This window comes from Daktulosphaira vitifoliae, unplaced genomic scaffold, assembly GCF_025091365.1.
Source record: "Daktulosphaira vitifoliae isolate Bord-2020 unplaced genomic scaffold, ASM2509136v1 Scaffold_3, whole genome shotgun sequence".
Classification (NCBI taxonomy): domain Eukaryota; kingdom Metazoa; phylum Arthropoda; class Insecta; order Hemiptera; family Phylloxeridae; genus Daktulosphaira; species Daktulosphaira vitifoliae.
The window spans coordinates 9,190,347-9,257,611 of NW_026099574.1; the positions used below are offsets into that span (position 1 = coordinate 9,190,347).

At 24.3% G+C, this 67,265-nt stretch overlaps 6 protein-coding genes and 1 long non-coding RNA gene across 16 annotated transcripts in view; 2 read left to right on the forward strand and 5 right to left on the reverse strand.

Moving 5' to 3' along the window:
• Nucleotides 1-2,273, forward strand: part of LOC126900309 (neutral ceramidase-like) — an 8,029-nt gene extending 5,756 nt beyond the window's left edge. Inside the window, exons 11-12 of one of the 2 annotated variants that reach the window (XM_050675932.1) lie at nucleotides 1,652-1,767; nucleotides 1,913-2,273. In XM_050675932.1, the coding sequence (XP_050531889.1) occupies nucleotides 1,652-1,767; nucleotides 1,913-2,099 (303 nt within the window). In that variant the 3' untranslated portion in view covers nucleotides 2,100-2,273. The remainder of the gene's footprint in view (nucleotides 1-1,651; nucleotides 1,768-1,912) is intronic. The other variant, XM_050675933.1, reaches the window with a different exon arrangement.
• Nucleotides 2,262-6,937, reverse strand: LOC126900311 (transmembrane protein 135-like). Of its 2 annotated transcripts, none has more exons than XM_050675939.1 (9): nucleotides 6,681-6,937; nucleotides 6,282-6,418; nucleotides 4,561-4,684; nucleotides 4,364-4,503; nucleotides 4,127-4,211; nucleotides 3,643-3,801; nucleotides 3,426-3,566; nucleotides 2,768-2,931; nucleotides 2,262-2,283 (listed from the first exon to the last, which is right to left on the reverse strand). In XM_050675939.1, exons 1-9 carry the CDS (start codon nucleotides 6,819-6,821, stop codon nucleotides 2,277-2,279), a joined length of 1,098 nt encoding a protein of 365 aa, XP_050531896.1. In that variant the 5' UTR covers nucleotides 6,822-6,937; the 3' UTR covers nucleotides 2,262-2,276. The 2 variants fall into 2 exon arrangements, with proteins under 2 accessions (XP_050531896.1, XP_050531895.1); XM_050675938.1 differs by lacking the exon at nucleotides 2,262-2,283 and adding an exon at nucleotides 2,392-2,699.
• Nucleotides 6,938-7,924: 987 nt separating this feature from the next.
• LOC126900218 (heat shock protein 70 B2-like) lies at nucleotides 7,925-13,663 on the reverse strand. Its single transcript, XM_050675748.1, has 6 exons — nucleotides 13,371-13,663; nucleotides 9,791-10,030; nucleotides 9,085-9,726; nucleotides 8,750-9,019; nucleotides 8,287-8,675; nucleotides 7,925-8,227 (listed from the first exon to the last, which is right to left on the reverse strand). Exons 1-6 carry the CDS (start codon nucleotides 13,542-13,544, stop codon nucleotides 8,071-8,073), a joined length of 1,872 nt encoding a protein of 623 aa, XP_050531705.1. The 5' UTR covers nucleotides 13,545-13,663; the 3' UTR covers nucleotides 7,925-8,070.
• A 2,561-nt stretch (nucleotides 13,664-16,224) lies between these two features.
• On the reverse strand, nucleotides 16,225-43,974 carry LOC126900558 (pancreatic triacylglycerol lipase-like). 4 transcript variants are annotated; one of them, XM_050676374.1, is made up of 14 exons: nucleotides 43,378-43,967; nucleotides 39,684-39,829; nucleotides 32,987-33,061; nucleotides 28,800-28,847; nucleotides 24,475-24,603; nucleotides 22,916-23,070; nucleotides 21,049-21,168; nucleotides 20,426-20,572; nucleotides 19,655-19,880; nucleotides 18,790-19,034; nucleotides 18,179-18,305; nucleotides 17,534-17,660; nucleotides 17,263-17,469; nucleotides 16,225-16,688 (listed from the first exon to the last, which is right to left on the reverse strand). In XM_050676374.1, the coding sequence occupies exons 5-14, from the start codon at nucleotides 24,596-24,598 to the stop codon at nucleotides 16,568-16,570; spliced, it is 1,599 nt and encodes a 532-aa protein (XP_050532331.1). In that variant the 5' UTR covers nucleotides 24,599-24,603; nucleotides 28,800-28,847; nucleotides 32,987-33,061; nucleotides 39,684-39,829; nucleotides 43,378-43,967; the 3' UTR covers nucleotides 16,225-16,567. The 4 variants fall into 4 exon arrangements, with proteins under 4 accessions (XP_050532331.1, XP_050532330.1, XP_050532332.1 ...); XM_050676373.1 differs by lacking the exon at nucleotides 39,684-39,829 and having other exon boundaries at nucleotides 43,378-43,974; XM_050676375.1 differs by lacking the exons at nucleotides 32,987-33,061; nucleotides 39,684-39,829.
• Nucleotides 43,975-46,654: 2,680 nt separating this feature from the next.
• On the reverse strand, nucleotides 46,655-50,568 carry LOC126900560 (uncharacterized). Its single transcript, XR_007702874.1, has 3 exons — nucleotides 50,229-50,568; nucleotides 47,367-47,581; nucleotides 46,655-47,102 (listed from the first exon to the last, which is right to left on the reverse strand). It is a non-coding gene; the product is annotated as an uncharacterized LOC126900560 (long non-coding RNA).
• Nucleotides 50,569-53,391: 2,823 nt separating this feature from the next.
• LOC126900536 (uncharacterized protein MAL13P1.304-like) lies at nucleotides 53,392-60,097 on the forward strand. Of its 5 annotated transcripts, none has more exons than XM_050676329.1 (5): nucleotides 53,392-54,843; nucleotides 56,220-56,609; nucleotides 56,718-56,972; nucleotides 58,217-59,626; nucleotides 59,937-60,097. In XM_050676329.1, the coding sequence occupies exons 1-5, from the start codon at nucleotides 53,394-53,396 to the stop codon at nucleotides 59,939-59,941; spliced, it is 3,510 nt and encodes a 1,169-aa protein (XP_050532286.1). In that variant the 5' UTR covers nucleotides 53,392-53,393; the 3' UTR covers nucleotides 59,942-60,097. The 5 variants fall into 5 exon arrangements, with proteins under 5 accessions (XP_050532286.1, XP_050532283.1, XP_050532282.1 ...); XM_050676326.1 differs by having other exon boundaries at nucleotides 56,220-56,585; nucleotides 56,634-56,972; XM_050676325.1 differs by having other exon boundaries at nucleotides 56,220-56,573; nucleotides 56,610-56,972.
• Nucleotides 60,098-63,771: 3,674 nt separating this feature from the next.
• LOC126900707 (protein PF3D7_1417600-like) overlaps nucleotides 63,772-67,265 on the reverse strand; it is a 12,264-nt gene continuing 8,770 nt past the window's right edge. Inside the window, exon 3 of the mRNA XM_050676618.1 lies at nucleotides 63,772-65,413. Within this exon, the coding sequence (XP_050532575.1) occupies nucleotides 64,035-65,413 (1,379 nt within the window). The 3' untranslated portion in view covers nucleotides 63,772-64,034. The remainder of the gene's footprint in view (nucleotides 65,414-67,265) is intronic.

Genomic DNA, 67,265 nt, shown 5'->3' on the forward strand with positions numbered 1-67,265 from the left:
TTTGCTTCCAATAGATTAAGTGAAATTTATACTATATTTATTTATTAATTCTTTGAGTTTGTCTCAAATTTATTGTTCAAAAATCTTTAGTGTTGTATGAAATGTTATAGAAATTATATATGAAAAATATTGAGGAATATATGGAAGAATCGGAAGCTGTAAGTACAGTCATAGAAATGAATGTTGAAGAAAGAAAAGGTAAAAAAATAAATGGAGAGATGTTACTGAACGAGATATGAGCGACAGTTAAATATTTTACAGGTTTATCAACTAAATTTTGTGAACAAATATCAAGTGTTTTTTAACATTACTAATGAAAGTTATACTAGAGCTATAGATTACGGTTAAAATTATAATAGAAACTTAACTGCTTCAATCTAGTTTATTTAATTTCTTTGTCGCCGAATTTAAAAGGAACATATATACAATTTGAAAAAATTACCCTATTTTTTGATAAATATTTTCATTGGGATAGAGTTTATCAACAATTCATTTTTCGATACAACAAACTTAACAAAAACCTAGAATATCAACAGACTTCTCTGAATTTTTTTCAAACTTCATAAGAAGGTAGGTTTTTGGTTGTAAGAAATATTTCGTTGTTTTTTGTTTTGATTTTGATAAAGTGAATGGCTGTATATATACATATTCAACTTTCAGTGCGGTTTTATCTATGTAATCTACTTCCTCATTATTTGGGATAATTTATACGATTTCCCAAAAAAACTTGTTACAATCAAAATAGCTTCTAATAATTAAATTCTTAGAATGCTATTTTGTAAATACAACTAGATGTACGTACTTTGTAAGTACCCTTGAATAAAGGAATTTCTTATGGTAAAATAGTTTTCATTGATTTAACGTCATCTTCTTGAATTAAAATTATTTCTACTCTCCTGATGTTCTCTTTTTAGAACTATTCAAAGTTTAACTATCTGTCTTTAATTTGACCAACAATTCGATCAGCTGTCTCCTTGGGCAATCTTCTACACCAATCAAATAACTATTTCTATGACCAACTTCTATATAATTCCAGATGCTAACCAAAACTTTAATTTAATACTGAAGAGTATTTACAATTAGATAAAATATTGTTTCGTACATATGACATTGCTAAAAGTAGTGTTAACACATCACACACAATTTTCTTTACTCTAACAGTTGGTGGAAATAAAAAAAAAGTATAGGTGATGAAAAAAAAGTATGTGACAAATATAAACACACAAAACACTTATAGGATGGTCATTTTACTTATTTAACAAGACGAATCATAAGTTATTAATATTCTAGTCATAATAATTGATTTATAACTCATAAAATATTATATGATATCAAATATATTTTAAAAAAATGTTTAAAACTTATCAAATGTGATAAGATTGGGAAGAGAGATTTAAAGTATTTTTCATACATAACTTATAAACAATTGAAACTCGAAATATTAATCCTTTGAAAAAATCATACTATTTTAACCAACATATTTGATAGAACTTCATTAGAACAGTATTATAAACATAATATCTACGTTACACAGAATAACCTACTTAAAAACTATAATTTGTTACTTTAAACAATTATAGATGTTTTTAAATTATTTGTTTGATTAGATTTATGTAATCGAACAGTATAATTTTTTATGTATTAATTTCAGGTTGCCGGTAATCCAAGAAACAACCCAATGTTGGAAATGACATTTTTGACGATTGAGTGTTTAGAGTCAGATTTGAAGTGGAAAATAGTTGCTACAGATGCTAATTGGGAAACCGAGTGAGTTTTTAAGAATTTGTTTATTTTGATTGTACATTTTTCATTAATTATATCCACTTTACATTATTAAATATAAAAATATATAATAATACTATTAATATAAAAGCAATAAAAGTATAGGTTGAATTTAAAATTTTATTACTAGGTTTACTTGGGAAACAAAATCTTGGTTTTGGGCAACAAGTGTAGCCGAAATTAAATGGATTATACCAATCAGTACAAAACCAGGTACTTACAGGATACGACATTTTGGATATTTTAAGTATTTTGGTGGTAATAGATTAGGAAGATATTATGGAACTTCAGAAGCATTTACTGTCACAACAAAATAAAGCAATATTATAAATATATATACTAAATAAGATTTTTATATTGAATAAAATAACAATTTTTGTTCCTGAATTACATAACTGGGTACTTAAAAACATCAATATTTCATTGTTTTTAAATTAGTGTTTCTTAAATATTAAATATTCGTTAAGCCAAATTAACTTAGATTATTAATAAATTTATCTCCTAAAATACAATCCATATATTATATATATTTACCTACAATATTGTAATTAAAAATATATAATAAGTTATATGAAAAACGTGATAAATTTTATAACTGCAGTATGTAAAAAAAAAGTAGGCTGTAATTTGTCGACGTATAAAAAAGTTTCAATTAATTAAGACGTAATATCTAGAATAAAATTTTTAATAAAAAATAATTAATTAATTAATATTCCGTTAAAATATATGCCACGGTAACGAAAATTTTTGTTATTAGGTTATGTACAATACAATAACTGTCTTTTGTATATAAAATAATATTACAAAAATTTTACCTTGAATACCTATGAATATTAATTTAATTTTAATAAAAAAAATTTTTTAGAACTTTTCACATTAAGTTAAATTTATAAAATGAATCCAAAATAACTTCAGATCTAAAAATTATCGATTTTCAAATTAAACATGGTAATGGATAATAGAACTGAAAGTAATGATTACTTACAATCCGTTTGTTGCAGTTTTTATGACTTTTTTCCCTATTTTCGAAAATTGTTTGTCCAAAACAAACCGGAAATGACATAATACACCCAAAGATAGGCAGAATATAATAACTCTTATTGGTTTTTTTTTTTTTAATACATCAATGTGAATCATGTTGTATAAAATCTAAAAAATTTATTTTCAAATAAATACTTCATACGTGAAACAGACGCATGCAAATAATAGTATATATTAAAGAAAACATTTCAAAGGTCTTAAAATTTTATTAACATTCAAAAGGTCTGTAAAGTAAAGTTAATAAAAATCATAAAAATGACATTTTTTTTAATAAAAAATATATTAACAAAAATATTCCTTATAATACCTAGTTTCTTATTATTAGTTCGGATATTTAATTAGTAGGTTAGTAGAGATTAAGTAAGTCTAACGACAGATTGTGACCAAGTTTGTGAATAATTTATATACATTTTTTATTTTATTAATAATTGGGACATAAATGTAACCATTTTTTTTACTCATAATTATACCAAAAAAATATACTTAAAAATTTATTTATAAGTCAGTCCAATGGAGACAATAAAAGAATTGGGTATAATTTCATCTTTATTTATTGTAGTAAAAACAAAAATCATCCCATTGATTTCTTGCTCAGTAATTACCTGTATAAGATTGATAAAAGCAGATACATTTATTTGCAAAATTGGATCAATGGCATAAGGTATTCCTGCTAAAAATCCGGCTAATAATGCAAAATTTGTTGAAGTATTTCGATATTTTTGACAAAGGAAGTTAAATACTAACTGTAAACGTGTTATTAATATTAATTTATATGAGTAATTAGAGTTATGCTAATAACATGTAAAGTTTAGAAGTAACCTCATATATAGCCACGTACGATGCTGTAAAAACTCCAGATTTTAGTATTCTCATTTTAAAAAGCCTATGAATACGTTTATGTGATAAAATAGTTATGTCTCCAACTATAGTACGCAAAATACCCATTGCAAATCCAAAAATGAAATATTGTTTCACTTTCTGAAAAATATATAAAAACATTAAATTTAATTAATTAATATTTTTCTTTATAAAAATTGATAAGATTTATTGTTTATTTGGACATGGGAATAAAATATATAAACATGTAATTAATCATTAAAATAAAAATAATTAATTAAAATTAAAATTAAAAATATTTTAAATAATTTACTTTTTTTTTGCTATGCATCAAAACATAAATAATAATAATTTTTTTTTGAGAGAGAAAAAGAGAAATATTTTAGGTAATAGGAACTAAGAAAATTGTTGCTTATAAATTTGTTTACTACTTCTTCCAAAGTTACAATAAAGTCAACTTAATTACATTGTTTAATTCATTGGAAAATAATTTTTTTCTGATATCATGTTCACTGTTCTTTTTATTAGCATTATTTTTTGGTCGATAAAACCTGCAAAAATAATAATGTAATATAATTATATAATAAAAATTGATCACTTGTGGCTAGTTAATTTTACTTAATATAATTAATTCAAAATATTTGAATTGCAACGTTAAAAATTAGTTCTAAAACTTTTAAAGAAAAAAAACTATATTTCTTACCAACTGAAATTCTCAATTTTTGATTTTTGAGAGAAATACATTAAAAATGCATTTGTTATCATAAAAAATATGGTTTCCGATTTCAAATTCTTGAAGAATATTCCTGAATCTCGAATTTTTAAAATACACGACTCTAAGCTCTATTAATATTATTTTACATACAATTATTTACAAATATTATACATTGTAATACTAACCGCGTTACAGAATATAATTGTTACACTGTTTTGATATTCGTTTGTAAGTACTAGAGAAGAAAGGCCAGCTAAAAATCCTGGAATGAAACATACCGTAAAAAGCGTAAATTTTCCAACTAGATTTCTAGAATGAGAAAAATTTAACTTTTTATATATTAATATAATATATAAATTTATAAAATTGTTACACAATAATAAAAAAATGTAATAATGAAATATTTTCGTTTTGATGTAAAACGACAGTTTCTAAACTGTTTTTTTAAACTAACAGAAATAATTCGCGCTGAATTTTTCATATTAATTTAAATGTTAAGGATATCATTATTACTAAGTTGTGACACAGTTGAATTTTTTTATTATTCTGTCATATCTCAAAATGATTGAGTTGTATGTTGCTAGTTATAAACAGGTCAGAGAGTCTATCTTGCAAGTATATTAAAGGAGTTCCTGGTTTCAAATGCATCTAAAATGTGAACATTTTAATAAATCATTAAATATGAAAATTCATAAATAAAAAAAAAAATGGCCAAAATTCTATCTATGGTATTTTTATTTTTTAGTTATTCATTCAATACTTGAATAGTTATTATTGAGGTGGACATAATGCCCATGCACTCAGACCTGTTGGTCCATTGTGCGCACAATACTTGAATAACTAAAATTATAATATACACAACACGACGTCTATTTATTCTAATAATTATTAAATTTTACGTTATAGTTTATTTATCATAAAAGAGCGTCTACAAATTCAATATTATTTTGTACATAGCTCCAGGCTAATTCAATATAAGAACTGTATTATTTTTTAAAGATAAAATATAACTACATGTATTTATAATAAATTTTGGCGTAATTATATTAATGAAAATTAATTTTCTCTCAAGTCTTTATATTTATTATAATTACTTTAATTTTTAATTATATTAAAAATATAGCACACAAAAAAAAAATAAAATAAAAATACAATAAAAATATTCTAAATTTTCAATCATTTTCATAAATTTTCATAATTAATATACATTTTTTTTATCGTCGTTTTAAAACATAACTAAGCAATTTTGTAATGAATATTTTTAAATATTGTTCATTTAAGATAGTAATTTATTTATTATTTATCTAGTTTTCATCAAATTCTTTATCTTAGATCAAAATTCTAAATTAAAATTCTAATTAAAATATTAATATAAACTAAATAAATATTTAAATAAAAAAAATTAACGAAATATACAAAAAAAAACACTTATACTTTTTAGGAAAAATGTTACCATCATCAGCGATAAACATATTATGACACCTTGACTGAAATTTACTTCTTTATATATTTACTTAGCGACGTCATCACCGAGTCATTTTTGACGTCACTTATTATCAGTTTACTCGAGTTTTAATAATAAACTTAAATGATTAAGATTATATATAAGATTAAATTATTTTTATTTTTAAACATTTCTATTGCCTACCTTATATTAAGTCCTTTGTAATTATAAATTTTTTTTAATTATAAATATCTAATGTTTCTTAAATATTCCTTAGAATTAACTCCTATGTTTTTTTTTGTTTAGCCTACGTAATATTTACCATTATTTTTGCATTGAATTTTGTTAATTCCTGATTTTCTCCCTTTTTCTACTTTTATTTTTTCATTATAAAAAATTTTTAAAGTTATTTGATAAATTAAATATTAATTTATAAAAATTAATTTTGAGACATCAAGTTACCTGATTAAACAGTTAAATGCTACAAATAAAACACAAGCCGATACTCCAAATGTTATCATTTTTAATAAGTCAATAATAAAATTCTTGATATGTTTTTTTTCAAATCTTGATTTTTTAATTTTTACAATGTAATGTCCCTAAAAAATATAATAATACTAAAAATACATCACCTAACAAATACATTATTTTTAAATTATTCCTTTTTTAATTTTACTCCCAATCTGATTAAATAAAATAGAATCATAATATTTATTTGTTCATTGTAATTTTAAAATAGATGATCAACCATTATATCTATTTTAATAACAATATTCTTTTGATAAAGTATTTATTTATACATAAAAATTTATTATTTTCAACAGTTTCCTATATTTTCTATGTAAATTCACTCTAATTTACCAGCATAATAGGAAAGATTAGTTTACTACAACCAACCGTCGCCGACCGTATCATCATCATGTAAGCTTGAAAACAGTTTTGATTCCACGGGTGTATAATTTCTCCACAAGTTCTATGTACAAAATTTTTACTGAAAATCATTTTTAAAACCAAGTTAAAAATTAAATTTTAAACTGCTTATTAAATACGATAAAATTGAAGTCCTTTAAATAATGCACAACTTCTAATGTTCACTTTTAGTGTAACATTGCACTAGAATAAACAGGCCCTACAGGTCAATCATTGACATAAATTAATTGTTGTATATTGTGTTAAGTAGTGAATTAATTAAATCACCATGTTATTTATTTTAACCATAATTTAGTTGGTTAGACATTATTGTAACGTAAATAATCGAAATATATAATAACATTTTATACAATTCATAATTAATTTCACATGAAAAAATTATTTATTTATTGTTTCATCTTTTTTCCTTCAGTCAAGTACAAGTAAAACAATTAATTTTAAAATTTCTATTTATCTATTATTATTATTATCATTATTTATTTATTTAATATTTCTATTACATATTATTCTTAAATTATTAGCTATGTAATACTTTTTAAGTCCATACCTTATGCCTTGTAAGGGTTTTAACTTTATCTTTATAAATGGGAACACATATTTTGTGTTTAATAAAAATGTTGAGTTTTTAATTTAATAGTTAATGGTATTCAAATTTTTAATATAACATTATTTGTTTATTAGATATAAAATTTTAAAGTTTCAAATTTTTGAGTTAATATACACGTATAATACACGACGAATTACAAATACAGGAAGCTAATTGATACGCGGAATTTATTATTAGTGGGAGATTGTAGTGAGTTTATAATTAAATTATTTTTATTCTATAAGTAATTGAGTGGGTTACGATAAAAAAAATCACACTGTTTAATAACTTAAAAATATTTCATTGAAATCATGAACAATTTATTTTACAATTACTTTTTACGTTTTAAAATATAACATTTCATTAATTAAGAAAGAATGATCTACAGTTATTACTATTGTTGATTTCGACCTACGTACTTTAAATCATAATAAACTGCATTTCATTATTTTAGCATCTTTTTAGAATTTTTAGTAGTAACTAGTATTTATTATAATAGTCCAGCATGTTTATATTAAAATATTTTAGTTTTTTAATTTATTTCATAGTTTAGAATCGAAATATTTATAAATATTACAACACACATTAATTAACAAAAAACACATTATTTTATTTAGTGCTCTGAATTTAAATCAATTACAATAGTTAACTGTCATGGTTTTTGGTAATATTTTGATTGATTTAAGTTTTAATCTCAATATAATTCTTTGTAAAAAAAAAAAAAAAATGTTTTCATTAATCTACTTCTTCAACGTTTGGTCCTTTAGCGCCAGCTTGATGAAGTTTAGTCATTATTGGCGAACATTCTTTTTGTAAGTCTTTCAGTTTATCTTCAAATTCTTCTTTGTCTGCTAAAGTGTTAGTCTCCAGCCAAGTGACAACAGCTTTACATCTGTAAATGAGGTGTAATGTTTAACTCGCATAACATTTTTTTATCTTTTGTTAACCTACCTGTCTAATACACTTTTCTTGTCTGTTTCGGACAACTTAGAACCAGCTTCCTCAACCGCCTGTTTTACACTAAATGCATAACTTTCTAGTTGATTTCTAGCTGTTATACGTTCTTTTTGTTTTTCGTCTTCTTGTCTATACATTTCTGCTTCTTTTAACATTTTATCAATGTCCTCTTTGGATAGTCGACCTTTATCATTTTTAATCGTTATCCGCTCGGATTTACCAGTACTGTTTTCTTTTGCCGACACGTTAAGTATACCATTAGCATCAAGATCGAAAGTAACTTCTACTTTCGGTACTCCACGTGGAGCTGGTGGGATTCCAGTTAAATTGAATGTTCCAAGAAGATTATTATCTTTGGTCATTGCACGTTCACCTTCAAACACCTATATATGCCGACACATGTATTAAACAAATTACAAAAAATCATTAGACAATATCTCTATGGAAAAACTATTACTTGAATTGTTACGGCTGATTGGTTATCTGAATATGTCGTGAACGTTTGCTGTTGTTTACACGGAATGCGAGAATTGCGTTCGACTAATTTAGTCATAACACCTCCGGCTGTTTCTATACCCAAAGAAAGAGGTGTTACGTCGACTAGAAGTACATCTTGTATTGCAGAGCTAGTGTCTCCACTTAATATAGCTGCTTGAACGGCCGCACCATAAGCAACAGCTTCGTCGGGGTTAATAGACAAGTTCAATGATTTACCACAGAAAAAATCCTAGAAATTAAATGCTAGAGTTATATTATTTTTAAACATAGCATAAATAAATATAGAATAATTACTTGTAACATTTTTTGAATCTTAGGAATTCTAGTAGATCCGCCGACTAACACAACATCATGAATGCTACTTTTGTCCATTTTAGCGTCAGCCAAAGCTTTTTCAACAGGTGACAAAGTTGATCTGAACAGGTCCATACACATCTCTTCAAATCTAGCACGAGTAATTTTTGAATAAAAATCAACACCATCGTGAAGAGCATCAATTTCAAGTGAAGCTTCCGTACTGGATGACAACGTCCGCTTTGCTCTTTCACAAGCTGTTCGAAGTCTTCGCAGTGCTCTGGTGTTTCCACTTATGTCTTTTTTACACTTTCGTTTAAATTCTTCAACGAAGTGAGTTACTAAACGATTGTCAAAATCTTCTCCTCCCAAATGGGTGTCACCAGCTGTAGATTTTACTTCGAATAGAGAGCCCTCATCAATAGCCAAAATTGAGACATCAAAAGTACCACCACCTAAATCGAATATCAACACGTTCTTTTCGCCCTTTAAGTTTTTGTCTAAGCCGTAAGCCAATGCGGCAGCTGTAGGTTCATTGATAATACGCAATACATTTAGCCCAGCAATAGCTCCAGCGTCTTTAGTTGCCTGTCTTTGAGAGTCATTGAAGTAGGCTGGTACGGTAACCACTGCATCGGTTACCTATCAAATAACAAAGATATTATTTGCAAATAACTGTATTAAAAAAAAAGGTATGAAAACATACTTTTCCACCTAAGTATACTTCAGCAATTTCTCTCATTTTGGTCAACACCATGGAGCTGATTTCTTCTGGTGCAAATATTTTTCTTTCGCCTTTGTATTCAACTGCAATTTTCGGAAGACTATTTTCATTTACTACTTGAAAAGACCAATGTTTCATATCAGCTTGAATTTTTGGATCATCAAATTTACGTCCAATTAAACGTTTAGCGTCAAAAACTGTGTTTTTCGGATTCATAGCGACCTAGTATTAAAATATAATATATTTTAATTTAAAATATATGTATATATATATATATATATTATTTTTAAATTAAACATTTTTTTTTGTATTTGTCATAAGTATGTTATTGCATAATTATTTCAAAATATTATAGCGATTTCTATAAAATATGACATTTGTATAATCTTTAAATTTAATATGAGATTACTTTTTTTTTTTTATTAATTTAAAATTTTCCTGACACCAGTTAAAAAAAGTCACGATGATAAATTTTTTTTTTAAAAGACATAGAAACAAGTTATTTTAAAACATATAATACAATATATATTAGCTAAAAGTTATATTATAATAAATATTTAATTATAATACTTATTTCATAAATTCTTAATTTGTTTATTTTTTCATATAAAGTTATGTGATCTTCCTCTTTTTAGACAACGGTTTTTTAGATTTTTTACTAAAAAATGAAAGTAGGAGATAGTATTGTATTTCGGTGCTTTTATTTACTCTAGTGAGACAAATGATGTATTTAACTTCAAAGGTTTCCCATCTATATTTCTATCAATTATTAAGAAAACATCAAGGGTTATGAAGTGAAAGATACAACAGACACCCTTACTTCCATACAACAGAAGTACATAAGAGCATACTTGTTATTTATCGGTAACAAATTGTTATAATAAAATATAAATAAATGAAAAATACATTTTACTGAATTAAATTACTCTTATCTAATTATAATCTGTAAAATTTTTAATTTAAAAATATTTAATGTTTTTTATTATAAATATAACTCTCAATAAATAGTATTATTATAGCTAAACAATTATCTTTAATATACTATTATTGTTTTTAAAAAGCAAATTATTTTGAGAATATAAGAGAATCGATCCTATGACAGTGTGATACCATCATTAAAATGACTTTAAATATAATAATATTAATTATTCAAATATATTAATAAATTTTTTGATGAATGTAAATTTACTCGTTCAATAAATTTTCGGACTTAATGTTTTACACTCATTTTTATCTCGGTATAATTGTTTTATAATTTTACATTAATTTACATATTATAACAAAGTAATCTTATCTAAGAATTACGGTCGTATATTTCAATATATAAAAAAATACTTTATAAAAGAAAAAATCTGCTACATGTATTTTAATTGTGTAATTTAGACGACCTTTAACACTCAACTTTCGAGTTGGCATAGAAAATATTAAATTATGTTAAGTGTTTTGAATAAGAACTTGTTTAGCCTGTAGTCAACATAGTTTTATAATTCTACCTACAAATTAAAAAAAAAATGAATTCCTTTAGTTTATCGTATGGTTAAGTATTATATTGTATTTATTTTAATATCAGACATTGTATTAGGCCTCTAAATAAATAGAAAACTAAGAACCGTGTGCATTTTCGGTGAATGTCAGTGATTCATCGATTGAGGGCCGACTTCCATACATGGACACCATCTTGTCTTACACTCACGCATGTAGAATCCCAATTTGGATATTGTAGTGGACAACAATATTAAATTATAATTATAACAGTGCGAGGTTATTATTTTAATAGTTAGAAAACTTTTATTTTAGCCTAGTGCTCTTAACTCATTTTATAAAAGATTAATAACCTACTCCAGAAATAGATTCCGCACAAAACGTTTTAGTTCATAAGTCAAAAATAATATCAAAAATAAATAAATTCAGAATTTTATGTAACATTACACATCCGCGAATGTGTCATCGTTATATTTTGGGTATTCTAGCAGGCGTCAGCGCGTAGGTGGGGATAAGCACGTCTTATGATATTTTTTTTAGACCCGAGTCTACTATAATAATATCGGCATCTTTAGTGGGCGAAAACCGTTTTCGGTTGCCAAATATACAAACATACATGCCGTTTACTGTTAATTTAACAATATAATAAGAAAGAAACGTTTTGATTAAAACTTGTATGTTCTTTGCACAATTGAAAAATACAGATCATATATGAATCATCATTTATTAATGATTTTTAGACAGTTTGATTATAGTTTTAATTAAATAATATATATAGTTTTAACTTCCTTTTTAACCATTCAAGTAAGATACGTTTATTTTTTTAGTGGTTATTTTGGTGGGAATTTATTTTTTAGTATTAGAATTAAAAAAATAAACTGAAAAAATATTTGAAAACGAGCTCTATTTGAGATCTATAAGATAAAATTAGAACTAATTAGAAACACATCCTTTTAACAGTCATTTGAAATTTGTCAGGAGATAAGTAAAATATTTTCAAATTATTTTATAGAATTTTTATGTATTTAAAAATTTCACTAAGTTATTCCTACACATCTTCAGTCAATACATGTTTGTATTAAATATTTGAAAATTTAGTTATATGTTGTTACCGTCGTTATAGTTTTAGGGTAATATTGGGGTTTAATTCCCCCCAATACATAAAATATTTCTAGGCTACTATATAATCCTACGACACTGTTGCACAGAATTGGGATCCTTCAAAGTGACACTAACAATATTTGTAAATGCATATAACGACATGCCCTATGCATTATAGTCGTCAATTTTAAAATATTTTGGTGTTAAGCAATATGATAGTTAAAGACTGATAATATTTACAATTACAGTAATTTAGATTTTCATTTTTCTATAACTTAAATTATGTATGCTACTATAAAAATTATATCCAACATAACAGTTTTACTAGTTTCTTTTTAGGTTATTCACTTTTTTAAATTTAAAATTTATTTTTTATTAAATTTTGTCAATGTTTCAATCACTGATATTTGTTGTCAATTGTAAATAAAACAAAGAGATATAAATATAAAATTTTATGTTGAAATTAATGAAAATATTTTTTTATAATCGCAAATTGATTAAAGATAATGCATTTTTTAAAACCAATGAGGCAATATGACTAGCATTTTAAGAATTTTTTTAAGAAGACTTGACTTTTTTTTAAATTATTTTTTTGTATATACATCAACAAAGAAAAATTATCTCAATAAATAACAATAGTATTATTACACGCTGCAATGTAAACCACACTTCTTTTAAATATTATTTTCTTAGATATAGATGCCAGTTTAATTATAAAAATAATTTATACGAAATACGACAACATCGATTTGGAATTTATAACCTCTGGACAGCTGCTTTAATTCTTTGGTAATTAACTTACTCTTTTAAATAATGATAAAATTTATTAGACTATTTGAATTATTAAGTTGTAAAATCCAATTATATGGTTTGATATTGATAAAGAAGAGAATATTATCCATCATATTAATTTGTTAATACTCTATTACTACATTTAAATTAGTCCGATTTCATCGTGTGTAATGAATCCTCTGCATACCTGACTTTTAGCTGCATCTCCAATCAGTCTTTCTGAGTCAGTGAATGCAACGTAGCTTGGCGTTGTTCGATTTCCCTGATCATTGGCAATAATTTCCACTTTGCCATGCTGCCAAACACCCACACACGAATATGTAGTGCCTAAATCAATGCCCACAGCTGGAACTTTGCTCATTTTACTTTTTTAATTATTATGATAATTAATTTAATAATTAATTAATTCCAAATGAATCGTTTGTAACACAAACGAAGCTGTAAATTGACTGCGCGATGGAATGGAAGGAAAGATGAACCGCTAGAATTTTCATGTTATTTATACTTTTTCGGCGTGTCCCTCCATCGACCATTTGAGACCTATCCAATTGTGGATCACTGGAACCACGCCTAAGGTCATAGCAACCACATTAGTGTTCGTTCATATTGTAAACGCGGATTTACACATTAAGAGTTTGCAACGATTTATTTCTTTAGATTTATATCTATAATGTAATATCATCATTTTTATGATATTAAGTATGAAATATAAATTACAAAATGTTCAATAAAATAGAAATGTTAAAAATAAATACGCAAATAAGATACATGACATTTCATAAAAATACGAAACGTTATTATAAAAAGCTCAATTATATTAATAAGTATTTTGCCTTGAGTTATTAAAATATTTTTAATTACATGTAAAAATTATTCAGTTGTCATCCCAATAAGTTATTATTTGGCAACAAAAAGTTAAAACTTAAATATCTTTAAAAGTACCATTGCGTGTATTTGTGTTCTAATTTTGACTCTATAAAAACAAATAAATACACATATATATTTTAAAATAATTTAAAAATTGTTAGTCTGATACTGATACATAAATGTTGCTTTCATAATTTATTTATACTTTTTGTTTTTATAATCTAGCAAAATAAATTTTTATAATTTTAACACCATTTTGTTACGCCATTTTGGAATTGCATAATTTCGATCGATACAATAAATTATTTTTTTTAGTTTTATATATTTTTCAATTATCAATTATTAATTACTTTTTAGCATCGTCTCCTAAAACTTGTAGATCTGTAAACTTCATTTATTTTAATGAAAATATATATATTTACTAACTTACAAATAAGAAAATGACAGTTCGATGACTTTTTAACCCGTACTTTAGATGTTTTGACGATTTTAAAATATATACACGGATAAAGACGAGGCCATGACTAATTATATCACTAGACATTTCTCGGTCACCCTCTTCCATAAAATCTAACAATGTGTAAAGTATCATAGAGGAGAAGGTTAAAATTTAAAGAGAGTGATTGGTCAATAATAACATTTGGACTAACATTTCATGATTAATTAATTTTTCTATTCCTAGTAGGATGTAGGAGTGAAGCGGAGAAATATCTAGTGATAAAAATAGTAACATCCGCGTCTCATCTCCTGTCATTACTTTACATTTTTAATAACTTTTGAAATTAGTTTAAAAGTTGTATCATTCAGTCATTTTCTTAATAAGTTCATTATAAGAGTTTTTCAGTAAGTAAGCAAATATGTCAATTGATACAAACAATGAGAACAACAGAAACCAGTTTACTTATTTAATGAACACCTTATATAGTAAATAAACTAATTAATTATGTATGTATATTTGCATTATTGAAATAATTTGTAAATATTTACTGCATTATGTAATATGTTCAAATTTGTAAATTGGGCTTGTCCCGTTAAACTATATAATAATAATATAATATTATAGAGAGCATCAGATGTTCAACCAGCGAAGAAGAAGGCAATGATAGTCATATAAAAAAGATCTCTTTGATGTACAATTATGTTGAGTTTTTTGTACAAAGATTTTCCACTTGAATTCATTAGAAATTCATCGCATAAAATGCTTGATTGTTTTGAGATCTCAACAAACTTTTTGGAAACATATCCAAGTACATCAGAATAAAATTTAGATTTTAAAAATTAACTCTCTTTGAAGATAAAAAATTATACTGCCGAAGATGAAGTTAAATTGATAGTTATTTTTTTTTTACAATTATGTTCAAAAGTTTAAGAACAAAACACAATACACTTCGTAAGTAAAAAAATACGGTTGAATATAAATACATTGAGTTTTTAGGTCCTAAACGAATACTGGCAAATTTATTTAGCCATGACATTTCGAATAAACCATTTATTAACCATTTATAATTAATCTATAATTATTACTTCGTAATTTATATCGAATTCTTGAAAAGATTGCGTCTATAACTATAAAACCGTCAGCCGAAACATTATTTTCAATTTCTAATCGTGTAATATGAACAAAAATGTATCAGCAAAAAAGTCAGTTCCATCAAATAAATTAAAAATTGTTTATTTTAATCTTTTTTCCAAAAAATAAACGATTTATGAAAAATTTATTAGATACACTTTTTATATGAAATGTGTAGGTATTTTATATTTTATGTTGTACATGGTTTCACCGTAAAATACTTTATAATAAAAAGTACGTCAAATAAAAGAAGTATATATAATGTACTTAGAAAAAAAATTTGTGTTGAAACATACATATTTCGAAAAGTTAAAGCAGTAATTTAAAGTTGAAAATTTAAAATCGAAATTCGAAAATTTTAACACAAAAATAGCATTTTTTTAACTACGGCAGTAGTTTGCACGTAGAAGATAAGGTATCGGGACAATTTTTTTTATTTCGTTTTATTGTTTATGACATAAGTTTTAATTTTATATATGTTTAAAGTACGCGACAGCAATAATTTAATGTTTTTTAGTTATATTTTCACATATAAATGTTTCCAACTATTTAACTGTATACGTAAATAAAGTAGCTCAACAAAGTAGACAAATTCAACATAGAAAAAAGGTTAAAGAACATTTTTATTATTATAACGTAATTATTTTCATGAACACATTTATTGATTATTTTTTATTAAATTCATTATACGTGTGACGGTAAACACGTTTATAAATAAAAAACAACTAAAAAATATAATATCAATTTAACATTCAATAGTAATAATACATATTTTACCAATTAAAATAAATGCATTTTGATATACAACTTAACATTGCAATGCCAAGTATTTTTCTTATCACATACATGTCATTTTTATTGTACAATGTATATGTATGATTTTTAAAGCGAATATCCCTTAAATATTTATACATATACAAATTGCCTAAAAATGAATTATTTATATATTAGGTTAGGATGCCGTCATCACATTCATCTATGAATACAGCTGACGTTCTAGAAGCAATATCTGCGTATTCTCTTGGTCCCAAACTACAAAGTTTATTGTCTTCTTCGATGCCTCTTTTACTGTAATAAATAACAGCTTTATTACAATCAAAACTAATTTATAATAAGTGATTAATTATTTCTATGTATAATATCAAGAATTAAGTAGAATAAAATACCACTTTAACGGTTGATCAATATTTCAAATTTTGCAATAAATAATATAAATTTTGAGATACGTTAAAGCTTTCATGAAGTTAAATTAATGCAACTACAAGATTTTAAATTATGGATAGATGGCGTGACATTTGTATATTATACTTGGAATTTTCTAACTTAGATGGCGTTAACGTACAAGTTAAAAATATTCTATTCGATATTCAATGATGGATTATACTTGAGACCCAAAGAAAATTATGCTTGTAAAAAAATAATTAAAATTATTTTTTAACATTATTTAATATTGTCAATTTATATAACATCAGTTTCAGATAAAATGATCAAATAGAATATAATTTAAAGAGCCTATAAAAATACAAGAATAATTAAATAGTATTCAATTATTCTTGCATCGTACCTCTTGTATTTTACGCATAACTTTTGAGTTATAAAAAAATATTATTATTATAGTAATTAATTATAGATCTATAATTACCCCCTATTAATTTCATCTACTGCTTCTGTTACTCCAATACTTGACACATAAAGATGATCATTACACCAGAAAAAACATATAGATCTGGGCTGTAACACGTCCATATCATATTCCCAGTAAAATTCTACTCTTTTTACTTTACCAATATCGTCTGGATGAGTGACAACAAAACTTCGGGTGGTTCCATGCTCCATTTTTTCGTAACCACTGATAATATATAAGTTTTAAAATTAAAATTTAAAAAAATGTTTGATTTGATATTTTATTTTACTTTGGTGTTAGGTCTAGGTTTCTAATGACACCATTGTCACTATGCAATGACACCTTCATAAATCCTTGTACCCAAGATTCAGCTCTTGGAGGTTTCGCCAAATTTAATGTAACTTTGTATTGACGTCCTGTATAAATATATATTTATTTTTATAACGCGTAGAACGAAATAAAAATATATGAAAATTATTAGGGCATATGATAATATTTACAAATATTTCATTATTTAATTTTACTTAAAATATAAAGTTACACACTGGTATATTTACAGTATTTTTACCAACTAATAAGTCTTAAAACGTATTTAAAAAAGTGGATACTTGATAACTAGAATATTAAATATAGGGCCATAATTTGTATAAGCCATAATATAGATTTTTAGAATGTGTATGCAATAGTATGAGGAAGAGTTTAGGATAAAACCGAATAATATAAACACATAGGCCAGTCATAACTGTAATGTCTACTAGAGATAACAAATAAAATGAATTAAATTCTTCATTGAAGAAAACTTGATTATAAGAATATATAAGATAAATAATGGGCATTTGTGTTTTTCCTAGAAAATCATTACACATTAACGCTAAATTCATTATCTCATAAATAAAATTTTCTTACTTCATATTGTAATATTTGTATGACTTACTACAATAAGGAGTATCTTTTCCAGTAGATATGAAGTATTTTGAACCTGGAGCTAAATTAGGTCTTACAGTATTTAAGCCCATTATGGCACATCCTGTCTCATTGTCTTTACATGAAAAACATTTTCCCTGTACAGAATAATGAAATATTATTAAAATTGCCTAGCATTTATATTTGATAGTAAATAAAATGATTATAGAGATTAAAGGTGTAAAAATTATTTTTCCAGGAATAAAAGTATTTAAAAATAATTAATTTGTCTTTTATCTATACTGACAAGTTTGATAAATTTTCTAAGGTTATATATACATTTTTACGCTTAATACTTTCTCTTTAATTTTAAAACTCGATTCGGTAGTTACATTTAGCCTTATGTTTGGTCTTTTCTTATGTTTCATATTTAAAAATGTAGTAGTCATTAAAAATAATTTATTCTGTTATCATGTATTTTTATAAATTAAATTTGTATAGAGATAATAAATTAGATATTTTTTTCTAAATTATAATAAAAATTAAGATTATTGTTAGTTATTTTATTGGGTTTTAATAATTTTAAAAAAATGTTATATATTTTATCTTGATATTGTAAACTTAATATTATTTTTTATTTACTTGTAAAAAGTTTTGGTACGAGTTGCACCTATGGGCAACGTACGGACATTTTGAGTTTATAGACTCGGTAAAGAGCTTTATTGCCCTCACGTGATTACATGCTACCAAAACTCGACTAGCTTCTTCGATTCCTTCTTTGATAAGTGTAAGTGGTAATGGAGTTTCAGTCAAGTCACAACCTGGTTGTTCTTTACCATTATTTGGATAAAAGTCGATGTGACCACATGGTTCGCTCATACCATATCCTATAAATAAAACTAGATTTACTAATAGAAAACTATAATTTTTAGGCTTTCAATATCTATGTTATTATTTTAACACATTTACTAATCCATTTAATTACATAGGGGTTATTTCTAATTATGGCTCAATCGATAAAAAAGATAATGGTAGTAGTAATTAATACGACTCAAATTTGTAGTATGCAATATATAAGTTTATTTATTAATCCCTTTTGTTTATTGCGTATATTATAATATGAAGTTTATCGTGTTAAAAAAATTTAATTTGGAAAAAAATTTAAATCTTAGTCAAATTCTTAAATTAAAAATACGAATATGTTCAACTTAAAAAAAAAATTATGAACCTAAAACTAAATATAATAATAGATTTCACAGTTGATTATATTAAAAGAATAGTGTGATTAATATTGAATCAATCACATAATATAATAAAAACATACTTAATAAATAATGATAAATCGTGTTATGCCAATTCTAATATACATAAAAATTATAAACAAATTATTTTAGATACTTAGTAACCAATATAATATAGTAATAATAATATTATATATTACATGTATAATATTAAATATGGCAACAATAATAGTAATAATATAAATAAATATTGTATAAAATCTCACCCAAAAGAAATATTGATGACCCATCTGTATGTATGACGTCCACCAACTGTGCATCTGTTGGATCTAGTCTAGCATGAGGGGGCATTCCTTGGAAATAGGGCTCAGCCGGATCGAGCCCAGTTATCCGACCAAGACCCTCTACCCGCTCTCCAGCAAAACCAGCTGTATGAGCTCCAAGACTATGTCCTATCAGATGAACATGTTTCGGATTAAGACCCATATTGTCCTGGCATGAAGTGAATAAAAGATTAAAATTATAAAAGTATTATTTAAGCATATTAATATACTCAAAGGACAATTTATCAGAAATCGATGCATCGAGTGATATAAAAATATGGTATTTTACGCATTATACAATAGTACTTTAGATAAAACGTTCAATAAAATATGTATTTTATTTTGATAAATACAGAATATTATTGTATATTTAAAAAGATATCATTATTTATATTTTTATTAGCTACACTGTAAACTCACATTATTTTAAATAAAGATCTCATTAAGAGTAAAATTAATACTGAAAATATTATTTGTCGATCTTTTTTATTAAATCAAAACATCCGACTAAATTACTAATACACGTCTGATTAATTATTATACAACGTATATAAGTAACTCCAATATAGCCCAACTTTTTAAAGTCCAATAAAAAAAATAAATCATCAGATTTATATTAAACTATTTTTTTGACGAGTATTTTTAAATTATATTGCTTTTTTAATAATTATCATCGTGTAAAAATAACTTTTCAGTTAAAAATAGATTTATTACTTTTAAGTAGTTTATAAAATATGCGATTTCTAGTCCCACTAGTCTTGTATTAGCTGTTGCTTGAGTGTATAGTGGCAATGATCCACCGGCCCAATCTACCACAATTACGTTCCAATCAGAATGTTTAAGCAATTCCCTTCTCATTTCCTACAATAATGTACATAATATATTTTAATTCATAGTTATATAGATTAAAAATAATTTACTATAAAAAAAATATAATTATAATTATTAAAGAAATTATGTGGTAATGTTTTGACACGGTTAATTTTATTTTTAAAGTAGTAGTTATCTTGATTCTTTAATTCAAGGACAAAAACTGTTGTCTACATTGGGTCGTTGGCCGAAGGTTTACTTCAGATACCCTTTCTTATTCAAAAAGTTTACACATGCGGCAATGTTTTTTGTTTTAAATATACGAGTATAAATAACTTCAATTATATGTTTTAAACGAAATAAAATGATCAGTATTATACTTTTGAATATTTATTATAAAAAAGATGACTATGAAAAATTTAATAATAACCTTGACCCTATACAGGGAATCTTAACAATTAAAATTAAATTCATGTAAAAATCGGGTCCTTATTAGATTTTTTTTATTTATAAATAGTCTTAATTACCTTGACCCAATTGCTTAGTGGAGTATCAATAAATCCATGTATGATGAATTTTGTGGGCTTTTTAGGATCCAAATTTGACTTTTGTATTGTTTTTTCTGATTGGACTTTTAACATTTGACCCTGTAAAGATTTAAAGATAAGTGTTTATTATACAATTTTATTTAGAATTTAGTTTAATTGTGATTATTTTGATTTACAATCAGGAACCCTGAAATGGAGAGGAAATAAATGAGTTTTTTTCTCTAAATATTAAGTATACTTCTATTTGACTTTTTCAGAAATATTTTTAATATCAAATGACCTCATTGTTCTATCTATTTAATTTTATTACTGTGTTATTAATTTAATATTTAAAACTACATATAATTTTGTCAGTGAAATAATTTACAAAATTATATAAATTTATACATTTTGTTAGGTTCATCAATGATACTAGAGTAATTTCATTAATGAATGTAATGTAATGTAATGTAATGTAATAATACTATATCGGTTATACTGAGATATTTAAACGGATATAGTAGTTATACGGCGTACCCTGCAGCTAGCTTAATAATTTAGCGTTTTATTTAGAGGTGGATCAAAAACAATTGATCAAAAAAACACTACTCAGCCCAAAAGAATCGAACTTGGTGCCCAAAAATTTTAAATACAAACATTTTGCATTGTAATATGATTTTGTTTTTTTTTTTTTAATATATCTCAAAATGATATAAACTACAAAAACACTGAAAAATTAATTCTTACATTAAAATTTTGGTATTTAGAATAAATAAATACTCAAGAGGACCATATATATTGCATGATTTAGATTTATTAGTAATTTTTTTAAGTTATTTTAAGGATTTGAAAAAGTATTCTCGGAGTATTTAGGAAATCATTATGTTCAAGTATACTCAAAATTATTCTAATAAGTAAAATAGTGATATGAACAAATTTAAATAATTTTAAAATCTATAGAAGAATGTTTGATTGTTATCTGTTTTTGACATTGAAGTTTTTGTCCTTGATAAACAAAACTATTTTTCAAATTACTTTAGAATTAAAATGTTTTTTTTTTTTTTTTTAATTAGAATACACAAAAACATTATTATCAGTGACTGACCTTTGATTACATAAATTTATATTTTTTTAGTAGTCTTTGATATCTATAAACCTGAACTCTGATTTTTTACCTTTAAAATACAAAAATATGTAACATCAAAAAAACATTTATTATAATGAAAAGTATTTATTTAGCACAAAAAACTTGTATATAATTATTAAACATTGCACTAAGTTAAATTTTTTAGTAAAAACAATGTTTTTTTATTTGATATTTAGATTGAAGTTACTCACTCTGGTTCTTCATCGAATAATTATCCAAAATTGGCTGTCGACCAGTAAAATGTTTCCATTAAAAAATAATCTAAAACTTTGTTTTTAATCAAGTTTTGATTAAAAAATATAAAAATTATACTTCTATAATTTTTAATTCAAGGTCGTATTGCAACCTATGTGTAACAAAGTATTTGTCTAAAACCCAACATTTTTTTGGAAAGTTTTGAAGTATTAGCCAGTAATCTAATTTTAGTTTCATATTTGATATAAAATCAAATAAACCCAGAGACTCCAAGTCTAACCATACTTATAATTGTATTTTAAACATTTTTGATATTATAATGTCTAACAAACCAAATAAAAAAAATGTTCAAACAATTATTAAAAACTTTAATGGAATACAATGACATATTTTTACAATACTAATTTTAAAAAAGGGATATTATAAATTGATAAACTTAAGTTGGTAAATCAAATTAAAATAGTCAAAAATTCTGTATGTATGAATAAATTGATTGTTATCAACTTATATAATCAATAATAGTACCTGAATTGGGTTCTTCCTGGTGTATAGGATAAATCGAGTGTCGATAACTTGTCTAGCCAATGGAAAAACATTGAATGGTCGATAAATTAAATGGTACCATTCTCGAGTTATGTTCAAACATCCTAATTCATCATAGCACCTCGTTTCATTTTCAACTAAATAAAATATTTTGAAAAATCAAAACATCGTTTTAAATTCATTAACACCTTTTTCTTAATGACATTTTATTAAGTACTATAATTAGCAAGATAACTTTGTAAATTTTATGAACAAAAAAAAAATTTAATTTCAACAAAATTCAAGTATTTTATAGTTATTTTCAATTAAATTTATTAAATATAAATGCTAAGGGAAAATAAATGTAGTGTTGTAATTAATAAAATTCTCAAAAAAAAAAAAAATAAACGCATTACATAATGGATATTAATCAATTATTAAGAATTAATTCCTAAAAAAAACCTGTCATATTATTAATGTCTCAAAAAAGTTCTTATTTCGTTGGTTATTCTTTACTTTATTAAGTATGAAATATTTGCGTAATTTTTATTTTAAAAGCTTACATTTTTATAATTGCATACAATTTTTATCTTATATTTTAATTCAAATAATAATTGCTACACAACACTTTCTCTTAATTTGTTTGCTCTCCTTTATCTTACATATATTTATGATCGATCACAATCAAACCATAATTATCTGTTAATTGCCATTATTGAACTTCCGATTTATCGTGATTGCGTAACCTTTTTTTTTTTTTGTATTTTAAATAGTCATACAAATTTATAAAATACATTATAGATAACTCAGTACTAAGAATTCATTTAATAAAACAAAAAAAACTGTTAAGATAATAATTAAATCAAATGTTTACAAGCTATTTTAGGTTGTTAATTTTATTGAATAATATCAATCTATTGATGGCTTATTTAATAGGTAGAATAGAATAAGTTATCATGATAAATCAAACATTAATCATCGATTATACGCCATTGTTGTAGTTATTCACTATTGTACGAATTCTTCTTTTTATCGCTTATATATTTGAAATTTCTCTTAAGCTTTGTATTGTTCTCGGCTTTACAAATTACCATTATTTAACATCATCGTCACTTAAAATTTATTGACGGTTTTTTTTAAGCAAATGACCGAATCAGACGAAAGGCATTCTACATAGCTCGACCAGGAACGCATTGTTTCGATGTATACGTATCGAGGTTCCTTTCCAAACCGCCGAGCTCTGTAGGATTTTCCGTCCTACCGAACATAAATGTTTAGTTACAAAATTTAGTGGAATAAAGACAAGATTATTTATAACCGTTTATACAACTGAAAACGGCACATGTATTTATCTTCCAAGCGATTAAGTTGAACTAACTTTCAAAATATAGGCGAATAATCTAATTGACTACTCAAAGAGGTGATTTTAGAGGAAACGCATCTGTTTTGTTTATACAAGCAATATTGACACTTTGTGATGGTTATAAGAGATACAAAAGGATTATCGCTAATGAATATCCATTTTTATTTGGTTAAATGCGTTATATTAAAATTTTACTCACATGGTAACCAAGGTATATTGACTTCTATGTGATTGGATCGTCCCCATTCGATAATACCCGCAGCGCTGGGTCGCGCTAACGTCACCAGCATCGTTACGCACAAAGCCACATATTCTGCGACCATACCTCCTGCAGATACACCAAATGAAAACATGAAAAACACTTATTATGTATGTTATGTGGCCAAGCACTCTAATTCTTATTTTACAAGTAAAATGCATTAGGCACCCTACTGCAAATACCAATAAAGTCTGCTAAATCTTTAAGGCTACTTAATTCATTGTCGACCTACTGTTGGATTATTAAAACAAAAAATTCCCTAATAATTATTTTTTACAATTATTTTTAAAATATTTACAGAAAATATAATTTTACACATTTTTTTTTTCAATTATTGAATTTTTTAATGTAAATTTCCAAGGTTAAATCATCATAAATTTATTTTATTTATTTTGATGTCAATTCATCAATAATTATTGACCAAAGATAAAACTTTAAAAAGACAATACAAAAAAGTCATCAAAAAGAATTTGTAAAAAAATAAGAATTAATTATTAATGAAAATAACTCAACTTTGCGCTCAACCAAAGTTTTTATTACATATTATTGTACGATTACAATAAAACATATGCTTATTTTCATTTTTACTGTTGACTTTTAAATTCTTAACAGCTATTTAGAAAAAAAATCAACCAACTATTTACAAATTTAACTTTTCTTCGAATAAATAAAAACTGCGAAAAGTGTCAAATCAATATTTAATTTCTTAAATCACAGGATGATTTATTAAGCATACTACTCTTCATTTTTCGTTAAATAATATTTTAGCATCGATGCAGAGCTGAGAAGGTGTTAATTTTACTATGATGTGTTTTTTTTTATATATATATTTGTCGCCACTTTTTCTCAGCACTCACCGGACTGATTTCTCGGTATTTCCAGAGAAATCGGTATAAAAAATTAATATAAAATGACAGGGAAATGTATTACCCTTTCATTTTATGCAGATTTTTTTAAAACCTATACTAACAGTTATATAATAGAGCATTCAGATAAAACTCAGAAGAGAGCTCATTGTTACACTTAAAAAGCTATATATTAAATAAACTTATGACTAAAAATGTATTCTATCATTTTAATGAACCACTAAAAAAAAACAATATATATAAAACTGAGTTTCTAATTGATAAAAATAATTTTAGAATATAAGAAGAAAATTTGAAGAATCAAATTCCGCATCAATAGAAAACTTTACAATACTTTTTTATTGGTAAATTATTAAATAAAAAATAATAATAAATAAGGTATTCAAAAAAATAATAATTTAATTTGATTTTGAAAGACTCAGTTTAGGAAAAAAAACAATTTTTAAATCGACGAGTTTAGTGTAAGTAAAATAAACTATACATTATCTTCTTAATTTTAACACAATATTATTAAAAATTTAAAAGTACTAGAGAAACATAAATTACATAATGCCTTTTAAAATTGATTAACTCAAGTTCAATTATCTTTTGTATGTGACATCTTACTCTATTTTACTTAAGTTTTATTGGATGTTTAGAAACAATATTTAGAAAAAAATTAAATAAAAACAAAATCAATATCTAATTATAAGCCAAATAAGAGTTATTTACAAAAAAAAAATTTCTTTTTTTAAATAAATCTCAATGAGAAACATATTTTTCTTAAATATAATTATGATATTATGTATAGTAATTATATATAACGAGAAAAACTTTCTTTCTATTATTCCTACAATTAATTAATTAATTCTATTTAACACTTAATAATTAATATATTTCACAGTAGATTTATTATGTGATTGTTAGGAATTAAAAAAATATATTTCAATACGGTTGGACACCTGATCATGTCAAAAATATTCTGAACACAATATCTAAAATCTAAAAATTATCAACTGTTTTTAACAGAAAATATAAGATGTTTTCGCGAGTGCAATTTAAATGTATTATTTTATAAAATCTTTCGTAAAAGCAATTTAAAATTCAAACAATATCTTTTGGTAGAAATAATTTTTATAGATAGCTAAATATTACGCCAGTAATAGAATTATGAAAAACATTAATTAATTAAATAAAACATTGAATATTACATTATACCATTATTTTGTAATTTTAAAAACTGACAGTAAAATTATTGATATTCATATTAAACATAAGTTATCATAAAATTAAATTTTTTATTTAATCATGATAAGTACATAAAACCTGTGAAGTATATTATTTTTTTAAATAAAATTATAATGGAAATATTTTTGCTTCGATGCAAAGCTGAGAAAGTATTAATTTTACTATGATGTGTTTTTTTTTTGTGTCTGTCACCACTTTTTCTCACCTCTCACCGAACCAATTTCTTTCAACGATACGTCAAAATATCACAAATCGTATCTAGTCGAAGACATAACCTTTAAAAATTGAAAACATTTCCCTTGTTTCCCGTAAATGGGGGGAATCTCCAAAAAATTACAAATTTAAAAATCGCTAATTTTTTTACTTAAAACTGTTATAACATTCTCAAAAATGATAAAATCAATATTATTATTTTTTTTTAATAGATACGTGAGGTACTTGCTTATCATTTTGTATATTTTTTTTATAAATCTGACCCTTTACCTGCCCACATGGGAGATTCAAAATGACAACTTTTTCAGAAAAAATTAACTTTTAAAAGTGTTCTGAAAATACTAACACTTCTATATATATATTAAATTAAAGCTAATGTAATATAATTAATTATGAAAAAAAAAATCGGACTTTATTTTGTCTTCACGGTGAAATCAAAATTAATAAAAAAAAATAAGATTTTTGTAAAAAAATTCTTTTTTATATTTTTAATTTTATAATGCTATAACTTCTTGAAAAATGTATGGATCAATACAATTTTTTTATGATATTATTTGTATACCTCTTTCATTCAACATACTATTTTTTTAAATAAAATGTTTAAATATTTATTAATATTATTACACTTATAAATCATAAAACTTGAAATCAGGATATAAATAAGAAAAAGGAGATCGTATAGCTTTTGGAATAATCCATCAATTTTTTAAAATTAAACACTATCTACAAATTTGCATCGAAGCGTTTTTTATGATTGTGATTTTAATCACTGTCAGATATCATTATACTTGACCCAACTATGCCATGTCCTCACTGTGCCGCGACCACAACTTGCTGGGGTTTTATTTTTTAACACAGACACAATTAATTTTCCTAATTTTCAAACAATATATACAAAGAATATATTATTATATTATAATATTATCTATAATTATATATTATATTATAATATATAATGTATACAGTAAGATAACGACGAAGAAAATTCGTTGGTTTTAAAAAGTTAGTATTAATTTAATTTTTTTTTAAAGGTTCAATTTAACACTCATGTGTCCTTTTCTAACCGAACACCACATAATAAATCTACGTATTTTTATTTTTTTTATTATACAATGTTATTATACTTAATAGTTTTAATTTATATTTAACTTTTAATGGTATTTTTAAATATACAGTTTACCTGATTATGAGGTATATTATTCTGTCTAAGTAATAGTACTGACTAACTGAAATATGTTGTTAGAATCATTCTCAGTGAAGTATTTTACACTAACTAAATAATGATTTTTTCAACTATCATTGAATAACTAGCAATATTAATTTTAATATCACAGAACTAATATTGAAATTTTAGAATCTTACTAATAATAAAAAACATTAATTTGAGAAAAATCGTGACGAATATTTTAACTCATAAACATAAGGTAGTATCAATTAAAAATGATTAATTAGACTTTCATACATAAGTTTTATTGTAAGTAAATAATGGGTAACAGACAGTGTATCAGTAAAATAAATTTATCTTAAAAATATACATAAATAGTTCAAATCTTTAATGAAAACGACATTTCATAAATGATTTATTGTTTTTTAGATATCAAAAAGCGTGTAATCATTTATTTGACGTTTGACGGCTAATTCAGTATGCAAAAACAATACACGAACGCGTGTATAATTCGACCTAGAGAAAGGGTATACCAAGTTATTGGTGTATCGAATTAGGTTTTCTTTGGTTATTAAATACCGAACGCTTTAGCAATAATTGTAACTATTTACAAATAAATCACCGAGAAAATAAGTTATTGTAACATCACTGAATTAATTACAACATATTAACACAATTTGGTACATATCTCAAAATTTATATTTATAACGGCTTAAAATAATTTAATAGCATTTTATCTAATTATTTTTTTTTATCATTAATAATGCTACAATATCCAATCAAATTTTACTTACTATCCAGAGAAATAACTGGTCCTTGCAAAGCGTCATTCAGATAAGTATCTAAAAAAAAATAAAAAAACACGTTTATACTAAAAAAAAGTCCGTAGAAAGTTTCTGTCTAATTATTCAAAACTAAAAACAATACTTCAAATATTTAAATATATATATAAACGAATACGACCTACTAATAAAAGCAAGACGCTAGAACATTCTATATATCATCAATTCTATGTAGTATTAACATATATTTTAACACAAAATATGTTTGGCGAGTATTGAATAGTAAAACTGACACAATAAAAATCACAAATTATATTACAAAATATCGATACCTATTACATTTATAGCATGCAAAAAACATCATCATAAATTCAGTATACAAAATTATTAAACCACGTACAGCTATAGTAATATAATTATGTTACAAGGACTTTTGACAATCGAATTTCGAGATGTGACTCGGGCTTGTTATGAACTCAATTGAGTGTTTTCAATTAGCCTTTCACAATAAATAAACGTTTACGTCGAATAATACGCATAGACATCACAAGTAAATACTAGAGAAGCTTAACAAAAATGTAATCGACGTTGATTAAATTAAAAGTAATGAGTAAAATATAACATTTTGAGATCATAAATTTTATCATTTCACAATTGTAACACGGTACCGTGTATAAATTGTTTTTAATATTGAAAGATTTGTTTTAGCGTTGGATATCACCTTAGGTTATTGTCCACTAAAAATAAGAAAAAACATTTTTACTTTATAAAATTTCAACAAGAAGCCAAAACTTAACTTACCGTTACTACCCAAATAATAATATGTTTAACTGAAAATGAAATGTATTTAGTGTTCATAAAAATTTAATTTATTGGGAATCTAGATGATTTCTATTGATTTTTAAAAATACTGTTTTAAATTATGATGATAGATTAATTTCTAAATATTATTATTATTACATTATTTGCAATTTTGTGAGAAATCATACAAAAATTAATTATTAAATATTTTTCAATAGATAATCTTTAGTCTATATAATTTTCTTTTTAGTAATGAAATTTGGACAAGTCTTCGTTTCCAAACTTTTTCTAGTGTAACAATCTGTGTATAGAATATTATATAAAAAAATATTTAAGAGAATAAATGAAATATTTCTTAAGCGGATTCAAAATTGATGTTGAACAGATAACGTGTGTTCGTAACCGAGAACAAAAGCAATGACACTGTGGAACCTATTATATTTTAATGTATTTTTTTTTTTTAATAATTTAGGTAAGAAGTATGTACAAGGTGTAAATAGAAATGCCGTTAATATTTTCAAACAAACACGGTCACAGCACTACTGTGACGTCACCGATACGAGTGTCTACCGGCCAATGCACTTCTAATAAATATTGTACGTTGGAAAAAATAGTTATGATTGTTTATGTGCATTGAATTAGTGTACCTGTGCAATAAAATTAATGAAATTCAATTAACAGAATTATTAAAATTCAAAAAAATACTTGTGATTAAAAAATCACAATGATTTAAAAAAATCATATCAATTATTGAATGTTAATGGTGAAGTTTTTGTAACAACGATGTCTTTCGACAAATGTTATTGATAAAAAAATGTATCAATATTCTAATTTAAGTGTATATACGTGATCTCCATACTTGTTCTAATGTGAATACTACAATATCATTATATTTGTTAAATTGTGGAAGAATTAACTTTAAAATATCTAATAACTAAATTTAATATCGCTCATAAGAAACAAAAAAAAAATCAAAAACAGAGTATTTTTAATAAACAAATATTTTTTAAGGCATTCATTTGAACTCAATTTTATTAAATTCATATGTAAATATTCATATGTTAAATTAATAAAGGCGAAAATTTACTTTTTTGAATAATGTTAAAAATTATATTTAAAAATCTTAAATTTGAAAACACTAAATTATTTTTTACGATAGGATGCAACTAAATTAATATTTGTTGATTCTAAGAGTATAATTATGACTGCACTAAATGTTATAAAAATGTTTTTTGCAACTAAATGCACTAATGATATATAGCTACTATTAATTACTGAATATCAAAATCATTTATCGACTTTGATTTACTAATTTATTAATAGGTTTTTTCCAATTGAATTATAAATCAATAAATGATCCTAGGTATTTTAGATAAGATACTCTTTCAATATATATGAATAAATTTTAATATTCAATTTTACATGAACAAAATTTAAAACAAGACTTTCCAACAAACAAGAAGGAGTGTGCACACATAATTTATGAATATTAAATACTCAAATATTTATCACAACTATTATATGTTTGATTTTCGTTAAATTTNTTATATTATTTGATTTTCGTTAAATTTAGTTTTCATAAATTATTGCCAAACTATGATTTTATAGAATAGAACGTTTTGTTAGCCTTTTAATATAGATTTTTAATATTTTTATCTTGTAATAATCAGTAAAACATATTATTTTGGCAACAACATTAATATTAAGCAAAGCATTAATTTATAAAATAAATAAGATTGGCCCTAAAATAGTCCTTTGATAGACACCATTTGAGTAAAATTTAAAGCTTTTTAAACATCTATAATTATATCCATAACATTTTTATTATCATTTAAATTGTTATGTATATATATGTTAACAAAAAAAAATTAATATTATTAACCAATTTGTCTTGAGAAAACCAAATTGAATAAACTGAAAAGAAAGAGTGGTTATTAAGAAAATTTATGATTGAATTTTTCAACAATTTGTATTATGAATCTGGTATATTATTATAAGCTGTGCATGGAAAATTATAAAGAACATCCTCCATTTTTCTGAAAAATTTGGTACAGATTTATCAATATAATTTGAATTTATAATAACACTCCAATTTGCATTACATATTAGTGTATTTGTATTTATTTCATAGATAAAATTAGCTTAAACAAATTTTCACTTTTTAAAGAAATTTCAAAGTTAATTACTTTAGCGTAATGGTCAGTAATTACACGTGTAATGATAAAATATTGTATAAAATGATATCTTAACATGATTTAGTATTATTTGAAATTATTTATATATGAAAAAAATTTATAATTTACAGTAATATTTAGATATTTAAATCATAAACTAGTCTTTAATTCAGGTTTTTAACAAAATTTTCTTTTTTAAATGAATGGGGTTGTATGTAACTAACAAATCTAGCTTTTATAATAAAAGTGAAATATTATCTTTATCGAACACTTTAGCCAAATAAGTAATATATGTTTTTCATCAGTAATAAACTAATGAAAAATAAGAAGAGTAATGTAATAGATCTACAAGTGCGAAAAATATGTTGATTATTATTAAGAATAGAAATAATTTTTTTAGCTATAATGGACTCAAAAACTTTAGATAAAATATACAGGAGAGATATATGTCTATAGGTAGAAATAAAAGATTAATCACCATCCTTAAATATAGGATATACAAAATTTCTGTTGAAAGTGATAGAATAAATAGATATGTTAGTCAGGAGATAAAACTAATTTGCAAAAATAAATAAAAATATGACTAGGAATATTATCTGCACCAGGATTACTTTTCTACTTAAGTTCATATAAAGCGTTAAATACATCCATTTTGGATATATGTAGTTAGATAATGGATCAATAAGGAACTTTTAAGAAAGTAAAGGAGTAAAATAAAAAAATGTATTATTATGATACGCACTGAAAAATAATCAGAAAAACACATTCAATATTTTTTATTCACTATTGAAAGTATGATTATCATACTGCATAGAATTTGGTATATAGTTAAAATTACATTTAGAAGAAATAAATTTACAAAAAAATGTAAGGCCCAGAAATATTGAACGTTGAACATATATCAAATGTTTACAATAATCAAGCATTGCATTCGTCAATTAAACAACATACGTTTAAAAATAATATTATTTTTGTATAATTTAGAGAAATATAATAATAATAATTTTGTACACTAGAGGTATTTAATTGTAATAAATTGTTTGGAAAATAATCTTTCAGGAAATATTAGCTATATAATCGACCAATATAATACAATTATAGCTCAAATCAATGACATATTCGGGGAAAGACTAAAAGAGTTAAACCTACCCCTCTATTCAATCAACTAAACCGTATACGAAATCCATTGATTAAAATATAATATTACTTATTAGTTATACCCACCTTATGTTTTTGGAGTCCATTGGAGTGTCTTATTCTTTATTTAATCATTATTACCATCATTTTTCGCCGCATTATCTGTAAAATATCCAATAAATACCATAAATTAATAAAAGCAAACAGAATGTTTATTTTAAGGTGTCTCCTTCTTTTTCTTTTTATTAGCTACAGTTTTTTTTATTAAATTTATAAATCTTTCTGTAGTGTAGGAGAGTGTAAACATCATGAACAGTTGCAATAGACTATAATTTAGTCAGTCCACTATTTAACTTTTAACACAAAAAACTTAATAAATTTTTCACATTCAAAAGTTTTGATACAAAATTGGAATCTGTACAATAATGGCTGGTTTATTTTTATTGTATTCGGCTAAAGTGCATTAACCTTCATTGGTTGTATATTATTTATTTAGTCAAGTCAGAACTTGAGAACAGCGTAAGAATTTTTAGATATCAAAACCAGAATAGTTCAAATAAGAAAAAAGTTGTTCTTATTGGAATTCAAAAAACGTATATTTATTTAATTTAGTAAATAAGACAACTTCATGACTCCATATAACCAAGACAGGTTAAGATGAGTTATAACCTTCGTTTACTAACAAAAAATGAACGGGTACCATGTAAGCATCGATATACATTTTTCTTTTTTCTTGTACTTATCCATATGATACTGTATAATTAAAACTAACCCTATGATATTAGATTTAAACTCGAGTCCATGACCGATTTATTAAAATATTTAATTTTTCTAACGAAAGAAAAATGTATGCATACGCATAGTTAATTGATTTGATAAGCCTTTCTGTAATCTTAAGCCTACGGCAAAATCATGTAATTATACTGTATAGGTTTACATATTAAATGTATGAAAAGCTATAAGTAAGTTATTCATATAATCAGTTAAAATTTCAAGTAATTATTACAAACAATATTTAAGAATTTCTATAATAGAAGAAAACCATTTTCAGGAAAAAATTAATTAGGCTATCTACTGTCCTGACTTAATAAAAGTTGGCTAATAAGACTTGCGGCGTGTTATCAATTGAAATTTTTAAGAGTAAAAAGTTACACTGGAACTGACTTCTTACTGGAAACATCAATTCTAAATATATTCGAATCTACAAGTAAACTTTCCAACTGCTATCTAAACAAGTTTTTGTATTAACTTCCTAGAAACTATCACATGAAATTAGTTGTTCTATGTAAAACTGTTATATACACTAATAGTAGTATTCAATAAATACGAACTTAAAGTTGGATTTTAATATTATTACTGGTGTCCTAAAAATTGTTGACAAACTTCAATAACAAAATCACATTTTCCTATCATTAATACATGTTTTTCATAGTTTACTGAGTAAAGTTTGTTAGTAATTGTTTCAATGAATAAAATAGATATCAAAAAGTATTATTTTTAATATTCACAGTAAATTACTGAGTATGGTATTCTAAACAATGTTCTATGGATCCAATACTTAAATGGTATAAAAATTTTATTTTAAATTTAAATATATTAGTCCAAAAATTCTGGGAAAAGACCTTGACTTTAGTTTACTCGTCGCCCTTTTTTATTGTGATTTCGGCTACAAGACACATTTTTTGCAACAACAATCACTTCTATTCCAGTATATAATATAGTCATATAAATTCAAGACATTAAAATTAACAAAAGTTTACAAATTCATAATTTGACGATTTCCACTTTTACCTAAATCTGTAGTATATGAATGTTTAATTACTTTTAATGCCAACTATAAAGAATATGTAAGCGATGTTACAACTTCAAGTTATCACAAAGTACAAATTATATATTAATAAATACTTGATTTCTAAATATTATACAATTGTATAATTTATGGATTTTTATTTGAATATTATGGAAAATTGATATTAACCATGACTTTTAGTATTTTGTTTAAGTCGTTTATAAGCGTTCATTTTATACAATAATGACACACGCCGTTTCAATAAATAATGTAATATTCATTTGCAAAGTCTACAAACGTTTATTTTGAAACTTGCAGATGTTCTTTTATTAACATAATTTCGAAATGCGCAACAATACTGGTTGTTCGCAAAATCCCTAAGTCAGCGTATTAAGCATAACGGCTTATTACAAAAACAGTGAGACAGAAAGTGAAAAAATAAACGAATAACAAACGATCAACTATTGAGGTTGACCTAAGGCAACTATAAATATAAAAATAATTATTGCTATAAAGAAAACGGGGTCATTACATACACAAATTGATGGATAAGCCATGAACTGTAAATAAAACATCACAAGTGTTTTAAAATATTTATGTTGATTTTTTTTATACACACGTGCCGTGTAATTATTTATAATAAATACTACTTCAGAAAATATCCAAGTATTATCGTCCATCGATTTTTATAAAATGACTGTGCATCTACCGATTCATCAGATTTTTATGTTTCATATTGTGCAATCCTGTCAACAGGTAACTATATTATGTGCAAAACAAAAATATTATGATTGCTCAGAAACAAAACTATTGATTACCTAACGACTGCCTGAACAACAAACAAACCGAGTGTTTTATATTTTTTATAACTAGTTTGCACGTGTAAAACATGAAACATTCAACAACATTTACTTTGGTTTGATATATTTTTCTAATTATTTTAAATTCACATTATTATTTTTTAATTAATGAACAATTTCAACAACTTAAACATCAGGAAACAATAACCCCTGTGGAGTTTTTGTTTACAAAGATTATCCTCGACCTCTCAGGATCAATAAAAATAATTTTTTTTTTTTGGTGTAAAATATTTCCTAAATAAATCAATATATTTTTATAAAAATTAATTTTATATATTTTTTAAAATTATGATTCAAATCATTCTACTATAAAAACATTAATTAAGGTTAATTAATTCAAATTTAAATAATTTACTTCTAGTTTAATATGTAATAATAAAAAGTAAATTAACTATAACCAGTACTATTGAATTAAAGTAAAAATAATGTCCAGTGGTTTGCACGTCTAAATTATATCGGTCAAGTTCATGATAAGGCACTGTTAATGATTATTATTCAATTATACTGTGCCAGGCGGCACTTGTTTAGCCTGATAAATTACAGAGCCATCAGTATACTTATGTGATAATTCAAGGGCATTATGATTAATCCATGTGCTTAAACGTCTTTCTGTCTATTATAACATATAATCTTGATATTTCTCCGAAAATTAATACCATTATGTTGACGAGTTATTAATTATCTTCACGGAGAGTTTAAACTTTCTTTTATGTGGGTTCAACTATTAAATAAGTATTAATGTTTAAAAAATTGTTAACGCTTAATCTAATAATCACCCAAAAATTGAAACACCCTGGCACAACTTTTTATAGAAACAAATTACTGATGCATCACTGTTATTGGCTTATAGCGTTTTAATTCATACGTATAATTTCCAAAAATAAATGTTTATCTGATCAAAATGTTGATAACCCAATTATGATGTTGACATATTTAATCTTTACTACTAGTGTTTCAAATCGTGTTTCATTAGATATTACTGGTTTTATTGATACATACAATTGAAACAAAAATTATTATTGATTATGATTACCTACATTTTTAAAATATATGAATACCCAATAAAATGATTGAAGTATTAAACGTTAGATTTCCAAGCAAAAATACAATATTTTTTTATTACACTTAATTTACGCAAACTTATTCAACAGTGACAATAAATTTATACTGTTAAATTTCAAAAAGGCATATAATATTAGGAATATTTTTATTATAAAAATAAATTTAGAAATACAAGAAAATATATAACACAAATATTTTAAAAAAATAATACTTTTTTAATTATTATAAAAAAAATATAAATATAAATTACTATATTGTTTATTGTTAATCCCACTAATCATACTCTTAAAAAATTTATTCAATCAGACATAAATTTACCTAAGACGGCAAAAACAAAACAAAAATAGATAAAAAATTTTATAATACGTCTTACTGACAACATGTATGGTGGACACTTAAATACATTGCATATTTAAACATATCTTCATGAGTGAAATAAATAAATTACCAAAACTTTGCAAAAGTAACAAAATAAATATCAGCAATCAGATAAAAAAAAATATATTATTATGTAAAAAAAGGAAAATGGTTCAATGGATAAACGGTAAAAAGGAAAAATAATCTCACGCATCTATTTTAAACTTCAATAAAAGTCCCTAGATTTTCATCTCTCACAGTTGACTAAACCATTTAACACAAATACATTTTGCACAACAATCAATTAAATTAACAAGTCGTAAAATACTCCATTAGTAGATTAAATAAGATTATGGTAAAATCGGATTATATTATTTTCTATTTAACTTTAAACATTATTTTAATAGTTAGGCTTAAAAATTCCTTTAGTACCTTTTTTCTATATTTCATTGAAAGGACAAACTCACTGTAATAACGCAGTTTACATTTATTTTTATCGTATGAAAAGTAATAGTTTTTTGGTGTAAAAAAAAGCTGTTATGTACAAAAAATTATTTTTTTTAATTTAAAATAAATCATAATTGCATATAATCAGATTTTTACAAAAAAAAAAATAAAAAATACAAAAACTATTAAAATATATTATACAGTGTGATATATTAAGTATACTACCCCATTGTAGTTAAACCTATCCCGCTCCTCACTTTTTCTAAATCTTCAAATGCTAATACATCGATAAGTAATAATATAAATCTAGTTATTCAACAGTCAAAATATTATTTAGGCCATTCTCCATTAAATAGTAAAAAAGTATATTACCAGAAATAAATATGTTACAAAAACAATATTGTCTTGCTTCATCCAAAATAGTATTCTCAAATAGTCGGCTTAGTTATTTCTACTCTTAAAAATAGATAACAATTGTAAAACATTAAATTTAATGTTATTCATTAAATCTTTATAATCTAAACTTTACTATTAAATTCAGGGTCATATTTAGGAGGTGGTTTGGAGTATCCCCCAAAAAATCCTTAGGAGCGTAATTTAATGTTGAAGTGTAAATCCTACAAACATTTTAGACATACGGTTGTTAAACAAAATTTTTTATTTTAATATTAATAATTATGATTTACATGATATTCTATTTTCTTCATTTTTATTTTAAGAATATCATTATAAGTTCGATGAAAACTTAAAGAAAAAATATTGACTTATTTTTTTGCTCATATATATTAATTAAATGGTGATTCTGAAATAAAATTTGGGGGTGCCAAAATATATGTAGCTACCCCATGCCAAAATCTTCAATACGGCTCTGAGTAAATCACACACCTAACTAGTATAAGCATTGAGTATAGATACTCAATAATAGTATACTAACTATATTCAATGGTGTAAGTTAAGAGCTGATCTCAAAATTAAATACATTACATAATTACTACATTAAACGAGTAATCAAATTGATAGTAACCCACTTGTCTCTTTTATGTAGTTCTACGTGCGACTTCATAAGTTATGTCATATCAACAAATTGGCTGCCAAAATCTCTGCATTTATACGTTTCATAGTTTAATTTCACGTTCTACATAATAAAATATAAATCCATTCGACAATCATATAAAAACCTAGTGCCTATTTCTAAGGCATTTGATTTTTGATTTGTTCAAATATGTCCCTACACTAAATATGTATTATAATATGGAGACAAAAATAAGATACATTATTTCTTAAATAATAACAATAAAAGTTATTAAATTTCAGAGTTATTAAGTTTATGTAACTAAATTGTACATTATACTATTTATGTGATCAATGCGAGATGAATAAAGTACACCATATTTTTTATTGTTTTTTTTTTACTTTTAACTTCCTCTCAAATAAGAAACTTAATTCTTGTATGAGAAAGGAAAGGTAAACCTGCATAGTTTGGCGGTATGAAATCGAACTTCTAAACATTCATTTTGAGGCACAACATGTTCTTGACCGAGCTATATAGACCCCCTAAATATAAAATAACCTAATTATATAATGACTAACTTTTTTTATATGACAGATTTTAGTTGAAAAATAAATAAAATATTTTATTAAAATTAATTACTTTAATACTCAAATTAAAGGTAAATAAAAATTGTTTAATAATGTGATTTTTCGAGCGACTTAATTGGGGGTAGCCGACTGATTTTTTTTTCCATAAAAAAAAATAATGTGAACATAAATTTTAAGTTTATTATTTCCGCTCTAGAAACTCAATTCTAATGAAATATAGGAATATAGATATTAAAATATACTGTTAATTTTTCTTAATGATTAGTGCATCGTGTTTTTCACTGTGACTCGTTTATTAAAATTTATAGTTATTCAGTACAGCAAAAATACTGTCAGTATTTAAATAACTATCGTCGAAAATTGTTTTCCTTTTTTTTTTTTTTTGTTGTTGTTTTACTTTGTGGCACGTGATCAATATCTTCGACGTTTAAGGCTCAACAAGACAGCGAAGAAAAGATCGACGAGGAAAAAAAATACTTTCATCTGAGCACGTGCCTTCGCGCGTCTACAGTGAAAGTAGTCACGAGTAAAAAAAATAGATAAAAAAATAATGTACTCGCTACTTAGCATTCTCGTAAATATATAGCACATACTGTACTCTTTATAAATTATATTTTGAATACTGTTGTTGGGTTTGGAGTTTAAAGATATACTATATAGTTTAACAAACGTTAATGAACTTCCGGAGGCGATCGACCTTCAACCATTCGAACGAGGTAAATTTTGAAAGTGAAAACTACCGTAAGTACAACGAAAGACCGGTTTTTCTATAAATTTTCATCAATGAACTGTATTGCATAATCATCATCCCTTTATCTGCAAAGAAAAATTAAATTAAACTACTCGTGCTGGAATTGTTTAAGATAGTACACAAGCACAGGCGCACGTTTATAATATAATTGACTCTTTTATTACTAAGGACCAGAATAACATTCTTTTAAAATAACTTAAATATCATGCTAATATTCTCTCAAAAAATATTCTTTTAAAAATCAGTGAAATATGCAAAAAAAATGATCTTTTATAAAATATAATCTCATAAATTTAATGTATACATTTATAAGCATAATAAAAATTTAGTAATATATTAAACAAGTTTTTTTTTTTATTTTACAAAGTAAAAATCTCGTTCTGTCAGGTATACATCTGAATAAAATACAATCAACTTTGAATAATTATTAAAATTTTAAAATTATTTTGGATGATTGATCTTAAAAAAAAAAAAAAAAATTGTGGTTTAATAATTGTTTATATAACAAAATAAAATATTGAAGTTTTATCAAATTAATCAAATTAACATATTTTCTGTATTTTATTAGAGTTATATGACAATGGTTACATTGTTCCCAAAATACGTATCTCCAAATTATTAGTAATTTTTGTGACTTATTGAGTTAAATATTTTTATATATTTTATTTTTAAATTAATATTTTAAATACACATTTAATTTTAAGTAATTATATTTTATGCAACATATGCTCAATTACGCAAAAAAATAACATTGTTATCTAACTAAATGCAACACAATTCTTTAAGATTATGAACTCTTGTTTTTCAACGAATACCTCCAAAAAAATATGTGTAGTAATGAAATTCCGACCTCTATTTACCATCATGTAATGATTACACGCATGTTGCTAAATTGATTAACATATGATTGGCATGTAAACAAAAAATAGTTCTAATATATTTAAATGCATTCACATGGATATTATCCCAATTTTATAATTCAAATAATTTATAATATAAACAATGTGTAACAACTATAATTTATTGTAATTATAATCTAAAAAAAATTTTACCATCTTATGTATTTACAAATTTCTCGTAGCAATAACACAGATCTTGTTTTGAAACTAAGATTAATAATTCTATCATGTTACAAATATTTGCATAATATATTGAGTATACAAGTAATACATCAGTACTTTTATTTTTTGATTCCGTTCAACTTCCTATAGTTTAAATTATGGATTGCTTAGTTATATATAACTTGAAGTATACTTTACCAATCATTACAAGTTCCGTAATCATTCTAATTAATTACTAAATAAACGAATAGAATAATTTAATATATATTTTTAAATATGAAAACGAAATTCACAGAAATTTGATTTTGCAAATCTTTATTGATTACTTTAAGAAATTTGAACACAATTTACAATTCAATTTCAGTAAATCCAATTCAATTATTTGTTAAACATTTTTATGCCAATTAAGTCTAAGGAAGTTTATTGATATTATAATTAAGGTTATTAATTATGAATGTCAAGTAGTTTTTAGTTTTATTATTATTTTAAAGTATTTAAAATTCAATAGACAGGTTAATTTATTTATGTTGCTCTTGTAAAATATTTATTATATTTCTTTGAATTAATTATTTTTTAAGCAAATATTCCAAACGAATTATTTTTTTTTGCTATACAAGAAGAATATCTAATCATTTTGACGTTCGTTATTATTTAATGAGCTTATACAATCTTTATTACAGTTTATTAATCAAGCAGTACGGAATATTCCACTATATGAGAAATTGACTTTTAAGTTTCAAAGAAGTGACTACTATAGTGTTTCAGCGTTCATTGCACGTATGAATATCAACAATGAAATGACAGCCTTAAGAAATTACTTTAATAAACTAACGGGAATCGCTTTGCACTTATGCCGATGACCTCAGTTATTGCTTAAATTCGCGTTGCTTTTATTTCGACTAATAAATCATTTACGACACTCGATTACCTACTGCAGACACGGGAGCACTATTCGTAAAATTTTAACGAAACAGATGGCCTGTAACCACTAAATTGTGGATGTAGTATTTTGTGATTGTTGAAACACACCGTTTTGTATTGGCATTCGAGTAAAACACGTTGATTGCGTAACCATGGAAACATGACTACTGCTGCAGGAGAGAGTAAAAAATTTAGCTCGTCCAGTGCAATTTACTTGACAGGTGGGATTTAAAATGATCGAAGAAAGGCATACATAGAGTATAAACATTAAAAAGATTATTCCAAACTGTTTGTTTACCGCTAAATTCTAATTAATTTTAATAAACACTCAGCAAATAAAATACGCGGCAATCTACTATTTGTTTTCATTTCGAGTCTGACATTTGTAAAACATTACTACACTTGGAATAGTCATGCGATTCACCCTTTAACAGGTTTTCTATTTACTCGATATCTGAATATTCAATTCAAATAAGCATATTAAGTTTTATTTGCTTTATACAAGAACCTATAGACTATATTGATTTGTTAACTAAATTACCCGACTCTTTACGAGCTATTAAACCTTATAGTTAGACTAATACTATTGTTCTCCGTGTCATTTGAAATGAAATAAATTTGATAGCTATTATTGTTTTCTAAATAGATTAAATTTTATAATTTACCGACTAATTTACTTTGGATTGGTATAATATTCGCAGTAAAATTGTTATACGACATAAATTTGCATATTGANGACTAATACTATTGTTCTCCGTGTCATTTGAAATGAAATAAATTTGATAGCTATTATTGTTTTCTAAATAGATTAATTTTTTTATAATTTACCGACTAATTTACTTTGGATTGGTATAATATTCGCAGTAAAATTGTTATACGACATAAATTTGCATATTGACTACTTCAAAATTAAGTTTACTGAAATAAAGAAATTGTTTGTTCAATTGTTTTTATAAACGTAAAATAATAAATTAAAAAAAAATGTTTTTAGCAATTTAATAAAAAAACAACTATCTTATGATAATATTGAAATATTGTATACGAAATCATTTTTAATAATTTTATCAAAAACCATAAACCCTAATAATAATTATGATTTAAAGCCTTCATTTCGTCAGAATTATTTTTAAAAAATGTTACTAATACACTTTACAATATAATTAATACACTTAATTATGAGATATCTAAAAATGACTCACTATTTATAGGGGAAATATTATATGTATTTATAAGTTTTGATTGCAGATGCAAAATTTCAAACGAGTATCAAGTAGGTATTTAAAGTAGTGCAAGTTTTTTCATTATACAAAAGTTTAATCACAAATTGTCTGAACCTTCTCTCAACTCCCCAAAACGAATAAAAGACACCACGTGGTTACGATTAAATAACTGAAAATTTGCACTATATGATGATGTCTTTTGGAGAATTACACTTAATTAAAAAATGTATATAAACCTACTTCCTAACTGGTATGTTGAAATCGACTTAAACACTTCAATGTTTAATACTTCGTAATATGATTTATAATTAAAAATATAGCAAATATATATACACAAGAATGAAATTATTCCTATTACATATTTTATGTATTACAAAATAATAGTATAAATAATTATTCACACATATTTACCTGAATGACAGAAAAGATAATTACAAAGAAGAGCAAAATATTAAAACCTTTAAATTCGAATCCTCAAAAATTAAAGCATCTTCGTCTTGGGCTTGTTCTACTATGAAAATTCTTTAGAATTACACTTTAAAAAATAAACGGGTAGTTTTTTTTAATTAATTATACTTTTTCAAGGGTAAATGAATCTCGAAGTCTATGAACGATAATAAAAAAAAATATTCGCAAATAACAATGTATCTCCGATTATTTATTTCGAAAAACGGTACAACTGACTGATTATCTAATTGTTTATATTTGTCTGTCAATCGTTATGTCTGTACGGATACTGAAGCGTCATGTGAGAATCGCTTTCCTTTTCTACTGCCCCACTATACGGTATCCACTGCCGCTGCTATTTTGTATGTGTATATTACGTCTGCACAGTGTGATGTTAGGCATAGGACATAGGTGCACCGTGACTTGAATGCTGAGGACCAGTTGGGCTGGGTCAGGTGAACGTGTAGTTTGAGACGGTCATCAGTACTGCAGGGGCGTCAACGTGATACCGTGTGCGCTTTGCACATCTCCTTCCGGATTGGAGATGGAGCTTAATAATACGGTATCAAAAACCCTTGAGATATTAAGTAAATAACCATTAAACTGAAATAACACATTTTTTACGATAAGAACTTGATGTTTATTATTATTACCACAATTATTGTATGTAATCAAATTTTAATATAAGGTAATGTAATGGAAAAATTTTGTTTTTATTTCAAAAATATGTACACAAAGTAGAAATTGATTAAATGTTAATCTACAATGAGTATTATCAAACATTATGTTTAAGTTATTTATACTTGAAAAAATTGTTATCAATAAAAAAAAAACATCATAACAAGCCTTATAATTATGGTATTTTTTAAAATAAATACAAAGAATAGATAATCAACGATATTCATTTAATTAGATCTGAAAATTATTTAGCCAGAGGCATGACGCATTGTGGCGTCCTCCATAAAATAAATCATTTACACAATCATAACAAGAGTTACATAATTATCCAGGCGTAGAATAGAAGTTCAACAAACATCACTATAAATCTATCATAGTGATCAGTACCTAAGATACTGACCTAGTTCTATGTTTATGACTCTGTAACCTATTAAGTTAGTGTACATGTTTGACGTCATATACCATATTAAATCTAGTAGATTGTATTATTATTTTTGACTAAACTGGACTTGAAGCCAAATTAATTTAAGATAATACTAATATTATCTTAATTAGAATCGACTTAAATTTTAATTAGTCAACTACTGTATGCAATTTTTTTTTAATAAAACTTTTTATTGCGGTCCAAGTTATAAAAAAAACTCGACTTAAAACTCCAATAATAGTCATCATTTAGGTGACTATTATTATTTTTGGGTTTTTTAAATATTGAATTTTATGCAAATGGCATTTGATACCTTTTATTAGAGACTCGAATTTTATGCTAAGAAAATAATCAAAAAAGTACTACAAGTGATGCTTAATTTGAAATTAATTATTTCTATGCAACAAGATTGATTTTTTATTTAATTTTACAATGTTTAGGTTAAAATTAAAAATAATAAATTACCTACTTTAAAAAATAGTTGAATTCAGTAATAAATATTTATTTGAATGGAAAGGTCTTGTTGATAGCTAAAAAAAAAGACATTCAATAATGCTATTTCTCAGTGCATAAATAAGTAATACATAAGTTAGTAGGTAAATATGTTATACAATATATCTGCAAGCATTCTTTACGCTTGATACTTATCTATTTTTCCAGACATTTTATCTACATGCGGAATTCTTTATTAGTAGATGTCTGTCATTTATCAAGTCATAACATTCTAGTGCCCATACTTAAAAAAACTGTCTTTTCCTACTGAGATCTTCACCTATGTGACATAATATTATCACATTACCTCATAATGCGGAAAATTCTCAATGCTTACCCATAACGCGATATTATTGTTTTATAACCACTTTATGTTACACTTATGTATATATTATATACACTAATTCCCACTGTCATGTACCGTATCATTACGGTTTTGGCTAACCAACGACAAGAACTATAAGACAAGCTCTAACATAATAGTTATTGTTGTTCTTGGCCATAATATTATGATTTTGTATTACAAGACCTTCTTAATCATAATGAAAACTATACTTAACCACGAAACAGTCTTAACGAATTAACGAACAAAAAAGATATTATGCATTTTGCGCCTAGTTACATCAAAAGTAACAATTATAGATTATGTTTACTTGTGCATCATGTTTTTTTGTCGAATCAAATTATATGAGTAATTGATATGATGCTTATTATTATTACTATTTTTTATTTGTTCTCGAGAAATTTTTGAACTTGAAGAGAAACATTTTTATAAATTGAGGATAATTAGTTGTAACAATGTACGATGATCGTAATTTATAAAAGTGTCACGTGAAGCTCTTTGTTATTTTTTACACCTTATATTCTGTTTACTAAAAGTATGTATTTTTATCTATGAACAACATTCAATTAAGCTGTTAAAATTACTCTACATCATATTGTTTTTAATCTATTGTCACAGTTAAATATGATGATATCCCAATACAATTATATGGAAATTATTGCAATTTGTTTTATGTACTACTTAACTCAATTGTAATCTAGAAAAGATTTTAATAATATTTTGTATTATATTTAACAAGTGAAAGTATGAGTTTAATTTTTAGTGGTTGAAAGTAATTTATAAATAGGAAATTTCTAAGTAAAAGAGTTGTAACAGTAACAGGAATTATGAGTTAATAGATATTAACTTTGCAATCATACACTCTGTAATCAATCTTATATTAAATCGTTTATTTAAGATGTATAAATTATAAAATCTGTATATTTTTTCCTAAGATATTTTACAAATCTGATCATTTTTCTTGTGGTTTTTTTTTTTTGACTATTTTTCCCCAGCTAACAGATTTTGGAAAACTTGTTTAATTTAGCGATATTGACTGAGTGTAAAAATTATATTAAATTTAATTTCACATATTATAAAGAAAATAGTACATTTATTTACATGACATTTTTTTAAAAAATTCGATGCAATAATTATTAAAGCAGTAAAGTTTAGATAATAAAAATTTATAGGAACTGTAGATCATATAAAAAAATTATGAGAGATATTTTCATCATAGTATAATATACATAAATAGAAGTCTGTATAATATTTTACTTAGTTTTAATAATTAAGAAAGTTGTGCTAACATAATTAAATATTTATAACTTGAAATTATGGTTACGACACAAGTAAACATAAAATAATTACTAAATAAAAAAAATCATAAAAAGTTGAATTGTTGTTATTATTTTAAACTACTAGAATTTTTAAAACAATTTGTTCAATTTGAAAAGAAAATTATATTCTAAGTATTGCATGATACTATATAATAAACTGAAAGCTAGTTAAATTAGCGTCTTAATTAAAATAGACTCGATGACATATCTATATTGTAGAAGTTAACTATTACAAGTTTTCTTACATCATTTATTGAATATTTTCAAAATTATATACCTATCTTACGTTTCAGCATCCAAACCAATGTTTATGTTTTGAATAGTGTCCTACCAAATATTACATTACGATCAGTTTTCCGGCTATTATAATAGCGGATATGACTAATGAGTGCATATTATTATGACAGTAAAACAGCGTAACGCGGTCGGCATCCTACAAAAAACTTTCGTTAAAATAATAAAATAGGTACTGTAGGATTTACATGATAAAATATTTTATACAATATAATTAAAATAATTTGTATAAATCGCAAAAAAAAATTTAATTGTATTTCTATATATAATATTTATAAATAATTGTATATAATATATTTATTTATCATTACACCATAAGATGGATTTTAAAAATAAAACGTTGAAATATTGATTTTTTTCATTTTAATAATTAAAACATGCTATTATGAAAATACTTAAATACTTTGAGCATAGTTTGGCGCAGTGGATTAATCGCAAGTCGCTGCCATAACGTTGATGTTCAGCTTTGCTGTTGGTTTCCAAATGGGTGACCAAATAGGAACATACACCTTGCCCCTGTATTACTCCTTCAGCTTTAATGAGGTTGCGTCGGGTCGACAGTCAGTGTGAAAACATGTCAAATCGACTAGAGCCAACCCCAAATAGTTGAGATAGAGACTAAGAAGATAATGATTATCATGAAAATACTTTTAAACATTATATATTTAAATTTCATAATTGTCAGTTAGTGAGAACAGTTAAGATATCTTCTTTGATGATATCTTCTTTTTATTGATGCAATATTTTTTTTAGTAACTGTAAATTTCGAATATTGATTTGGCAATATTGGGATACAAATGTCATAGTTAAATTTAATAAAGAACTTTTAACTTAATAATCCTTATAGAAATAAAAAAGACTAATAATTTCACTGAAATTATCAAGTTATCATTGAAAACTTTATAATTCATGAATAATGGCTACCAAAACGCACCTCTTTTTATAATAATATATATTTGGTGACATGTAATCAGTAAAAACATACATGAGGATAATTTTATACGTATTGATATACCATATATTACAAAAAGAATTATTTCTTTTGAAACGTTAGAATTAAGTTACACGTTCATTTACAGCTATTATCAAAAACTAATTAAAACAATTTATCAGTGCATCAAGGTAACAAAAATAGTTTAATGGTATGAATACAATTAAATATTTTTAAACGCAAATGTTTTCAATTAAATCGGTGTATCATATTCAGAAAGATAACAAAAAATACCTTTCTTTATTAATTTTATCAATAATTTGAAGAACATTATTTTTGTGGCTTTCAAAAAAACAAAAATATATCGCACTGTAAGTGCTAGAGGGTTACAAAGTTTCAATCTTCTATATAAGTTACATTGTGTTTTACTTTGATTTTAGAATTTATATTAAGTTCAAGTCAAATTTTATGCAAGTTTCTTGAATATTTATAAAGATAATAATGAACTAAATTGAATTGCATAAAAATGTCAAATACCACGAATTTCAATATATGGCCTTCTTTCACTCGTGTTTATATTTTAAAAGAAAATTTTAGAAACTATTATATTTTACGTCGGAATATACATTGTATTAAATTGTGATATAATCAAATAGTGTCATATTTGCTTGAACACTTGTATAAAAACGTAAGACTTTTAACAATTGTATGACACATACGTCACACAATTTTTAATATTTGCATTATGTAGTGTGTAATTACACATAAAATAATTGTGTGTCATTAGTGAAGATTGAACTATTTGCTAATAAAATATATATATATATATGTAATTTATATTCATTGCCCAATATACGATTTATTTATTTTTTAATAAATAAAAGTTAAAAAATAATTCTCATAATCACAAAAATTCATGAAATTTTATTATATTTATTTCTAACAAGTTTTTAATTAAAGCAAGCAAAAGCAACAGCACTTAATACTGCCTCAGGACACATTAGATCAATCTTCAGGATTCCTTATTATTAACCAACCTAACAATTAAAACATATTTACAAAAGGATAGAAAAAAACCCTTTGTAATGCTCATATTAATTGACTCTGGTTATAAACTAGTTTTTAAAGCTATACGTTTAATGATTTTTCTCGTAATATTCATAAAACAAATGAATATTAAATCAAACTATAAATTACCATTAAAATAACAACTCAGGTATACAAACATGTATAAGTAAAAAAATTGTTTTAGTAACATGTCTAGATAAAAAAAAAAGAGCAATTATATTTTTGATGATGTAATTGATAAAATAATGAATACATTTTATGACGTACGCCTTATATCAATATCTTTTAATGAACCACATGAATCAAATTTCACAATTTTACATTTAAATTTTAACCAATATCATTATTTTATAACAACCATTTATGCGTTCATCACCGTAATAAAATGATTTATTATCTATCCCTATAATATATACTAAGGATAATCAATAGATTAAAACAAATAATTTTTTAACTAAAATTTTTGGAGACTGAATTTAATTGGGACTATATAAGGTGTTCAGTAAATTTTGTTTGTAACAATTGACCTATTTCCTTACTTACTGAACACTGTATAACTCTATTTTACACAAATTATTATTAATATTTATTTATTATTTATTATTTTTATTAAATATTATTATTAGAACATTACACATTGATTATAAAAAAAAAAGATTTAGTTGAAATAAGTAAATTTTGATTTTTGCATTTAAATTCAGCAATGCGCATTTTTACAATATTTTAAAGTATAGTTATACTTTGAGACATTGTGAACATATAATAAATAATAATTTATTATTTGAATAATCAATTTTCATTTAACAATGTATTTATTTTAATGAATAATATATTTTTTGTTTTTATAAGTTTTAAAACAAATGTTCTACACAAAAATCACATGCGTCATTCTGAATTTTTTATTTTTATTATTTATTGTTAATTGTATACTTTTTTTTTTTAATTGTAAAATACAATGTCTCAATAATTATTGTAAAATGATTCTCTTATATAACAACAAAATTTACATAATTTCGCAATAAAAATTTGGTAATTAATTTTTATTTTATTTTATACAAAAAAAAAATTAAATGAAAAGAAGGTTTCTAAACAGATTGAACTTTGTGTTTTATATAGATATTCTTAAAATTATGAAATTTTTTAATTTAAAACACATTTACTAGAATCTAAAATAATTACAAGAGCATAATATGAAAAAAAAATGAATGTCTGCATTTATGAAAACAACATAATATTCTAGTAAAACCTATGAAACATATGAATCACCTTTGTTATTATCTTAAATGTATTTCTTTGTTCGTATTTTGTTTTGTGTTTTTAAAATAATTATTTGATTCACAAAGGTTTATTCGCAAATATTTCGTAGATTAATGTAAGTTACTTGAGTATGCCAGATTCCGGATCGGTTAAACCTTGATTTATTTTTTTTAATAAATAAATTAGTTAGCTTGATTGCTTTTAAAAATTATTGTTCATAAAAGAAAAAATGAAAATTGAATAAAATTCAAAAAAAATCTTCCTAGTGTAATTTTTAGTAATTATAAGAATTTGTGAAAAACTTTTAGATGAACACAGATTAATTGTAAATTAAACTAATTAATATAGTTATGAGAACATCTCAAATAAAACAACAAAGTACTTATATAGCAACAAGTCATCATACTCCACTAGTTATCATTTCAATGCGTACATTTTATTGAAAACTACATACTCTTAACGCTTGCAAAATCATAAACAAATATATTGAATGATTTCACGTCGTATTTAACATACAATAATATTATTGTAACTTGTAAAAATATATTAAATTCTTTATAATTTATAAATGTTTTTTTTATTTTGTAATTTTAATATACAATAATAATAATTTGAATATACAAAATCATTGCCTTTTTATAACTATAATAAACTTATTATTTATACAAATTAAATATATGTATTTATGTATTTCAAAATTAAAAAAGTACATTGCTGACTTTACCATAAAACGCCTTTTATGTATTCTTGTAAGCATAAATAAATTTATTAGTTTATTAACTAATATGTTGTTATCAAAAAAGTAAATTGTTAATTTTGGAAATAAATAAAAAGTAAATTGAGGATAATTCTCATTATAGATTTAAAATTTTATTTGAATGTTTATACAAAACTATATTATTTAGTGATTTATTTCAATTATTAAAAAATCATATTTAATGATGTCATAATTTTTGTAATAAAATTCGCATGAATATTTTGAAACAATTATATTAAGTAATAAAAATTGATAATTTGTAGATAACATTATTTAAAATTAAAATTATAATAAATTTATTAATTTGAAAAAAAAACTATTAAAAATTACTAAAAAGCATTGTTCCCAAAATATATCCTCGCGATTGTTTTTTTAGTATTTAAAATTGAAATACGACTTTGATACATTGAAAAATTCTAATAATTCAAATTATACTTCCAAATATTATTAAGGGATTTTATATTAATATTATTAATTTAGTTGAAAAAATAAAAGTAAAATAAAAATCGTACATCATTTCTTGTCAAACTTATATTGTTTACTAAAAAAATTGTCTCAATAGACTAATTTTTTTTTTTATTAAAAAAAAACATTCAATAAAAAAACATAAATTATTGATCTAAATATTTTATACAAAACATGTCCTATATCATAAATAATAAAACGGAAATGCACAAATTTTCATCAATTTATACAGAATTATCATATTTATAGTTATTCTATTATATTATAATATTTGTTAGATATTATCTCACAAACTTATAGATGTACAACTAAATGTTTCATATGAAAATCTATATATTTAAATATCTACAATTTATACTTGATTTTTTTTTTCATAGATTGCTTGTTTATAAGTAAAATAAAAAAAACAAAAAAAAAACCCAGCACATGGGGGTTGCGGTACAGTGGTGACGTGGCATAGTTGGATCAAGTATAATGATATCTGACAGTGATTAAAATCACTATCAAAAATAAACGCTTCGATACAAATCTTTAGATAGTGTTTAATTTTAAAAAAATTGGTGTTTTATTCCAAAAGCTACTTGATCTGCTGGTTCCTTATTAATATTTCGATTAAGATAAAGTATGTCGAATGAAAAAGAGTTTATTAAAAAATATTATTTCTCATAAAAAAATTGTGTGGATCCATAAACTTTTCAATAAGTTATAGCATTATAAAGTTAAATATAATATAAATAATAAAATCGAGAATTTTCACACGAAANTCATTTTTACAATGAAGACAAATCCAGAGGTCAAATTTTTTTTTTCAAATTAAAGTACATTACATTAGCTTTAATTTAAGATATATATAAAAAGTGTCAGACCTTCGNTACCCTAATTGACCAATTTTTAACCCAAGTCTGTCTGTATGAGTTAAACTTGTCTGAATGACCTAAATTTTTTTAATAGTTTCTTTGAACACATATATACACAACTTTGGAGAATGAGATCTAAAAATATTCAAAGACCCAAAATAAGGAACACCATATTAATTATATAAAAATGTTTTCAAAAAATTTAAAGTTATCAAATTATCTAAAATTATAATTTTAGAATCTTGCTCAATTATAATAATTATTATTTGTTCAATAATTTACAGAATTTTTTAAGGGGGTAAAATTTATACGTAATGTAAAAATCCCTTCTTAAATACACATGAAATTTTATAATTATCCACATCAAATAAAATTAAATATAATTTCTTCCCTCCTTAAAATTATTTTTTATATACCAATAAATGAAAATTTTCAGTTTTTCGGGATGTTTTAAGTAGCTGAAACAACCCCTTATTCTTATATTAAATTAAAAGTACATTTTTTCATTTATTAGCAATATTTAATCCATATATATCAGTACATTTTTAAGGTAGTATCAACGCAAATGTTTTTTAAAATCATTTTATCGATTAGTTGATTGTTTTTTTTTTTACTTTTTTCTTACCGACTGGATAACATTTATCAAAAAATACGTATATCATACTCAAAGCAATTACTTATACACTTTTATAAATTGTTTAATTTCTGCGTAATACTCAGAAATAGAGTCGATTTTTTTTTTAATAAAAATTAACCTTTAATTATTTCATATTAAATAAATAGGATAGTTAAATACAATCCTTATAAGATGACGTAAAGTGGTAATTAAATGTGTAATCATTTCAGACTTTTTTAAATTTATGACATTTTTTTATGGATAGATTTGGCGTATACAAACATTTAAACCAATCATTTTTTAAATTTTTAATGTAAAAATGTATTTCTTGAGAACATTATAACATAGCTGTTGAATTTATGTATATCATTATATGACGTATTAACTGTACAATTCTATAAATAGAAATCAAACATATGTATGATCAACCTTCTAAAATTGATTTTGAAATCCTATATAAATTCTATAGTACTATTTGAATGATACTAAGAGTGAAGATATCATTTAATGGTGTAGACAAATCGTATAATTTTTTATTTATAAATTTAATTACCATGTTACACGAATTGGTATTAATTTTATTTTTAACTAGTGCTAATGCATTTTTCAACATAGATCATGTTAAAGTTCATTGCGTCTTTTCAAAACATATGTTAAATATTTTTGAACTCAATGAAAAATACTTTCAATTAAAATATCCAAGTTATGCAAATTTAAACTACAATATGGAAGATTTAAAAGAATACGCAAAAAATCTTCAAAGTCAAAGTTCTATAATTATGATTATGTTGGATGAGTTACGAATGAAAAATCCATCATATTTTCCGGCTGATCTAATGACGGTAAATTTATACTTAAATAATGTACAGGGTCACATTTTAATGTTAAAAAATAATATGCCTTACTCTCGTAATGGAGTGGTTACTGACGAAGAACGTCTCAGAGAGGGATTCAAAACTAATTACAATACGATTGTTAGGCATTTAATTAATTTTATTGATAGACAATGTAGAAATTTTGGTCTATGTTTTGTGCCAATCGAACCACGATTTCAACATTTAATTATAAGCTCTAAAGAATGGACTGGTGGTAACAATGAGAATCAAATAAACTTAGTTAAGGCCGCTATAGAAAAATTAAAAGAAAAAAGTTACACAGTGTTTAGGGAATATATGGAAAGAGTATCATATACTGAATTTCATCCATCAAATATGTTGTTTTTTAGTTTAATGAATCCTTACAGTAAATATGAAAAAGAACCGGAAGTTGACGATGGATTAAATTTAATGCGACATGTTAAAGTTGAATCAAATGCAGTAAAGAATCATGAAACAAATATAATAAATCTCTACGAGAATATATTATTAAATTTTGATGGAAATTATGTAAAATCTTACCAACAGCAAGTATTAATGGCAACTATTTATCCAGTTTTTGAATGCATTTGTTCATATGCGAGTGTATTTAACCTATTATTCCAAACTGGGTATACGTTCAAATACGAAAATGAAAAAAAAATTACAGCACTTGGTTTGTCTTTGATAAAGGTGATACGTAAATTAGTTCATAGTAATATATTCGGATATGAAGTCAATCAATATATTATAAATTTACTTCGTGAGTTAGATAATTATAATTGGTATAAAAACATAAATTGGTCTACTAGGATTATACCAGAAATTAAAAATGTTCTATACATTAATCATTTAGAACTTGATGCAAAAAAATATCATATTCCAAAGAAACTATTGAGTGATATAGAATGTCAAGCATTATTGGATGAAACAAATGATAAAATTGAAAAAACAAAAAATTATGTAGAAGCATTATTAACTAAAAAAAAATGGTATAAAATTGTTAAGAATACTGTTAATCATAGTAATATATTCCACAATGAACCTTTAAATATAATGAGCGTATCAATAATGAGTAAGTAGATAATTTATTAAATCAATACAAAATTCATTGATTATATTAATTGTAATGATAATATGTACTAACTAATTAAATAGTAACTTTCCAGTGTCTTAACTGCCTTATTTCTAATTTTATAGAAAAGGTAATTTAAAAATTAAATGATATTTAATGTAATATAAAATTTATATTTAAGCATTTTACATTAGCTATAATGTAAAAATAGTTATACTACAGTTGAATTTTATACAAATATTAGCATTTTAAATGGTGCTTAAAAAAATGTGTTAAACTTAATAATGGCGCTTTTGGAAATTTACCCTTTTATAATCAATTGTAGTCTTAAAAAAATAATCATTTAACCTATTTCGAGTTTTGTGAAAAATATTTATATTTTAACTTCAGGTTATCTTAGGTTAATCATTAGTAAAAATATAAATACAAGAAAAGTTCTCAAAAATTAAAAAAAAATCTTTGTAGCTTAAGCAATTTTTATCTCTGAAAAAAGATATTTTCATAAGTAGTAACGACTTCGTTCTGAAACTTAGTCCAATTATTTCTAATAAGTAAACAGAACAAAAATAAAAAACTCATAGTCAAAAACCTAAAATAATGTGATGGTTATAAAGCTACTCTTATAATGAGCCACTTAAATTGTTGTGGTAGCAGTAACGTAAAAATAAAAATTGAAAAATAAAAATAATGTATTAAATTTTCTATTAGTTTCATTTACAAGAAAAACTGTTGGTTTCTTATTTTTATCAATTCATCAATAATGAAATATTTTTTATATTTATCTCTTATACCTTCTAATGGCATCAACTTTTTTTTTCAAATGGCAACATACATAATTAAATGTATTCTTATTAGATATTGATTAAAATCTAGATTTATATACATTTTTAAATTTTGTTTGATTTAAATTTCATTTTAAAAAGAGACAAATTTGTACAAAATTGTGGTTGAAATAGTAATGTAGTAATATTTTTCGTCTTAGGCGGAATAAACTTATCTAATCTTCTCAAAAATATGACATTAAATTATTACAAAATTATTAAGTCTATCAATACAAATTTGCGCAAAATTGGGGTTTTTTTAATGGATTAAACAAATTTTATAAATTTGGATTCTAATTATTAGTTAAGATAAAAATTAAATATGCATTACGTCAGTATAAGGTATTGACACCCTTATAAGGTTATACCTTTAAAGTTTGAAAATAATATATACTTCGTGATCGATAAATTTAGAAATGGAACTAAAGGATACTAATAAATAATTATTAGTGTTATTCTTATTTTTCGATTAATATTTCATGATAAAATAATCATCCTATCAACGGAATGACCTTATAAATCATTCATAAAACTAATCTTAAAATATTTTTTCAGGTAGTTTTAATCCATATAATATCAATGCTCAAAAAGATAATAAAATAAACACAGAAGAAACAGCTAACACAGTTTTTGACATTAATTCCCCAAAGGTAGATAAACCAGATACGTTTAATGTGAATACCATTTCTAGCAATGATAATTCTGTTGCTAGTCCAGTATCATATCAAAAAGATAATATAAAATTTAATGAAGTAGAATCCATCTTACCAGATACTAATTCTCTTGATGATGCTAGTCTAGTACCATATCAAAAAGAATATTCTAGATTAGATGATGAAGAATCTGTCTTACCAGATACTATTTCACTTGGTGACTATCCAAATAGTAACTCTACTGAAAATGACGAACCTAATGATGAACCTAATGATGAACTTAATGACGAACCTAATGATGAACTTAATGATAAACCTAATGATGAACTTAATGACGAACCTAATGATGAACTTAATGATAAACCTAATGATGAACCTAATGACGAACCTAATGATGAACCTAATGACGAAGTCTCACAGGCTGAATTAACATCAAATAAACAAAATGAAGGACAAGTTAGTAGACTAAGTAAATTATTCAGTGATCTAGCTGATAAAAATGCCAAAGAGCAAAATTATTCTAAAGAAATATTCAATAGAACAATTAAGAGTCGAAATAAAAAAATCAGTAAAGTATCAATGATACCTTCTAATGCTTCCGAAGAATTATCTTATCAGCATGAAAAAATCAATAAATTTGAACAAAATATAAAAGGTATGTCCACATTTTTTTTGGTTAGTAAAAAGTAAAACTATACAACTTCGATGGTAATTTGAATTAAAATATAATTTTTTATATTTTGGTAAGACACTCATTGTCTCAGAAACTATTGGACTATCTTAAATTTATTTAAAGAGAAAAACCATTTAATTTAAATAAGTCTACAATATCATGTAGTTAATTTATCTATTATTTAATAAATATTTTTTTTGCATCCCTTTTAAGGTAAAACCTTAACTTTGATTTTTTTAAATGGAAATTCTTAACTTAATAATATGATAGAGATAAAAACTACTAAAACTTTTGTACTTAAATTTTTTTTTTTATTTGATCAACCAATTTCATTTTAATATTGTTTAAAAATTTGGATTTTTAATAAAAATTCATCATTAACATGTTTTTTATTTAATACCAGAAACAGCAATAATCTGTTTTAAAATAAATTTTCATAAAGAATTTTTTATGTTAGTTTTCAACAAAAGTTTATCACTTCGAAGACCAACAATGTATAATAGTAAACTTGTGTTGAATACAATAGTGCGACTATTAATAGACATGAATTAAAAAGTTATTTTCTGTATGTTGGATAATACCTTAGTTAATAAAAACTAGTTTAGTTGACAAAATAGAAGAATGAAACGTTATGTTATTCTTCACAATGAAATATCATTTACAAATTGACCTCAAATTACTATACTTAACATGCTGTAATAGATAAGCAATCTATCATATGAAAAAAATTGTAAGATCAAAATTTTTGTTATCTTAGTCTATCATTTTAGTTAAAACGATGGTTCCCATTTAAGAAAATTAAAGTTATAATTTTTATCCCAAAAGGAATTCAACAAAAACTTATTTGGCAACATGATATTATAGAGTTTTGTAGAGTAAATAATTTTTCTCTTTACAAAAATAAAAAAATTTCAATAGTTTCAGAAAAATGAATATCTTACTGAAAATTGATAATCCTGTATAAGTAAAATGTTAAATTCTAAATTATAGAAAATATTTTTTTGATTAAATCCAAGACTTATTCTATATATTCAGAGCCAACGCAAAAGATTGTGCGAAGTTTGCTCCACGTTTTTAAGGGCCCAACAAATTAAGCCAATAAATCAAAAAAAGATTCTATTATTAGTTAAAAAAATTTTACGAGCTCCGTAAAATTAATTGCACGAGGTCCCGTTATTTCTAGTGCCAAATCTTTATATAATATACAGAGTAATTTTTTATTTCAGTATCAGAAGATGAAGTTAAACAATTACATTGTCTGTTTTCGAAATATGTTCTTCGTTTCTTTAAACTCAACGAAAAGCTCTTCATTTTAAACAATTATGACACTAATGGACAAGGAAAATTTGGAATGACTAATTTAATGAACTATGATGCAAATCTTCAATCTCAATCACAGTATATTAAAGCAATGTTAAATGAATTAAGGATTCGAAAGAAAAATTATTATGCAAAGGATTTGATGACAGTAAATCTTTACTTAAACAACCTACAAGGAAATTTAAATATTATAGGTTCGTCGGAAAATGTGAGTGAATCTCCATACTCTGATCCTTTTAGTAAAGAAGAAATTTTAAGAAATAGATTCATCAAAAATTATAATATGATTGTAAAATATCTAATAGAATCTGTAAATTCTTACTGTAAATCATCTTGCAAAAACATTGAAATCGATCATCGTTTTGATGAACTTTGTGAATTAGTAAATATATCTGAAAAGGAAACAATTTACAATGACCCAAAAAAAATATTGGCTGAAATACACCTTATGAAATATCATGGCCTAGCAACATTTAAACAGTCTATTGACGGAGATAATTTAAATGATTATCATCCCACGAAAATGATGTTTTATGACCTTATGACAAATAATATTAAGTTCGATAAATCAGCATCAAATTCAAACAAACAACAAATAAATGAATTTCAAAAAAACAAACAAGAATCTAATGATTATGAAAATGGACTAAGCAATATAAGAGAAGTAGTTCTAGCATCTAACCAAACAAGTTTCACTAAAAAAACTATACTTGACGCATTCTATTGTGTATCTTCGAACTTCAGAGCTGAATATTTAAAATCTTTCCAACAACAAGTTTTAGCGGCTACAGTATATCCAATTTTAAAATCTGTTAGTAATTATATGATTGCATTTAAACAGGTGTTCTATGTCAATAATCAATTACTCAATCAAATAGAACCAATGCTTAAAGTTGGTAATTCTCTAGCGGAAAACTTTAGAAACTTCGTAAATTTGTACATACTACCCGAAAAAGTAAACGGATATTTAGTAAAACTGTTAAATAATGTAGAAAATATTATAAATATCAAGTCTAATAAGTCATTGAACAAATTCAGACACACAGAGTTGGTGTCTGAAGTATTATCATTGTGTTCAAAGCCTATGCTGTTAAACAGGCTTGAATTCAATGTAGAAGATAAACCGGAAAAACGTTTGAATAACGAACAATTTAATATTTTGCTGAATAAATTAAACAATGAAGTGAATAAAACTAGAAATTATGTAACAGTGTTATCAGTGCACCGACACATTTATATTGTAATTAGAAGATCTGTACCACATGATGATATGTTTGAAATTGAACCATTAGACACTATGGATACATGTGTAGCTGGTAAGATTAATAATAATTATTTTTATATTTTAAAAAAATAACAACACTAATATCCAAATGACTTGACAAGAAAATATAATTATAGTGTATATATCGACCTCTATTTGACAACTTAAAAAATAAAAATAAAAATTATTTTAGATTATTTAAAAATTCATTTGAATGTTAATTAGTTAAAGTAAGAAATAATTTGTGTATAAATTCAAAATTCATGTAATAGTATTTTGTGAAAATTGAAAACCCTGATTTTTATTAAGTAGATAATATATCTAAACTTCTAAATAATTTACGTTTACATTACCTGTTTCAGATTGAATGGGTACCTATAAAGATTGTAACGTCAATAACTGAGGCCTTGTTCAAATTTGTTAATCATATTATTAGTTCTCTTTTATAAAAATTATTTGTATAATTATATTTATGTAGTTAATTTTTTTTAAATTGTATAAATAAAACTGATTATTTCTATTATTTCCATTTTTTTATTTATGAAATATAATGTTATTAAATTACTTTTGAAACTTTTCGAAAGTTTACTTTATAATTAAAACATTTAATATTTAAATCTACTATAGTTACTATTTTGTACCCTATAATTTGGATAGGAAAAGAGTTAAATAATCTGAAAAGATTATACCAATTAAAACTGTTATGGTTCAAAAATTTTTTAAAATAATATACCAAAAAAAAGTAAAGCAAATATCAAAATTTAATGAATTCAAAAACTATAATTCTTTGGAAGATTTCCCCCTTTTTTATTTTTTAAGGGGAATTTTCAAAATTTTGTTGGTGATTATATAATAATATAATTTGTAATCTTCTGACGTTATATTGAGGAATATCGGTACTCAAGGAGTATACTAAAATTTCAGTATTTATTAGCTTCACACTGTCGTATCTCTTCGTAGTTTTACAAATGATTAAGGCCTTCGAGTCCTAACTGACTCAACTATTATAACCCATAACACTACTAAGGGGTATGTTCACGACTGTCAGCCGCAACCCAAAAGAGTAATAAGACTAAGGGTACTCAACTATTACCAGCACAATTTACTCGTTAGATTACTACCAAGGACGTGTCGTTTAGAGAATCAGCTGAGTTTTAAAGAGAAAATCCTTATGCCTTTCCTTAAAATAATAAAAAAGATTCAATAATAACATAAGCATAATTATTAGAGATATAAATAAAACAATATGAACACGCACAAAACAAATATACACTTAAAGTACAATAAAGTAATATACAATAGAAAAGACTTATTGTCAATAACGTACAGCGCGAAAAGAAATTACCCACGGTGCTCTCGAGGTACTCTCTTCAACAATTCATTCCATTTCGTCTTATATACTAAAACATTTTGTTTTATTTTTTAAAGTACGAAGTTAATAATACAACCATTTACAAAATTGTTAATAAATATTTACTTCCTGCATTAGAAACAATAGATCAGGAAATTAAAATTAAACCTAATATTACAATATGTTTTATTTCCAGCTATATAGATAATAACTATATTACAACAACAAGTTTAAGAATAATTTTTAATAATTTTTGATAATATACAAGAATGTGTATGTTCCTTAAATTTAAATTTTCTAATATTCAAAAAAATGAATTTTCAAATGGCTTGTAGAAATAGAAAATTCATTATGTAGAATTAGCCACCAAATCCAAAACACATATTTTCATTGAAAATAAAAAATGTTTAGTTGTATTGTTATTTTATTTTAATATTTGAAAACTTACAAAGGAATATCATTCATTATGCTTTCTTATGTTATCAGTAATTTTCATAAGGGCCTAAAAAATGAGTCGAATTAAAGGATAATCAAGGTTTTAACATAAGTCTTTTTTTAATTTTTAAGTTATTTTGTTGAATTGAAATACGGAATAAAACTTTCATCATATTTTTTATTTTTTTAATGAATTAATTTTCAAATTATTTTATTCTTTAAATCTTCTTCTTTTTCCTCGTCTAAATTCCAACTACTTGGGGTCGACCTCCCTTATCCTAAACTTCCACTTGACACGATTTCCCACATCCTTACGCTCACATCAACTGTCCTCATATCGCATTCAATAGCATCCCTCCATCTCATTTCATGGTCTTCCTCTACCTCTTCTTCTTCAACAATATTCATTTCTATAACTGTTCTTACAGCTTCCGATTCTTCTCACCTCATAACATGACCAAACCATCTAAGTCTATTTTCTCTCATCTTAAGCACGATTGACGCTACACTTATACTCCCTCTTATATGCTCATTCCTTATTCTATCTTTTCTAGTCACTCCACTTATCCATCTAAGCATTCTCATTATCTGCTCTACTTTCTTATCAACCGCCTAACACACTTTTAACCATACATCATATCTGGCCTCATTACAGTCTTATAAAATTTACCTTTCAGCCTCATTGGAATTCTTTTATCGCATAAGACGCTAGACGCTCCTCTCCACCTTAACCATCCGTACTTAAACCTGTGTCTTACATCTTCGTCAATGCCACCACTCTTTTGCACAACTGACCCTAGATACTTAAAACTTTCCACTTCTCCAATCACGTCCTCACCAATTGTCACTGATATCCTCATTTCACCTACTCGTGTTCTCCTTTGTCAAATTCGTACTCTATATACTTTGTCTTATTTTTACTTATTTTTAAACCGTTTTCTTCAAGAGCTGATCTCCACACCTCTAGCCTTTGATTAATTTCCTCCCTATTTTCTTCTATTAACACTATATCATAATTTTATTAAAAAAATTATTGCAAAAATAAACTAGAATTAATAGGTTTAATCAGACCACGATACATTCCATTAATAATTATAAGAAGTGTTTGAACAATATTGGTCACAGTACTACATCTGACAGTGGACATTTATCAATAGAGATCTCAAACCAATGTTAACCTATACATTTTTTAAGAAACATTATTTATTTTATTCCTAACTTGGTTTAGGCAATATTTCCGACCAATATGGTAATATTGACCAGGATCAAGTTGTAAATTATTGCATTTTTTGTTTTTATTAAATGTTCTGGAATTTTCGGAGAGACTATCATTACTTTATTCAATTTTAATATTCCAAGCAAAGCATTTTGCTTTACTTTGTGTATAACTGCCCAATATTTAGTTCAGTATATAGTACATTTTTTTAAAGCGAACTTAGTTTTTCAAATTCATGTTTATAAACAGTGGTAGACGATGTTTTGGCAAATTAAATAACTTTTGGTCCAAATAATATTTACATTGATTTTTTTAAAATAATTTACACCTTGGATGCTTTAATCGGTAATAGGTATTTATAGTCATAGTATTACCTAGTCAGAGATATTTTATTCTTTAAATAAATATAAAAAAAAAAATGTAAAATGTTTTTCATAAATATATTGGATCATCCAAAATACATACAATATATTATAAATTTAATGTTAAAATATTTGACTACTATTTCTAGTTAATGATACATTGTAGTTAAATTATTTAGTTTAGGAAAAATATTTAAGGCATGTGTAATATTTTATATTTTAACCTCATTAAAAAAAAACATTTTTTCTGCATTCAAATATATTGAAAACATTTTTGTACACGTTTGGAGTTGTGTCAATTTTGCTAATTTTATACATAGAAGGTATTTAACTGTGAATGACGTAAACTAAGTAATTTTTTATATTTCATAAAGTTACTTAGACGTCAAGTAAAGTAGGTACCCTAATATTGTAGTTAATTTTTTTTCTGTGTTCCTAGCAAATCGTTTATATCTCTTGAGATATAAATATATATTTTTTAAAATGAAATAGTCGAATGGCATATATTATATCATATCAAAAAGATTTTAATTATAAGTCTTTCTAACACTCCAACAGTTCCTAATGATATATAAAAACAAATTACAAAAAATATGTTTAAAATAATAAATACTTGATAAAACTTAATAATTTAATTATTGAATATAATTATTAATATTTAAATTACAGCTAAAATACTTGTAAAAGTCATCATATCAATCAATTTTACTAAGCATTAATATGTTTTATAAAATAAACTGAAATACATTTATAAAAAAGACTGAAAATCTTGAAGTATCAAATATTTTAATAAATAAATCCTTTAAAATATAGATATTTTATAATATTTTTCTAACATTATTTCCACTATCTAAAAAATAATATAAGGATTTAATTATTTTATAATTTAGTAAAAAGAATTGTTATTTAAAAACATTACATAAGTATTTTTCAAGTAAATTATATAGACTAAAACTAAGTTAAATGAAAAACCTCAGCCAATTAACATATAACCAAACAAAATACCAAATACCAAAAACCTATAACCGAAGATTCTCAATATATATCAGGTTTATATTATTTTATATAAAAAAATAAAAGATTATAATTTAATTTTTTATGCATCCCTTGAACATATTTGTAAAATATCTATAGGTTTCATTTTAAACATATCATCGTGAGAAATTGATCGTTTAACAATATTGAAAATATGTCTACGTATTGATAATGATTTTACATACATGTATATTTTGTTTGTAATAGTTCTTAAATCATTAGTTAATAAATCTAATTTATCTTCATTCATTGTATTTTTGAAATTATCTTCAATGATAAACACCAACCAATTTAATTCCATAGGCTTTGAACACAGCGATAATAATTCACTAACTATGTTAGGTGCTCTTAACTTGATTAATTTCTTTGTTTTATAATTTACAATGAATTCAAGTTTATTTAGTACGCCTTTCAGGTATGTGTTAATTTCTTCTGAAAACAAATTTAAATTGAAAAATTGTCTAATACTTTTTAACAAGGAATTTCCAATATCGGTTATAATTGTAGCATATTTATCTGAAACTTTAGCAATGAAATATATTTGTTTAAATCCTATAATGTATTGACTTATTGCCTTAAAAATTGGATGAATTGTAGCTGATAGTACAATTTGTTGGAAAGCTTTAACATAGTCTGCATTAAAATTTAAAGACACGCAATAAAAAACATCAACAACTGTATGTTTTAAAATACTATCATGACTTGACTTAAGTATTACTTCTCTAATTGCACTTAATCCGTCATCAAATCTTGCAATGTGCTCTATCGAGTTATTTTCAGTTATTTCATCAGGTTTAGCATTTCCAGTCATCAAATAATAGAACAACATATTTTTTGGATGAAAATCTTTATAATCATTTTTATTAACTATTGTTTTAAATACTGCGTGTCCATAATATTGCAGTAATTGTATATCTGCCAATATTTTTTCAGTATGACTATCAACTTTATCATGCACGGGTATTGTTACTATTTGATTTAGATCTTTAAAATGTATATCGATCTGATTACTTAAAACTACATGACAATTCGTGTCTAAATATTTTAAAATATAGCTTTTTAAAATATTTAAGTTTTCTTGTAAAATTTGTCGACGTATTTCAATGTTATTATTTTCATTCTGAAGATCAACATTTTTTTGAAAATTTGTACTTAAATTTCCTGTAATATTATTTAAATATAAATTAACTGACATCAAATCATGAACAAAATGATTTTTTTGTTTGTTTCTTAGTTCATCAAGCATTGCCATAATATTTTCAGATTGAAACAGAAGATTAGATATGTAAAAATTAAGTGTATCTTCTGTTACTGTATCACTAGTATTTCTATCACAAATTGAATTAATATATTTTTCATTCAATTCTAAATACCTCAGCGTATATTTTGAAAAAAAACAGTGCATCAAAGTGGCATTACCGTAATAATCGTCAGCTGGTCCTACACAAATAAAAAAAATTGATTGATGTTTATATAATAAAATATTTAAAAACTTTGAAAAAATGTTGTGTGTTAACTGAATATTTATTATTAATGTTAGAAAAAACAATTACCTTACCAAAAACTTAAAATAAAAACTCAATTATTTTTGTAATATTAATAAAATATCAAGTAAACTCAAATAAAGCGGTGTGAACATGGCATACTTAAGATAAGTATAGATGATATTTGACAGTGATTTTAATCACAGTAATAAGAAACGCATATATGCAAATCTAATATAGTATATAATTTTAAGAAATTTGGGAATTATTCAAAAAGCAACATTAATTCTTATATCCTTAAATATGTACTGATTATTAGTTCTTTGATTTATAAGTATAATATACGAATAAATACTTATTAAGGTATTTAAATTTAGTATGAAATAGATATTCAATAAATTATTATTGTAATTTTTACGGAGATATCATAAAAGATTAAAAGGTAGTTGTATATTTTATAATTCTAACATGTATAAAAATTGAAGGGCTTAAAGCAAAACTTTTCATGTAATAATTTTTTTTTTTATTATGAATAAATAAACTGGTCTAATTAGAATTTATATCAGAGTTAAAAATACACTTTTTTAACTAATTTTTAAACTGATTTTCAAATCTGCAATTAGATTTTTTCTATCTTCTAATTTTGAGATAATTACTAATTTGTAAAAAACGAGTTAATACTTATCAAAAATTGGTCCAGTGAGAGCTGAGAATTTGTATGGGCAGATATTAAAAAAAACAATTTTTTCATATTAAAATATATAACATAAGTTTAAAATATATATAAAAGTGTCAGTATTTCCGGAACACTTCCAAAAATTAAGTTGAAAAAGTTCTACTTAATATACGCATTTTAAAAGTTTTGCACCCCCCTTGCATAAAGGGAAATGGTCCGATTTAAAAACATTAAAAACATATATTAATAGTAGTTACCATGAAAAAATTATAATGATCCATACATTTTTCAAAAAGTTATAGCATTATAACGTTAAAAATATAAAAAAGAATTTTTTTAGAAAAATTTTATTTTTTTTTATAAACTTCGTTTTTATCGGGAAGAAAAAAAGTCCGAATTTTTTTTTTTCATAATTAATTATATTACATCAGCTTTAATTTAAGATATATATAAAAGTGTTAGTATTTTTTTCTGAAAAAAATTTCATTTTAAATCCCTCCCTGTGGTCAGGTAAAAGGTCAGATTTATAAAAAAAATATACAAAATGATAAGTAAGTACCTCACGTATCTATATAAAAAAAAAAAATCTATATAAAAAAAAATAACATTGATTTGGACATTTTTAAAAAAGTTATTACAGGTTTAAGTAAAAGAAATTGAAAAAAAGTAAAAAATTAGCAATTTTTAAATTTGTTATTTCTTTGGAGATTTTCCCCATTTACGGGGAACAAGGAAAATTTTTTCAATTTTTGAGGATAATGTCTTTGACTAGATAAAATTTGTAACATTTTGACGTATCGTTGAAAAAAATTGGTTCGGTGAGAGCTAAGAAAAAGTGGTAACAGGCGCAAAAATAAAAGTTATGGCAGTTTTAAGTAAAAAAAAAACGGTAGCACAGTGGGGTCGAGGCACAGTGTAGACGAGGCATAGATGGGACAAGTATAGATGGTATTTGACAGTGATTAAAATCACTATCATAAGAAACGCTTCGATGCAAATCTGTAGATAGTGTTTCATTTAGAGAAATTGGTGGATTATTCCAAAAGGAACATCAACTCTTATTTCTTTAATTATATCCTGATTAGTAGTTCTTTGATTTTAAAATATAATATATGAATAAATACTAATTATA

Bases quoted from the DNA above. Each gene is read 5' to 3' on its own strand.
- LOC126900536 (XM_050676324.1), top strand. From the start codon at position 53,394: ATGATACTAAGAGTGAAGATATCATTTAATGGTGTAGACAAATCGTAT. The intron at 54,844-56,219 runs GTAAGTAGATAA...ATATTTTTTCAG, and splicing joins AATGAGCGTATCAATAATGA to GTAGTTTTAATCCATATAAT. The intron at 56,973-58,216 runs GTATGTCCACAT...TTTTTATTTCAG, and splicing joins ATTTGAACAAAATATAAAAG to TATCAGAAGATGAAGTTAAA.
- LOC126900558 (XM_050676373.1), bottom strand. From the start codon at position 24,598: ATGGTCGCAGAATATGTGGCTTTGTGCGTAACGATGCTGGTGACGTTA. The intron at 23,071-24,474 runs GTGAGTAAAATT...TATTTTATTTAG, and splicing joins CAATATACCTTGGTTACCAT to TTGAAAATGAAACGAGGTGC. The intron at 19,881-20,425 runs GTAATAAATCTA...ACTTCATGCCAG, and splicing joins ATTTTATAAACTACTTAAAA to GACAATATGGGTCTTAATCC.
- LOC126900218 (XM_050675748.1), bottom strand. From the start codon at position 13,544: ATGAGCAAAGTTCCAGCTGTGGGCATTGATTTAGGCACTACATATTCG. The intron at 9,727-9,790 runs GTATGTTTTCAT...GTTATTTGATAG, and splicing joins AAGTATACTTAGGTGGAAAA to GTAACCGATGCAGTGGTTAC. The intron at 8,228-8,286 runs GTAGGTTAACAA...CCTCATTTACAG, and splicing joins AAGAAAAGTGTATTAGACAG to ATGTAAAGCTGTTGTCACTT.
- LOC126900311 (XM_050675938.1), bottom strand. From the start codon at position 6,821: ATGATTTTCAGTAAAAATTTTGTACATAGAACTTGTGGAGAAATTATA. The intron at 3,802-4,126 runs GTAATTAAGTTG...TATATTTTTCAG, and splicing joins TTTCCAATGAATTAAACAAT to AAAGTGAAACAATATTTCAT. The intron at 3,567-3,642 runs GTTACTTCTAAA...ACACGTTTACAG, and splicing joins CGTACGTGGCTATATATGAG to TTAGTATTTAACTTCCTTTG.